Source organism: Aptenodytes patagonicus, chromosome 7 (assembly GCF_965638725.1).
Source record: "Aptenodytes patagonicus chromosome 7, bAptPat1.pri.cur, whole genome shotgun sequence".
Lineage (NCBI taxonomy): Eukaryota > Metazoa > Chordata > Aves > Sphenisciformes > Spheniscidae > Aptenodytes > Aptenodytes patagonicus.
In genome coordinates, this window is record NC_134955.1 from 23856839 (window position 1) to 23928927 (window position 72089).

Sequence of the window (72089 nt, forward strand, 5' to 3'; positions counted from 1 at the left end):
CACTTATAAGAATTGCATCTTTGTCAGGTAAAAGTTGTTATTGACTCAGTATATTTTGGTCAAACATCTGATGACAATTATTTGTTTTCCTGAGGGCTTTTGCAAATTGATTATTTGCTCTGTTTCTTTCCGGGAATTAAGCTAAAACAGTTAGCCTGGAATTCCTCAGATCTTTTGTAAGTCAGGTACATTTCCTTTCATCCCAGTCATTTGAAATAGTCTTCAACTAGTATTTTTTAGTTCAGAAATACAACTGCTAATAATCCTGGGATTGTTAGAAATGCTAGAGGTTAAATTTCATTAGGTGACTTGAGAGCATCTAACTTAAGTACTGTCTACCTTGCTCTTCATAATGCATATTAAAAAAAAAATCAACTTACTACTTATCTTATTTCCTCATAAACTAATTTTAAAGAGGAAAATGAGAAGTCAAGATTATGCTGTCAGATTAAAGTTATTTCTGAGGAAAATAATATTATTATTATTATAGCCTCACCAGGCTAAAGCTTGCTTACTTCTTTGATTGAGCTAGCACAATGTTTCAGATACTTTTGGTAATGGATTAAACTAGCCTGCCTGCACTATAATCTACCACAACCAAAACCTAAGTCTTCCTATCTAGTTGATTTCTTAACTGTAATAAAAAAAATATCCCTGAATTCTAAACACAAACTAATGAAGACCAACAGACCCTACCTATAACATTGCTTTGCCTGTAAAGAATGAAAAGCTTTTCTTTTCTAACTCAGCCTGTTTAAATCTGTTAATATAATTAAGCTTAACTGCGTCTAATTTGTCCCAATAAGGACTGCCACTCTTCTCTAATTATAAAAGCAATTCATAAATACCAAAGTGGTATTCAAATTGTGAGACTTTACTGGTATGTGTAAGAAGTAGAACTGGAAAAACAGGAAAAGTAAAGCAAGTTTTTCATCTGCTTTGTTCCCATGTTCTTCCCCCCTCCCACGTTACATAGTAACTGGGAAGTTCAGTTTTTTTAAAATCTATAATGGTTAGACTTCTTATTCATTTCTCCAGAGCCATATTGTTTGTATTAGTGGCTTTCCTCAGTGGTAAGATAGCAGAAGTCGAGAGTCAATGCAGAGGACACTGGGCACACAAGACAGACTACTTATTAGGACAAGAATACTTGCAACAGTCTGATTACTTTTAGTCAGAAAGGAGATGAAAAGTGATAAATTGAAACCTTGAAATTTTCTCTTCAGTGGCTGTTCCTCCACAGAAGTGACATGGACTTTAATAACATCAACCATTTTATCTTTAGCACGTTCATTAACAACACAGATGTGTTCCTCTGTCTGTAAGGAAAACATACTTTTTCTTGATGTTTTATCATAATACTGTACAGTAGATGAATGGCAGTATATTATTAATACTAACAAACTTAATCTGTATGCAGAATGTTGTATTTTTAAATATTTGAACTTTTGAATAATCTATTTTACATTCTGCAAATTAACACTATGTTCTCTTAACACCAAAGGGAATTAACCAAAAGCATCTTACACAAAGGCAGAAGCAAACAGTTTAGAATGGAATTTCTTTTAATAACAGCAGTCTCCCCTAAGGAAGCGAATGATCGCTTCCCTAAGGATGTTTATTAAGGGCTAAAATAACTTTGATAAGAGTCAAATTGCTACTCTTTTTACTCTACATTATCCTAACTAATGAGTACTATTTGGTAACTATTTGAAACAAAAAAAGGAGATGTGGATTCCTTTATTTTTCCACTCAGACATGCAAATAAGACAAGTTGAAATTACACATTTGTTTAGTAAGTGGTTACTAAAATAAATATTCTTAGTGATGTGTTCCACATCTTAATTACCTAATGAGGAAAGGCTTTCTCAGTTCCTAAATGCATTCATTGTCTAAAAGAAAATATATAGCACCTCTTGTTAGTATTAAGCTTAAATGATTTTACTTCATGGCTTTGGTTTATTGAGCTTTGGACAAAAATCTAAATGAAGTATGATATTATAGATGGCTAGGAAATATATAAGCAAAATCAGGGCTTTTTTTTGCCCCATGTTTGCCACAGAGAGGAAGGCAAATGTTAGTAACTTTTTCTCATCCTGTAAGAGAATCTTATCTCACGTTTAGTATTTATAATGTAGGGTTTTCTAAACAGCATGAGACTTAAGATCAACAAATTCATCTCTGCAGTGCTCAAAATTCATGCTTCAGAAAAAGATAGAAGATAAATTTTTAGTTACTTTCAGATAGATAAAACTAAGAGGTGATGTGCTGCTCGGAAACATATATTAAATTTTTATGTTGTTGTTGATGATAGGATGTGAAATGAATCTGAAGAAAAAAATCACTGATAAAGGATAGAGATGAAGTTTCTAAGTTTTAGAATCCCTTTTTGAACTTCTGCCATTCTTCAATTTTCAAACAGTGATCCAATAATTTGTTGCAGATTTTTCTGTTTCAAAACTGAAATAAGTTAGTGAATGCCAGGCTTTACTTTTGTTTGTCAGAAACAGCTTTTCATAAAAATGTAGAGCATTAATCAAATAAGAGAAATGACTAGAAGATAATTACTTATTGTAAGGAAATTGAAGAATGAGAGCAAATAAGCTCTTGGATCATGCTAAGTCCATGGTACGCTCAGAATCAAAAGCGCTCTGTTAATTTCTCTGCTGTCTTTTTTTTTTTTTTTAATCAGAGGAATATAATTTTCTTTTCGTATTAAGATTCAATAAAGGAGAAAAGCCTATAGAGTTTTATAATGCTCATTTCTCTATTGAAAGACATGTTGCATTTTACCTTGAAGTTCTTCAATCTTTCTTAAAAATTTTGTGCCTTTACTGCTCCTATGTAGATTTCTTTGTTCCTAGAAGCAAAAGAATTTAAATTAATTTAGAATGTAGTGCATTGTCATGTGACGCATGGAAACTTACAGACTTTTTTTTCCTTTACGATTTTGCAAATTGAAAAGATATTCATAAAGAGGGTAAAGTGGTAGTTATAGAGAACTTCTTTGAAGAGACTTATTTATATATTCATGGAATAAGCAGTTCTGTTTAAGAAAGGGAAGTATTCAAGAAGGCAATAGAGGAAGACTAGACTGAAAAAAAGTCAAAATGCATACCTCCAAAATACCCAATTCACAGAGGCATATCTATTAGCAGATTAAAAAAAAAAAAATCTGGTATATAAATACTAATTGTGCTGGGAAATGTGTAGCAGCCCTACTCACCAACAAGGAATTAACTATTCTGTAAAGAGAGAAAGCAATCTAAGTAAATGGGCCATTTGGACATCACTAGTCATAAAATTGTATACTTCTCCAGAGAAAGTTAAGTTTCACTTTCAGGGACAATTTCCTTGCTCCCTTGCCACATACCTGCTTTTATGATGTTCATGTTAGGCTTGTCACTGGACTTTTAATATCTTTCACAAAGCATTCTGTTAGCCAATCAGAAAATCCTTCTGTACATTAATTTTATGAAAAGGGAATATTAAAAGGTCAATGCCTCCTACAATATTTTGGAAATTATTTTTACTTTTGTGTTTAAGATGTCTACAAGTTCCGAAAACATTAATTCTGAACATACATAATACTATAAAGTTATTGAAGGAGGAAGTTGAGGAAGTTAATTGGCATTTGTCATCATAACTAAGCCAAAAAGGAATTAACTAACGAGTCTCATTAACTTTTGCTGGTAAACACAGAAATGCACCTCTTTCCTCTACTGTCACGTAGAGTAGAAATTCATGCAGATGTTAACTGTGTTAACAAAATACGATAGGCAAAGGGAATAAATGTGAAGTTCATGGATGTTATTTTCTTTTTCACTATCCTCAAAACACAATGAAAGGAAAAAAACAGTAGGAAGATGAGTTAAAGGAACTAGTAGCTGAAGCATAAAAACCAGATATTATACATGGTTTCCATTTTCCTCAATGTCTAGCTTCCCTGCAGTCACAGGTAAACTTCTGGAAAGGTTTAAATCTTTAGTAGAGAAAAGATTGAACTCAGAAGGACAGTAATGACTCGCCTGTGCTAGAAGAAATTGACATTTACAGACTTGTGTAAGAGCTGTAGAATTGATAGCAAAGCTTCATGGAGGTGATTAAACTTTAAGAACCTCAACTGCTGAGTAGCTACTTTAACAAATAGCAAAAAATAATGGGAAGTGGATATGATTTTTCTAAATGACTAGTGATAAATAATATCTCAGTTTGCCCATTGCCAACATGAAAATCTTCAGAAAGATTCACTTGAGTTGAAAAGTCATTCTTTTTTGAAGATAAGATTAATTTAACAAGTGCATACTAGTCACCTAATAAATTTGTAATGGTGACTATTGTCAATTTGGGACAAATTTAACACCAACCCTAAAGCACTCACCACCTACTATTTGAATACACTTGTTCAGTGTCTGAAAGCATTTTTATCCAAAATGGCTTTGGATGTCTACATTGGATCCTGTTAGATTGATCTTTGACAGTTTTGAGGATGGAAAACTTAGCAGACTGGATCAGACCAAAGGACCATCAAAGCCCCTGTAATCTGCAAAGCCAGTAGGTTTCCAGTAAGGGCAAAGAGAATTATCAGGAAAATTTTACAAATTCAGAGCACATTTAAAGTCCTCTTTTTCCTTCTGCAAACTTCTAATTTCCAGAAACCATTTTTTTAGGGACCTTCCGATTCTTGCCCTCAATGAGATCATCATAAACATTCTGGCATTGAGTTCACTGAAACTGATGACAGAAAAAAGACCTAGAATATAAATGGGAACAAGTTAACTGACTAGTGTAGGATAGAGGAATTGGATGAGATCTCACACATTTTTATAAAGCCTACAAACTACTGTTGGGGAAAAAAGGCTTATTTCCAAGGTGTAACCTTGTTTATTTTACCCCCAGGGGACTGCCATCACAAAGGATGTTTCCCTGTTCCTTTCTCAGACTTTTGAGAGACATGAGTTTCATATGTTCCAAAGTGATTTCTGTCAAGAGGCAGTTGTTATGAAGCTTGAACATAAGAGACATTTCAAGAGCTGGTATATGGTGAAAAGAAAGAGATTTTTGTGCCACAGTGCTATAATCAAGCCTATTTGGAATTAAGACAAATTTAGTAAATACAAAGTGTATAAAATAATGATTTCAACTAATAACAGTTAGCATTGTAGTTATGACAAAATCTAAAAGAAAGAGAAGTAAAAGGGAGGGATGAAATTGTAGGTGTGAGCTGTACAGGTTTATCTGCCTTTAGCAAGAGTTTTTACAAACATTTTGGGAAAACAAAAGCCATGGGAAAACCTATACTCCTTCCCTTAACACAGAAAAAAACCCCACATTGCAAGGCTTGTTTTTCATCTGTTTAAGAGAGTGAGCAGAGTGAAGTCTGTTGAAAATGTGGCTTGGTGGAAACACCAAGGAGGAATGGAGAGCTATTAAAATTGCCAAGGCTATAGGCACGTGACATAGAAACAGCAAACGCTGCAGCTATAGAAAATTAAGTACTTCACTCAAAGGAAAAAAAAATGATAACAAGAGGCAGATAGTACACATGAGTAGATCTGTAGAAGCAGAAGTAAGTTCTAAAATGGTGGGAGAAACATCAGTATTCAATCCATCTGGGGAAACATTATGTACAAAACTTCTAGCACACCCAGTGAAATAGCAGCTATAGACAACACAGTCTTTTTTCTCCTATTAAGGAGGGAAAGTAGCACAAACTAACTTACACACCAGCGGCAGGAACATGTAATCACAATCAGATTCTCGTTTCATTCATCTGTGGTCATTAACAGTGTTACTTCCATCTTGTTACCTCATCAGCAACATCCAATTTTATTTTGCGAAGAACTTGAAAGACCAAAGAGAAGTGTCTTTGGGCTAGAAGCTCTTTTTATCTATCTGAATAATATATCATATTCTACTTGGTTTCTTTAGGGTGGTTTATGATGCAGATGCTTACAAAAGGAAGATGTAGTGCAATATGACTAGAGTAATTGCAACAAGAAAGAGATTATAAGGGAGCTTAAGTTGTCAGATGATCTTTTGTTACAGCACTGACCTTGAAATAGCTTCAAAATAGTCTCATAGCACCCAAGGAAACTTGTGTGTATACTTCTTCTATAAAATGCTCTGGTCAAGTTCTATTATGACTTGAGGAAAAGGGGAAGGGAGCACTCTATGGCAGAGAGTCATGATGATTAACATTGTTGGAATGTGTACTCCATTCTGTGAAGATTTTGTAACTTTCAGGGCTATTTGGGTTATTAAATGCACCTAAATACTTTTTCAAAAAATTGCTATGTGGATTATAAAGTAATGTTCCAAAACTGATCCTGTCATGTCATATATTAACTCATTCCTTTGACTTCACTGAGTGAAATCTGTCTAAAGGGCTGATGATTTTTACAGGCTATAAAGGTCTATTATGTATATAAAATGCATTAATACTAAAAATTAATTCCACCATTTTTCTGAGGTTTGGATCTAACTATAGTTGTTTACCCACACTTACAATACTTGACCTCTGAAGTGGGATAAAATAATTATAAAACCATGATTCTAAATCTTAAAGCCCAAGGATCTCCTTTGAGTTTTTGAAGTGGACTATCTCCAGGATTCTCATTCATGAAATAATGAAGTCTTGATTATTTTGGCAATTACCTTCACTTTTTTCCCCCCATTTTTCTGTGTTTAATTTGTCAGGAGTTTTGGCCTCTTATTGCTGTCTCAACTTGTCTTACAATTCTGTAGGTTACTTGTTATAAACAACAGGCAGCAATGTGTACTTACTCATAAGTATTTGTCTAATGCACATCCATAAGGCTATTTAAAATTCTCAGAAGGAAAGTGCATAAAACAGTAAGACTTAAAAAACCCAACAAACCAACCCAACCACAAAAACATCTAGTCACTGTAAGGTGCTCGGCTGAAATTTTCTTCCAAATTAGTTCTATTTCTAGTTTTGAATCTGATAAGTGAGTGTTCCAGAGCCATTTATCAGGCTAGGCTTTAGTGTTCAAGCCTGAAAATTGTAATCCTTTCATTAAAATTGATAAAAATAGATACTGAAGAAAGTATGAGTCAGCCAAACCAATATTAAAATATTTAAGATAGTTTTAAAAATTAATTTAATGCAGAAAGGACTAAAGATTGACAATATGCAGGGATTACCTTATGATCCACCTATGCTTATTGTCCAAACCTTCCTGGAGTAAAATTAACTGAAAAGGTCATGCACTTGTTCAGGCTTCACTCTGAAAGTATCAGCCAGTTCTAAAGTGATGAGGACTGGGATTATCTGATTACCATAACCAGGAATAACAGTAAATATTTCTATTAGACTGATAAATTCTTTACTGGTGATGGGTTTAGAATAATAAAGAATGGGACTATAAATATACCATCATGGATTATCATAGCTTTTTTGGAAGCTTTCCATAGTGAAGAGTTAGAAGAAGAGATGAGAATAGGAGGTATAAAAATCCATGTACTGCTCATGAAGAAAACTTATTCCTGAACCCTAGGAGCTTGTTCATTAAGCATACCTGGGGTGGGAGGTGGGGCAGAGAGAAGTTAAAAAAAAAAAAAAAAAAAAGTAGGCATAAAAGCTAGAATTTGTCATATTTCCTTTTTTCTTTTTTTTTTTTATTCTGCCTGTAAATCAGAATTTCTAATCACTGAATGTAACACTCCATCCAAAGTTCTCAGAATAACAAAAGGTGCCATTGCCAGTGACAGACAAACAGGGTTATAGCTATGAGCTACAGCTAAGGTTTCATACTGTTTTCGAAACAAGAATGTATAACTTCAAATTGGTAGGGATTTAATATTGTCTGATATGAAATGGGAAATTCTTCCATCTAACTGGTTTTGTGCATTGCCTGAACACCAACCACAAGTTTACCTGCAAAGTATACTGTCCTTACAAACATGCTCCTCTCCTCATCTGTGTTTCTGGCTTTCAAAGGTAAAGTCGAAAACTGAAAAACGGCTCTTGATAGAAGATGTTATATGAATTTAGTTGATTGCAAACAAGTACAAAATGAAATGAAAAAAAAAAGTAAAGATAAATATGACGGGATATTTTATTGTTCATCAGGAGGAAGGATCCTTAACTTCTGTTTGAGACCTGCACTATAAAGAGTGTTATCTGACTTGCTGTTACAAAATGTGTCAGTGTAGATCTAGGACTAAGTGTTTAAACTAGTCTTTCTGACTCCTTGGAGGCATCTTCCTATCATCCTTTTATTAGAGATGTAATTTTTCATGGGCGTCAGTTGATGCCCTACATGTTCCGCTCAATCTAGTAGAAAATATGCTTTGAGAAAATGTGGTCCTAAATCTCAGTTTCCTTTTACAGTTAGTCTTAGGCAATAAACACTGGTGGATACTTCTGGTTTCTGCCTGGGTTTAAGACCTTTTAATTGGAATTATCTTTAATGATTCTTGGCATGCCGTAGTCTAGCATCATAAAAGTGTTCCCTTCTCAGACTGACAAATTAATTTCAATCCCAGTTTTCCACTTTTCTGTTCTCTGTTCTCCCCACACTATCATTTGTTCAACTGTCTTCTGGCACAGACAGCTGGTGTAAAGAAGAAGAATTAATTTTCCAAATTTGGCACTGATATGAAGAGGTTGGAAGTGTAGACACATAATTTTTGAAGTCGTTAGTGACATTCCAGCTAATTACCACCCCAAATAAAGGATTATAATTTACAGACATGCAGAATGAACTTGAAAAGACATAAATGACACTGAATACTTCATAACTGAATGGACAAATCATCATAACTGACTGACAATAGAAAAACCTTGTGCGCATTATGAGAAATCCAAACTATGTGACAAATGACATACAACTTCAGTTGTAAAACTTCCAAAAGATCTTGGAAACCAATTACTCTAACTCCTTTCTCAAACAATAGGCTCACCTTATATGGCTTTATGTGCCTGTGTCACTATGCCCATTTGTTCAGTAATCTAAATATAGCTTTTTAAAAGTTTTTTTTCCTTACTGCAGAAGCATCAGGATTTTGTTAGTCTATGGACTATACTCACAGTAGGTTACGATACTGCAGCGAGCTGTATGTTTTGGGATGAGCAAACCACCCTTTAGATTCTGGGGACAGTCAATCGGTTTCATATGAAGGATTTCAGCAGGACCATTGCTTTTACTGAGCTTCCATGCAAATTCACCAAGAAGCTAAAACGTACTGTGGATTAATCATTTGACTCCAGTAAAACTTCACATGAGTACTTCTGAACTTCTGAGCCTTCAGTGCTGGAGGGAAGGTCCCTATAAAAAACAAACAAAAAGCTCTCCATATTGCACCGTGGTTTTATTTTAGTGCTTAGAAACACTGTGAGAGCTATGAGCAGTGCTTATCTTGCAAGTTAGTATTGTATCCTTGTTATCTTACTAATTTTTCTCCACTTATTTCTTGTATTCACTCGTTGGGTTTTTGCTTATATTGCTGATTGCCATAAGCCTGATTCCTGAGGTCCAGAAAATGGGCTGAGAGCATTACATGTCAGGGCCCTGAGTGCAGTCCACCCTTGGAGGAGTAAGATGGCTGTGTCCAGGGTTGGCTCCTTTGCTGTTGAGAGCTGCTGTGAATGAGGTGCGAGTGAGAGCCTACCTCCTCCCTGTGGCGCTGAACTCGGTCGCACTGCAGCTATGTCTGCAGCTATGTCTCACACCTCTGCGATGCTGGCCCCGATCCCAACCCACTGACTTGGCTTCTTGGCTTGACCTTGGACCTGCCTCAGCGCAGTGGTCTTGAATGCTGGACTGAGTGCTGCTGCTGACACAGCGCTTTCTTTCTCTCTGCGTGCTCAGATGGAAAGGCCTGCAGCAAAAGTGTATGGTAAGTACCATTACTTTCATTTTGCCACCAGTTCTTAGTCACTATCTAAGCTGAAAATATGTGATTAGATGATAAGTGCCTCCCCATATAGTTCCCTCCTTTCTCAGACCTGAAGCATCCTTTTTTACAATCACTGTTAGTTCTTCAAGGAGCAATACTCTGATTTTCATCTTCACCTACATTGTCTTAGTTACTATCCTTCAAGAAACACAGAGCACTCTACCATTAAAAAAAAAACAAAAAAAAGAAAAAAAAGAGAAAACAATCAAATAAACTGAACAAAAAGAAATTATTGATAAAGACATATTCCAAATGCCATCTGTAACAGAAATAGAGACAATATGTGCCTGAAATACCTTATCATAAAAGGATGCAAATCAAAACTAATTTCCCTTTATTTTTCTTTGCTGACAGCAGATGTTGTGAACATTAAAAGCAGAGAGTGGATGTGTGGAGAGACGTATTAAATGAGTCTCTGGAATGACTGACACTTCTGAGTCGTAGGGAATTGACTGATGAAGAGATGATCAAGTTTACTGACTTTGAGACTATCACAGAGTTATCTTTGTTGACTTCATAAAATGGAGATGCTGACTCAGAGTTTGATTAATAGTTTTATCTAGGAACTGAATTATTCAACAATTAAAAATACACTTTAAAAAGGAGAGATTTTTTTTTTTAAGTCTTTTAAAAAGCTTAGAATGCTGATTAAAATAGGCTGTAAAATTCAAATCAGCACACGTGATTTGTTTGCTTGTTTGTTTTGATAAAATGGTATTTTATCTGAAATCAGATATACCCTGAATGAAAATAATGGAGATCTTGGTGGTCTGTTTCACCTACAGGAACTTCTTAGTCTAACATTGTCAAGACTTCACTTGTTTTGTTGGTTTTAAAAGCTGATGAACATTTATGTAATGTTTACATAAATGTGAACCACAAGGACAGAATTATTTCATGTTTAACATGTCAGCGTCTCAGCACTAAAGCCTGTTTATTTACAGGAGATAATAACAATGTATTGCGGCCTCTCTCCAGCTGATGATCTACACTAGTGACTTCAACTGTCTGTTGAATATTTAACCTTGGTTTTGCTATCATATCAGCAAAGATAGACTTTTTAAATTAAATTCAAGCTGCTATGTCAATCTTTGTTTTTAAAAGCAATTTTTTTTTCATTCAGCTTCTGGTATTAGAAAAGCTGCAAGACCGATGACACCAGACAGGAGTTTTCACAGGACATGTTTTTTCCAAAGAGTGGGAACAGCTGTTCTTTTGCAGTGCCAGGGAAGTATTTGGAGATGTGTCACTACACTGTGTTAAAGGCACAGCATTTGTGTCAAGCTGGTCACAGTGATGGACTGATGCCATTCTTTCATGCTGGACTTGAACCACTGACTTGGATGGAGTAATGTTGCAGGACAAATTCTGCATGCATGATGTGGAATCCTGCAGACAGACACTATGCTACACTAGGTATATTCATGTTCTTCAATAATGCTATGAACTAATTAGTATACAGCAGAAGTTCATAGAGGTATAGGATATTAAAATTCATGATTACTGACTGGCCACAATGCAGATAAGTTCATGCCAGCTTATAACAACCTGAAATAACTTACTAATGTTTTCTGAATCCTGGTATCATCCTTTGGCTTACAGTTGAATCAGTGTTGGTTGAGGCCACCTTAGTGCACATGTAACACATCCTAATTCACAGCATTAGTGAAGATATTTGCAATGTTTTAACTAAGAATGGTGTATCATTGAGCATCAAAGAATATCTGTTTCTTCCATCAAACCCCCCCCCCTGTTTCTTCCATGCATTTGTTACAATGATGGTTATGATTATTACTGAATTATCCCAGGGCTTTCCACAAAACTGTAATTGGTACGGTGATGACTCATGCTTTGGCTATGCAGGCAAAGGGAACTGATGCCTTGTCTAAGAGGCAGTAAGACAGCCCATTACCCTTGCCTCTCCTTCTTTGTCCCTCTTCAGCCCCCTTGACTCCCACCCTGTACCAAAGAGTTGCCTCTCTCTTGGCAACAAATTACAGTACATTACATCTCCAGTCTGAAGAGGTCCTGAGGTTGTGTAGCTGACTGCACAGGACACAAACAACAGTCAGTCTGGTTGATGGCAGACTGATTGGTGGCAGATCTGATGAATGATTTTGTAAGAACTGTCTCTTCTGGACCTAGTTGAGGAACAAGTCTAGTTTCCTGAGAGAGGTGGTGAGGTGGGCACAATGTCTTTTTTACCCTCCTTATGATGGGGGATGCAGCTATGGCTCTGCTTTCAGCTCTCTCACAAGGCCTCATATTTCTGTGCAGGGCAGTCCTGCCGAGTCTTGTGTTTTGCAAAGGTCTTGGTGATATAGAGATGAGTATGAGCCTTGAAGGTCTTTCTAAAGAAGTACAGAGTGAGAGTTGTAATGAAGGAGTTAGCCTACATATGTAGAGCTATACAAGAAGGAGATTGAGGGGTGGTGTTGCATATCAGCTCTGGAAACATGAGCAGATGTTTCTGACCTGAAATGATTTCTGGGAATGTAATTTCTCCATCTGACATATTAGGGTGCTTCCTTCTGTGTAAGCAGGTGAGAAAGATGCTTGCCGTTGAGCAGCTGAATGATGACTAAAAGTAGGCATCTAGCCTGGACATGGCATCTCACCTAACTTTTGACTACCACTTTCAGTCAGACAAATTGTTCCCATAGTGAAAAAGGAAATAAAATCTGGTAGCCTTATGATTTTTCCTTGTCACTACTCTGCATACTAAACAAAGCACAAGCAAAAGCAGATGGTGGGTATTTTAATGCCTTCACATGTTTGCGTATCTAGGGAAGAGAGCTTCTCATCACTGTTACTTTCTGAGCAAGTCTAATAATTTCTATTAAAGTTCTCACAGCACATCCAGGTTTTGTTGGTTTTTCTTGTGTGGTTTTTTTTTTTTGGGGGGGGGGGCTTTTTTTTTAGTGCAACACATTTTTAGGGGACGAACAAAGTTCCTTGACAAGAAAAGTTACAGCTTTTATATTTTTCCCTGAAAGCATCTATTTTAGTTAAATTGTCAAAATATGCCAATCTCTTGACAGCCAGAAATTATGTGGGTGTCTCAATATAAGGAAAACTATTTTGTTTTTAATTGTGGCAGCATCTGGAGGAGTGTCCAATCTTATAAGTAGCTCATGCCTATCTAATTTAAAGAGCTGCCAGATGGTTCAAACTATGCACATGGGCTTCATTTTCTTTACTGCAGGAAACTGAAGAATTCTACTGGAGCAAGTCATGTCTGAACAGCGCTTAGTGTTACTCGCTGGGGTATGGTGACAGCTTCATGGTGTTATAATACGATGCACTTCACTGAAAGCTCTGATTAATAATACTAGGCTGATTTTTTTAAGTTATTTGACCAGGCAGCTATTACCTATGTATTCAGATCAGTCTTTCAGAAAATCAAGAGAATTAGTATTGTTGCTTCACTGCATGTATCATTCATCCCGAACTCTTTCATTATAAATGTTGAATACTTGTAATTTATGTTATCAATATGTTGCGGTCTTTTGCCTAATGCATAAAAAAAGCTCGTTATTATGTTCTGTAGACTCTCTGGCCATAGTAAGACTAAACTACAGTTATTTGAAAATCAGCTAAGCTTTTAAGAAAGTACCTACAGGCCAAAGCCTACTACAGAAAACTTTCAGACTAAATGACGAATATGATATTTTATATTTGTAAATCATAACACATAAAATTAGTGAAAAAGAAAAGCAGCTTTTAAATATGCACATGACAAGGTAACAATGTAAACTAAACTTGCTTTACATAGGTACAAAGTCGAGCTCCCACTTTCTTTAATGCATTGATTTTTGGAACAGAGACTGGCTGAAGCTTAATGAACACGATGTTCAGGAAAGTGTACCTTGAAGTTTATTAAGTGGTAATTGAAAATTTTGAGATTAAATGTTCTCCATAGGGGGAGGAAGGAAGCAAACCTTTTTTTTTTTTTTTTGACAACACATTGTTTGGATTGCATATTAGTCTTAAAAAGGTCTGTTTTCACATCATTGGAACATATTTTACTTCTGTTGTTCCAAAATATTGCTCTGTTATATATCTGTTTTTATTCAGAACTTTTACATTTTGTAATATAAAGCTAAGTTTTAAAATTTCTTAAAATTATTTGTAAAATATTTCATTGATAAATATATATTTTTAATTTGTCCACTTGCTTTTTTTTCCCCCTGACTGTAGCAAAAAAATGTTTTCAGGTAAGAAGACTTCTGTGGACATGTGTAATTCTGAGAAATGCAGTCAGAATAATTTAGACCTTAGGACTAGGAATGTTTGAGAAGCCTGTTTCCTTTCTGAAACTCAAAAACCTGAATGTAAACTATTTGAAGCTGCAAGCAATTTTGGAGGTTCACATAGGGAAAAGCCTGCTTAGCTCATCCTTTCCATCTTTCTAGCATAGTTTCCACAAAATATTTTCTCATGTTTTAGTCCAGTCTAGTTTTAGAAGCCTCCAGAGACAGCAATTCTAAACGTCCCCAGGGGAGAATTACCCCACAGACCGGCAGACCTCTCAGTGGGGAGGCAAAGTGAATCCAGGCCTCCCTGTAGGAATCCTACAGCAACTGGTTCCTGCCATGATTGGGCTGACAGAGCCCTGCTCTCTCTTGTTCAGCACGTCTGCTTCTGAATACATGTTAACCAGGGAGCTCAGTATGATGAGCAATAGGACTGAAAACTTATTTGAATCTGAGGACAAGTTGCAATGTGAGTTGAAAGTGCTCTAAATCTCTTAGGATCACATCCTTGCTTCAGACATCATGCTGGGTGTCTCAGTGTGGGCGCAAAATGCGCTTGTTCTCTGGTAGTTACAAATTCTGCTCCTCATGCCTGGGATGTTTCATTAAAATCCAGTAAAATATTTGCAAAGGCAGACAGTGACCTAGTGCATAGATGATGATTTTGCAAACCCTGGAAATACTGGGCAACCATAAAAAAAAAAAAACGACGACTTGTGGTAGTGCCCCTTAAATGCCACGTGCATTCAAGCCTTAAATCTATACATATTCAAACAATTCTTACTTAAAGATGTTATAAAATCACCAATTCACATCCTGACCTCTGGTTTTCCTTAAAATATAACATTAAAAAATATATTACAGTACATACACTTCTTCTGTGAGCAATAATACATGCAATTTATTTTTGTGGTAACAAAAGGATAGTACTGTAAATACAGTCAATGCATACAAATTGTTTCTCCACATTTTAATAATGTGTGCATGAGCAGTTTCTCTTGTTATGCTTAAATGATCAGAATATCATACTGTAAGAAACATAAATTATTCTCACATTTATTTGTTTATTAAAATCACAAGCCATTACACATGCTTTAACAACCGGTACCGTGTAATCTATTCCTTTATATTTCTGTGCTTGAAAATTGTGCTTGAAGGGATGAGACTCACATATTTCATCTGGTGCCTCATTAAATGTGTTCTGGATGAAGCACCAATAATAAATGTGAAAAGGAAGAATGTGCTACTCCCCTCCCCCCTGCCATCTTCTTGCCAAGTATATATCACCATGATATTAAGACATTTAGCATGTGATAGAGAAAATAAGTGATGCACAAGGAGTGTTGCAATAAGAAGTAGGAAATCCAACCTCACTGACATAGTGGACAACATGCAAAGTAGCTAATCTTGGAGAAACCTTGGCAGGAGAAACAGCAAATATTCTGATGGTTCTGGATGGTGACTCTACAAGTGAACCTTTGTGGAAGGTTGCATACAATGATCTATCGCAACCAGGGATTGATTTTCAGACTTGATTTTGGACCAAAATTTGGAGACCATAGACAATGTTTGGGTAATGTATTTCACTGTCTTTGGGCAAAGTCCACTGCTCTGCTTCCCTCTTTTTATGTCACAGAGGATGCTTGGCAAGCCATGCCCCTAATGCTGCACACTTGTCTGGTATAGCTGGTTCTTCCCTGCAGCAGTGCCCACTGATAAAGGGAAGTACTGATGTTGGACTATAATAAACTCTTTTTCTTTATTCCAACTTACTGTTCACAGCTTTAATGCAAGAGTGAGCTATCTCATTGATTAATATAATACTCAGCATAACTTTCAGCTGTGAACATTTTTTTATCAGTCATATCTACCAACAGATTAGCTAGTTCGTGTCAAATCAAGAGTGGTCAGACTTACTTTTCAATCCATTCAAACTGAAAGCTTAAGAAGTCTACAGCATGAGTTTGCGTTTAGTTGGGTTAGCTTTATAAGAATATTAATGAGAAACTAAGTTTCTTTAAGAGAATCTGGTAATTTTGAAAAACATCAAATTAACAGAAAGGGAAAAATAAGCTTTACCATTTTACTTAAAATTAATACAATATAGATGGTGATATTATAAATTCCTTCTATCTATTCCAGAATCCTGATTTCTTTTGGAGAAACTGATTTATGATCAAAGTTGAGTTCAGTTTTTATAGTATTGTATGCTGCCCACGACAGTATATTCAGGAGACAGACCACAGAGACATCAAAGGAACTGTGTTGTTGGTGCATTTTATGATAAAACATATCTTTCTGCTGGAAAATATGCTGGTGCAATCCATTCATATCACATTGGCAACAGAACAGCCATCAAACAAAAATACTCTTATTGTCTTGAAATGTTATTTTTTCAACAGAAAACAAAACTCCTGTGAACACTCATTTAGGAAAGATTTTGCCAGAATTTTTTTATAGTCATATGAATTTTCCCTGGTCATCCTTCACCTACTTATAAATTCCCAATACTCCAGATGACACAAAAATAGCAGGAAAGGATTTGGCTCCAGAAAAGAAGAATAATAAATTAGCAAAAATCAAGTCACAGAATGAAAGAAGCAACATAAAGCCTAAGTTGCCTACAAGCCATATAAGACCCAAATAGCATTTAAAAGATCACAAGCTTGAGCTGCCTCCTGCTTTGTGTTTGCAAAGTTTTCATTCTGTTTGAAGGTGCTCATTTAGGGAAATCAAAGTCATTGCAGATAATTCATGATCAGAAACAAGGATTCAATGGATTTCTAAGATTACCTTGTCCAAGTAGAATAGTTTGACAGATAAAAAGTATGGGAAGAACCAAAGGACTAGCAGTAGGTACATATTCTCCTTTGTATTTCTCCAAAAGCCTGGGATTCAACATTTATTCCAAAATGATATTAAACAATTTAACAATTACCTTCAAACATTTGTCATTTAAATGCTTGAACATTTCGTAAGACAAATTATCCATGTCTGGTGGAAGAAATTCTGAAAACCAGGTTATACCTCTTCAGGTTCATTAACTCTGAATCTAACATTGTAATATAAATAATTTCCAACCCAATTTTCAAGAATAGAATGAAATATTTAAAAAAAAATCAATTCTTATGTAGCAAAAAATCAGGTCCAGAGTTACCACCACTGCTATTATTAGCAAAGCCCATCTATCTTCCAAAATCTCAAATCACTTTTAATTAATCCAGATATTGCAAGATAAATCCCATTACAGCTGACGCTTTCTATCTTATCCCACATCTTGTATAAAGTATTTTTGTTAATAATGTCTCTGACAATGCCTCTTTGAATTCACAGTTTTGCCTTAAGTGGAAAGGGGCTTTACTTTTGTGATCTAGATCTGCTCATTATGAGGAACTTGTCACGTTATTAAAATCTTCTGCTGAGTGCACATCATTACTGGGGTTCGAGGGAACAAATGAAAAGTTTTTAATGCCAGATCTGATACAATGGACCTTCTTATGGGATGACAAAGACACACAGGGTAGGATTCATCTCACCTAATTTTAGCTATGCCTAATCACCAGAAAGAAGTGCTTCCATAGGCTTAACCCTACTCACATTAAACAAATCCTTAAAATGGAAAGATGTATTTGAACATATCTGTCTTTGTCAATTGACTGAAAAGAAAATTTAGGGGATAATATAAGCTGTATACTGCTTACATAGCTAGAGTTAGAAGAGCTGAATGATACCTGCAGGGCCTAGACAAATAGGCACAACATTAAATCTTATGGTGAGGAACTATCCACCAACTAACTAAAAAAACAGAAATGTAAGTCTAGCACCTATTCTATTACAATGATTGCCTTTTGTCATTGTGAGCAACTAATTTGGTTCTTCTTATTTGCTAAAATAGTAAACAGTTAGCCATATTAATTGATAAATTAAACTTACAAGCATCCATGTTCATTTAAATTAATAAAATCTGCCTACATAAAAAATATTTGACTATCACTCTGTGTGAGAGTAACCTAGAATATGCCTCTACTTGGAAAACCAAGATGACGTTGATGACCCTGATTCAAAATGTTGATTTGGAGCTTTCTGAGCTTTGAAGAAAGAAAGATTTCATACAAGAATGGGCTTCGTATTGCAGACACAGAAGATGTATTTTCTTCTGCTGTTATTTATATTGTACTGATCATCGACATGTCACCTATCTGTGATGTAAGGAATACTATTCAGACCATTGAATATGATTCCTATTCTTTTTCCACTTAGAGTTTAAAGTGTTTCCAGAGTTACTTACCTTCCCACAGAATATTCTCACTGGGGTGTGGGTTTATTACCCTGATATACAGATCACTCTCTGAAATCTTACAAGAAGAGTAAAATAAAATGGTAAATCCCCACACAAACATTAAATAATAGAAGACACAAAAGTAAATAACTATGAGTGATAAAATGCTGTATATCATTCCACTAATATTTTTCCATACTGTGTTATGAAATGAAGAATTTTTAGAAAAAAAAGTCAACCTTCTGTAGAGCAGAGCTAAATTGGATTTCAATGAAGAATGAAGCAGAGAACTATACTAGTTGTTAGTTTTGAGGAATAACTGAATTAATAACTTTCATTCAGAAGGATAGTAATAAAAGCCTTCATAAACATCAGCTGCCTATACTTCCAGGCATAGATTTAAAGTGAGGTTTAGATCATTACTAAAGCAGGGAGTAAAGAAGGTCCAGAGAGTGAATTGTGAGCATTGTGTACAGTTCTTTCATCTTCCCATTAAAAATTTATTGTATTTACAAGCCATGTGGTTTGAAAGTGTTTTCTTGGCTAATTAATCTTTATTTATCCTAACAGGGGTAAGCTCAGTGTCCAGTGACTCGATGAAAATTAACTTAATAATTTTATTAAGATGGAATTTGGAGACATGTTAATTGCCAAAAGAAAAAATATGCTGACACTGATGCTGAGATTGTAACTGGAACTCATACCACTGCTCTGGTAGGAGGACAGCGGGGGTACCCCCTTCTCCTCCCATCTCTTCTCACAGTCCTTGTCGGGGGTGGGGAGTGGGTGCAGACACTGTGAGCCAGGGTACACAGCACTGACTGCTCTGCACGCTTGTCCTCCTCTGGGTGCCCACAGAGGGCACCCCCAAGGAGCAGAAACACCCTTCCACACAGCCTCCACAAGCGTCCTTGCAGATGTTAGATTTATCCATGGTGTCACAAACCATCTCCACTTCCCCACCTCCTGAGCTCTGTACATGGCAAGTCACTGTTTCTAGTGCTCTTACTACACTGAAGACTATCTTGATTTAGGAGATTAAACATGGATTTTAGAAAGTACGTGTGTGTTCAAGTATTTTGCTGAAACAGGGCTTAAGTATCATTATTTGTTCCCCTGGGACATGCTGTTGTGATTCTTGGCTGCATTATTTGTTATTTATACTGCACCATCAGCTCATAATAGTCAGCAAACAAATGTTTCAGTCTTATTTGAACATCTGCTTAACCTCTTCCATTATTCTAAACTTGATTGTTACAATGAAACAAAGGAAAACAAAAAATGAGAACTAGATGACATCTTGGGTCTAACAATTCTGCAGCACTGAATATAGATTAGAGCTCTTGATATATCGTCCTAAGTACCACATCAATATCAATAAAAATAAATGAGAGGTTGGACTGATGTATGGACTAGCATCACTGAGTAACCCCTCCCAGCCAGTCCCTTGAAAAAGGCTTTCTGGTGTCCCCTGAGATAGAAACTACTTTTTTCCTGGAACTGGAGTTCTCTAACTGCCTGTCAAATGAGGCTGCCCAACCTGTTCCTAAATGAGCTGGGAACTCATCTTTATCCCCAAAAACTCAGGTGTGAGCCCTGGTAATCCTGTAGCAATTTACCATTGAACAGTTTTTAAAAGAAAGCTTTTAAAGATTATGCTAGTCATCTTTATCTTCAGTCATATCTTTAGTCAGAAGTATACTAATGGCTAAACAGAACATGGTGAGCAGACCTGTGCATGTAGCAGTAACTAGTTAAGTGAGAACTCGTGTGAACAGCACTGTGTGAATGTCCCTATGTCACCATCCCATGGTTATCAGAACTAGAAAATACAATTTTTTATTTAATAATTACATTCTTCTGAAATATTTTTACATATTTTACTGGTTTATTTTTCCCTGAAAAGCCATGAAACACTGTGTAATTACCCAGAACCTACACATGCCTATTTTTGGCAAAGCATACAGTCTTGCCAGAAGAAAACAAGAAAGAAAATAACCACCATGCCCTTCAACTGAGGTACTGCATTGCTTCAGTGATCTCTGCAGACCAGAGCTTTTCTTTCCAGGAGGAAAGCTTTGGCAGGCAGACTCACTCAGCTTTTTCTTGCTCTGTGTGACTTTTTGCAGCTGGGAGAGTGAGGGACATAATACTAAGATGGATTAATACACATAGGATCTAGGGAAAGCTGTAGATTAATAAGAGTGATTTAAATGAAGAACCTACCTGTTCTCTGCTTGGAAGTAGAGAGAACAAACTCAGTGTGGAAAAGGGAGGAAGAGGCAAGATATGCTAAACCCAGTATTTTTTCTCTATAGTTTGATGTTGGGTATCGTTCTTGTGTTCCATTCAAACACAAAAAATTAGAGTCCACACTGATGAAGTGCTAACCGTCCTGGACAAAGGTGAAGGTTACTGTTGAAATCATACTTCCCTTCAAACTGGTCATCTGCACACTTTGCAAGAGAAATAATGTCTGGTGAAGATACTCAGAAGATTTCCAGCAATTCTTCATGTTTCTAAAAGAACAAGTATGTTCTTCAACACATAAATATATGTTGAAATAATTACTGACCAGACAGTTTGCTGCATCAGAGAGAGATGGTGGACTGAGCCCCTGTGATCTGTGAGGTATAAAGGTAATTACACCACTTAACGCCCACTACTTCAATAAACTGAGGTTTAAGAAGATGCACTGTGAAACCCTCAGTTATCCTGAATGTCTCAGCTGAGGACAGGATCTTCACACTTAGGTCCGCAAGAGAAAGGTATATTCAGAGAAGCAAGAGTGAAGATACAGGTGGAGCCTAAGCTGTGCAGGGTCCTGAAAGTGTGTTTTCTTTTTTTTGCTGTGTGGAAGGTGTGGCTGTTAGGCTGCTTCTCTATTCTCGATGAGCTGGACGAGATTTGACTGTAATCTGGAGAAGCCAGAGAAAGAAAGGAAGCCCATATTTTTCTGAAAAGTATATGACTTGAATTTAGAAGAGTTCTTGATTTTGCTTTCCATTATGTGTGTATATATACTATGTTCAGGCTGCATAAATTGTTTTACTCCTACAAGAAGAGTCAAACCATATTTAAAAATTAAATGTGTGTAATTAGTTAGAGGAAAATACACAAGACTCACCAAAACTCCTGCATAATTAGAATAGTAATGTTGCTGTGCAGGAGTCAATAAAACTTTAATTTGTTTTTGATAAGTCAATAAACTATATACTGTATGTTTTCTACTGAAAAAATAAAAGACCCTCTGGAAACTCCAGTCCCAAATAGATGTATGTATACACACGTTACTATGTAATTTGTCAAATAATAAATCTCTGTGGAGGACAAACGCATTACAGTCAACAATGTCATGCTGTTGTGAAAAAGCATCATACTGGGATGTATAAACAGGCATACAAACTGCAAGACACATACAGTAATTACTGCTTTCAGTATGGGTGATGCCTTAGGTGATGTACTGTGTTCATTTTGGGCACCACAATTCAAGAATGAAGTAGACCATTTGGACAGCAGGAAGATTGATCAAACATCTGAAAGTTACGACTTTTGGAGAAGGATAGAACACACTGGGGTTATTAAGCTTACAAAAAAGAAAATTTAAGGGAGACACAGTAGCAGTCTTCAAATATGTACTGCCTTCTGCCAAAGATGAATAATCTACTCTCCAGTCCCTGCTGAACAGGCCAGGAAATAGTGGCCTTAAATTGCAGAAAGGAAGATTCAGGTTAGACACTTAGGGGGAAAAAAAAAAAGAGTCTGGAGTCTGAAGCACTTGGAAGTACAATAATAAAGTTTGAAATGACTAAGAAGCTTTAACCAGTGAAAATTTGTAGATTAGAGTAGATTAGATGAATATTTTTCAGAAATGACACAGATGTATATGAAGTTGTCTTGAAGTCAAGGATCAACTTAATATTGCTTTTCTCCTGTTTTTTCTCTGATTCTGAGACTTCTGAGCAGTGCTCTTGGGTTAGTTTCCAGCCTGGGATAAGAGGAGACCGCAATGTTCTTTTCTCTGATCCGAGGTTCAGGGTATATAGCTCAGACCAAAGATTCATTTAGCCAAATATTCGGTGTCTGGCAATGGAACCTTAGGATAAGCGTAGGAAAAATAACAGGACATATAGAGTGAAATTCTTACACTCACTTAGTTTCCAGCTAGTAATTATTATATCAGTTTTAGTCAGGGACTCCCTGAGCCTAATAGTACACATGGGTAATTGTGTTTAACAACACACAGATGGATTTATCTTCCATGTATTTGCTTAATTACTTTAGAACAGTCAAATCTGAGAGCTAAAACTTGTGCCCCAGTCCAGGACTTCAAGAAACAGAAGCTTTCATGCTGAAATAGAAGTAAAAAAGAGTATTAATTGAAAAGGCTTAATCAGCCTGTTCTGAGGTTTGAAAAGTAACCACAGGTATGAAGAGTTTTTTCTTCTCCCTTCAGAAACCTGATGATTTTTATTTGAATTCAGTTTGCTTAACTATTTCACAAATCAATAAAATCAAAATGAAGCAGACCAGAAAAATATACTATGAGAGTCTTTTCATTTTGGCATCACAAATGGGTGATGACAGACATACTATCCTGTAGTTATGCATCATTGGCCTGAATGGCAAAAACAAGCTGCAAAAAAAAGGCAAAGGTGTTTGTGAGCATGTATGTTGCTGACCAAACTTCGGCATAAGTAAATCAACACAGAATTGGTGAAGACTGTAGAACTGTACCACTTTATATCAGCCAGTGGTCTGGAACTATATGTGTACAGAAAGGCTTTAATAAAAACAAAGTTAAGTAATCTTAAATTTATTCCCTTAGAATCTAAGAAGTCTAACATGAATTGGCCATCACTGTACATCAGAGAAATGACTTGCTTCACAGAAAGAGGTAAAATTCTGTTTCTCAGGAAAATACTTTTTCCCCGGTACATAATCTGAAAAATTCAAAGTGATTGTGTCATTGAAAATTACAGGCATTTTCCAAGGTGCTCGTAGGCTTATCCTTTCTTTTATCTCCTTGGGAAGAATAATTGATTACTTGAGTTCGGAGTCTCATAAATTGAATTGTGGACTTTTGCGGAATAGTCATCAGAGAGAAACAGAATTCAGGAGTGAAGTGTAAATAGAATCAGCTTTGAGACAGCCTGGTGAAAAAAGTTAACTTTGTAAGTTTGATCCTCATTGACTGAAACATACTAATGTGCTCAACTGGTCTTTCAAGTTTCAGGCTTGGGGAAGAGTGGTTGGAAAGCTGCCCGGCAGAGAAGGACCTGGGGGTGTTGGTCGACAGCCGGCTGAACATGAGCCGGCAGTGTGCCCAGGCGGCCAAGAAGGCCAGTGGCATCCTGGCCTGTATCAGAACTAGTGTGGCCAGCAGGAGTAGGGAAGTGATCGTGCCCCTGTACTCGGCACTGGTGAGGCCGCACCTCGAATACTGTGTTCACTTTTGGGCCCCTCACTACAAGAAGGACATCGAGGTGCTGGAGCGTGTCCAGAGAAGGGCAATGAGGCTGGTGAGTTGTTTAGCCTGGAGAAAAGGAGGCTGAGGGGAGACCTCATCGCTCTCTACAACTACCTGAAAGGAGGTTGTAGCGAGGTGGGTGTCGGTCTCTTCTCCCAAGTAACTAGCGATAGGACAAGAGGAAATGGCCTCAAGTTGTGCCAGGGGAGGTTTAGATTGGATGTAAGGAAAAATGTCTTTACTGAAAGAGTGGTGAAACATTGGAACAGGCTGTCCAGGGAAGTGGTTGAGTCCCCATCCCTGGAGGTATTTAAAAGACGAGTAGATGAGGCGCTTAGGGACACGGTTTAGTGGGCATGGTGGTGTTGGGTTGACGGTTGGACTCGATGATCTTAGAGGTCTTTTCCAACCTTAATGATTCTATGATTCTATGGTCATCCTGAAACCTTTGACCACATCTTTACTTCTGGAAGTAAGCAGAAAGTGAGATTCAGAAGCAATTTTCTCATGAAATTTATCCTGCCTTGAAAAGACCTCTACAAAATATAAAATAAAACATAAGACTAAACTTACCTGCTAACAATCCTTTGAAAAAAGATAGTCCTTCCTGACCTCTACAACTTCCACCTGAAAATGCTGCTCCTTGATATGTAACCCATACATTACCTTTTACTTCATAACCAAATGCGAATCATTGATGTGCTGTTCAGAAATGGTTCATTGTTATCTTTTCTTTTCAAAATTAGGCAATATTGTTGACTGCATTCTTATACAGCCCAGAGTTATATAAACTGTTATTGTACTTTATCCTACCCTCCTTATAAGCTGTTCTCATCTTATCTGATTAGTTCTGTAGTCACAATCTGCTGTAAACATCTGGCTGAAATATTTTTGTTGTATGATTATATGATTATGTATCCTGAATACAAATAAAAATATATTTAAAAAGAAGAGTGGAATCAAAAGAAACGTGCCCTCAACGGTTGTGTAAACTGGGTTCTAAATAGAACTTTTCCCTTACAAATCATAATAGATAAACATAAATCTTTAAAAGGTCACTTTTGTCATTTTTCAATGTTAGACTGCTGAAGACTATGGGAGATGCTGAGTCCCAGCACTAAAGCTCAGTGTGCTTAAACTGTGCTTAGAGCTCCCATGAGAGGCACAGGAGGTCCAGTATGAATGGTGGAGTTAACGGCTTCCAAAGAAGGAACATAGAGGTGCAGGGAGGTTAGGCTCTGTCCTACAAAATGTTTCACTTGAATGACTACCTCCAAAATCCTTCTGAAGAAAACTGAGAGTAAATGGGTGCATGCACTTGTATCAGCATAGAGAAAAGTGCTTTTCTCTGTTCTAGTTGCTGAACAACATTTGTTGGAAATGTTAAAAAAAAGGGCAAAAGTTCATATTTCCTGCTCCTGCTTCTGCATTTTAGGTACTGGATTAGCACTGCTTATCTTTACCTTTCTTTTGCATGAAGATGAAGTAAATGAACAGTAAGAGGAATGAACATGACTTTTTTGTTGTTGGAAAAATGTTCATTACTGAATGTGACAGATGCACTCGACCTCTATGTCCAAAGTAGCGGTAGTTTGGTACAGGCTCCAAAGGAGGTAAAGGCCTGAGCCGTGGCATGCCAAGAACTCCTCTGGTTCCAGTCTGTTCTCTGAGAACCCACAAATGAGCCAAGTGGCATGGTGAGCATCGATGCATATGAGCTTGGAACACCTATCATGCGATTGACACATGAACAGCAGGTGGCTTTTCCAAGACTCATTTATCAAGGAACAAAAAAAGCTGGGGTTACAAGGAGCCTCATGCATACCTTTCCCATCACATGTAATTTGACTATGAGCCAACCACTTTATTCCATAAAGATGATAGCCTAAGTGAGTGTCCTGGTTTCAGCTGGGATGGAGTTAATTTTCTTCCTAGTAGTTGGTACAGTGCTGTGTTTTGGATTCAGTATGAGAATAATGTTGATAACACACTGATGTTTTAGTTTTTGCTGAGCAGTGCTTACACTAGTCAAGGACTTTTCAGCTTCCCATGCTCTACCGACTGAGAAGGCTGGAGGTGCATGGGGGGCTGGGAGAGGGCACAGCCAGGACAGCTGACCCCAACTGGCCAAAGGGCTATTCCATACCATATGACGTCATGCCCAGTATATAAACTGGGGGGAGTTAGCCAGGGGGGACACACCGCTGCTGGGGAACTGGCTGGGCATCATTTGGCAGGTGGTGAGCAATTGCATTGTGCATGACTTATTTTGTATATTCTTTTATCATTATTATTATTATTATTATTATTATTATTATTATTTTCCCTTCCTTTTCTGTACTATTAAACTGTCTTTATCTCAACCCATGAATTTTACTTTTTTTTTTTTTCCCTCTCTCTCCAATTCTCTCCCCCATCCCACTGCGGGGGGCGGGGGGGGGAAGTGAGCGAACGGCTGTGTGGTGTTTAGCTGCATGCCAGGCTAAACAACAGTGAGCCTTCTTTGAGCTCTCTTTGCTAGGCAGTGTGGCTGCATGGCAGTGATCTCCCCTTGAGCTGGGACACTTCTCAAGGTTGCGCCTTGAGGCAGAGAGACCTTTTACCAACAGCAGACCTTTGGTAAGTGACTGATAGCATGCCGAATTAATATTAATGAAACATTACTAATCCATGTAGCTACTCAGTATTATTGTAAACTTTGTACAGGTAATTCCATTAGACATAAACTGTTGTCCAAGTCTGAGACTAAGATCGGACCTAGCCACACCTAAGCTCCATCAGGAGTTTAGAAAGCAAGGGTGTCTACTCTGAACCTCATGACTCAATGAGAGGGTCTTCCTTACCCTTTTCATCTCCAGTCTCTGTGTGAATCATTCTAACTCGATTCTAAGTCAATTTTTGATTGTATATTTCTTCCATGCAGTAATTAATAAGGTGAACCTCGCCATTAAACTTATTGAACCTTGGCAAATCCCTGTTAAACTTTGTTAAATTCCATCGAATTCATTGAACTCTGTCAAATTATTATTTTACCTCAATAAAACATATTGCTGCTTCTCTTTTGAGTGAGGTGCATTCCACTCATTCACAACAAATTGGTGTAGTCGGCAGGATCCTAAATCAGGATTTGTGACACTGAACTAAGCAGAAAAAATTTAGTTGATTTAAATACTCAGATCATAACTCTGGAGGAAGTATAAAAGCACCTAAGCTAGATTGCAAAAGCTAAATATTCTGTCCTAATAATGCCTTTGGCTAAGTAAAAATTGTGAAATATGCCTGGATCTATTAGTGACAGATATATTTTATTATAGGGCTCAATCATATAATAAAGATCAATCATTTGTTCTCTTTATTGTTTAAACCAGCAAGGCTTGAATGCTTGTTAAGATTCTGAGGGAAGGGGAGTCATTTATGTCAGTAATTCAATATCAAATTTTGTGAGTAAGGCTAAATGTAGCATTTATTTTTTAAAACTAGACACAAAGGCCAGATTGCTCCAATATATGCCAGTTTTGCTCCTGTTCCATCACTGAATCTGGAATGCACTATTTTCTATACAGTCACTGAAGAGCCTGGCAATTTTCATTCTATCACGTTACAGTAACAGCATGTCCTTCCCTGTATCTTCGACCTTGAGGTATATATATCAGCACCTTTAATATTTTTGGTTTGACAACACAAACCCAGGAAGTGTAAGATTATGGTATACATCTATGAGTTCTTTGGTTTAAATAGATTTATTGCTCCACTTAATGACATCATACAAAGAGTTCCAACAACAGTAATAGAATTCTCTTCCCACGTGATAACCTTTTCAAGATGGTTGAGACATTTTTGATTCATTGTCTGGCAGAGGACAGTAAAATAGATGTCAAAATGATTATATCCTCTGGACATTTTTCCTCTACCTGCATGCATTAATAATGCATTTTAAACATGGCAAAGCAGCTTTGATTTCCACCTTGCAGTAATAGTTTAAATTAGAAGAGGATTAGTGTGTGTATGAAGGAGAGAGAAAGAGGGAAATGCTTTGCCTTGATAAATCAGACAGGAGAAGCACAAGAGAGAAAGCAAAACCAAACTATGCAATCTCTAAGAGATTTCTTTTGAATTTTGTTTGTTAAATTTTCTATAACAGGAAATAAATTTTTGAGTTAACCTAAGCTAAAATTTCCACTCCTTTGTTGTACAGAAGTAGTGGTGTTATTACCTTTCTCTTATAGTCTGGAAGATTAGATGAAAGTAATAAGAATTAAAGTCACGTAAAAAATTTACAAGTAGTAGTTTATGTGCTAAATGTCTGCTCAGGGTTTAAATAAGGATGTATTCATAAATACATACCTTCACAACTTGTTCTGTAGTATGATTTTTAATTCCTGTAAATCTGTTTACCCAGCATTGATAATCACAGGCAATTCTTTAAGAATATTCAGAACTCTGAATATTCATGCTCTGTATATTGGATTAGTAGCTATCATCATAATTTGGTGTTGTTTTTCAATCTGAATACAATAATACTGAGAACTATAAACAAGGTTTAGGGGTAGAAAAATATATACACACAAATTACAAGTGAGCTCTTTCTTGAAGAATTTTACACTTCCATATGATACAAGAATATGTGAATGTAGCATTGTATTTAGTATTATTCCCCTATGCCACACATTCTTGAGTCTATGAAACCAGAAGTTGATTTTACAAGAGCTTAAAATATACCCTTCCAGATGTCAGCAATGTCTTAGAATTTATGATATCTTGGAGTGATAGAAGTTTCCTTTTAACCTTAAACACTGCCACTGTTTCAGATTGATTCCACAGATTTAACAATACCATCATAGACAGTTTTATGGTTATTATGACACAATGATTGTTGTGCATGGATTCTACATATGGCAAAGTGAGTCAGAAAGTTTTTGAGGTTTTATTAAAGTCATTGTGACTCCCAAAGCTGTTATCTCCTGTCTTTTTAGCTATATTTGTTCACGGACCACCAGATGGATGTAGTGACCAGACAGCTGGACCAAGGTTTCCAGCTACAGCTGAACTTCCTTTGCATTGTGAGCTGCTGAAAATAATTTTGAGGGCAATTAGGAGAAGATGTATCTAGACAATTCATTACAAGAATTCAAAACCTTAGTAACATGGCTGCTTTCTGTTCAGCTGACCATAGCTATTTTTTTCTCCTTGGAAATAATGTAGGAATCAATTCAGTCTCCTGTATCCAAGTATAAATGAAGTCAATAAGGTAGCCAAATTAATCTGCACAAAAAGAATATGGAAGATGTGGGAAAGAGTGTAAGGCAGTCTCACTGTAAATTAAATAGGGACATCTGAATCTCAGAGAAATATTTCTATGCTTCTTGCACGCATTTCTCCAATGTCCACTCTTAGTAAAAGGAAGTAGAATGAGAATTTTCCCTTAAATAGTTACTGTCAATATTATATCTGAATTAGTGTAATACAAAAATTATGTTTCAAACAAACATACATGCGACTGAAAAAAAATGAAAGAACAAAAGAAAAGTTTTTATCTTAAAACTAGTTTTTGTTTAGGTCTTATGCTATACATTAGTCACAACTTACGTGAACTAACGTGTGGAAAGATGTTCTTAGTCTCTCACAAGTGCATGGGAATCTGTGGGGATATGGAAATAAATGTGCAACTCACATTAATTTACTCAGTATCTTAGCATATGTGGTATCTGTCCAAGGAATGCTATTTATACTACCATATGGACATACAATATGCTGTGTGGACTGATAGTGCATTGAAAATAACACGAATGACCTTCTCATGTCTGGGCCCTCCCTATGCTCTTAAAAACTACAGGTGACCTTAAATCCACAGTGAAAACAAGAGTGCAGTCTGATTAAAACATATGAAGTAACTAAAACATGAACATTATGATATGAGGCAAGCTGATATTTTGCTAGGTATTTATTTTTATATTATTCAGAAGATATAAATAAAACCAGTACCCAAGATAAAGGGTATGAAAAATGGGAAAAGAAAATGAAAGCATGATTGGAGGAAGCCAAAACCAGGCATAGCCTAAGGTCCTTCTCAAGCAAAAGTCCTATAAAAATGTATGGATTTGATTACCTACTTCTCATAAAGTCTTAAGTAGTCATTTATTTTACTGCAGAACACCAAGTAAATGCAATATGGGTTTTCATTGCTACCAGCTCAGCAGAACATGACATAATACTGACTTTACAATCACTTTGCACTCTGATTAAATTGAAAGCAACGTTTGGATCAAAATGCTCATCACTATACACCTTTCTCAAAATGATGAATAAACAAATTCTATAGTGAAAAAAATGAAAGCAACAAACATCAATATTAGAACAATTTCATTTTAAAATATGAAATACTTCAGTTATTTCACTGTGCTCCCTCAGGGAGAAATGTTCAAATGAGAAAATCCTTTGTGGCTTTCAAAATTAACTGACTCTTCTATTGGCAGTCAAAGCCTAGAAGCCAGCTATTCTTTTCCATTAAAATAATCCCTCCATGTCCTGGAAAGGGAATGGCTGTATTGGTGGGGATGAGCATCGAATGCCACTGGTGACTTCATTCCCTCTGCTAATTGAATTTAGTTAATCTTCTGAGGACTGTCCTACTTTCTCAGTTTCATAATAATTAGCTTCTGCATTACCTACTAGTATACACTAGTGACAGCAAAAGAAAATAAAGTTTTTATGAACCTTGCATTAAATTTGAAAATCAAGCTGGGATGCCTTTCTAGAAGGGTATGGTGCTGACAAACAAAAATTAACTGGTGTCAATACAGCACTAACGGTGTCTTCTGACATACAGAAGCATATTATAGGGCTTTAAATTCTACTAATCAGAGAAACACTGTTAAAACTAAACAGGAAACATAATAGTGGACTACTGGTTTAACTAAAGAAACTGAGAGGAAAAACTACGTTCTATTAATGAAACCAAGGAAAAACACCAGTATAGATAAAAGTAAATAAAAATAATGAATCATAGCTGATGTCTGTGAAAACATCATACACTATTCATATGATACAATCACACTATTGACAATCATCCCAAATCATTCCAAAAGCAACTGTGATAAAGCTCTAGTGTGTGAAGATTTCACATGACATTCACCTGAGGATAAATTAAAAATGATTAATTTATAACTTTTATACAGCACACAGTATTTTCAACTTTCTGAAGTCCATCTGTTTACAGCTTTAACTTTATACTGAGAATGAGGATAGCAGAAAATGACAGGGCTGACAATGCCAAGGCTTTGCAGGAATAGACCTTGCTGACCTGGGTCCTAAACCTGATCATGTTTATGCCTTCCTGAAGAATGTAGCAAGCAATTTCCCTCTCACAGGTCACGAAACGTAACACACAGAGAACTATCCAGAGGCAGAATTTTGTTAATGGCAATGTGGAAGTGAGAAAACCTCAAAGATGATCCAAGACAGTATTGAAAGTTGTCTTTTATTTTTCAGTTAGATTGTATATGAACATTTGCTTTTCTTATCAAAGGTTCAGCAGGAGAAGATCTGTCAGAGTGCTTTTAAACTATGTAAAAAGGTGTTCATACATTGAAGAGAACCTTTAGTGTATATGACAGATAAAGAAATACTCATTCTTTCAGTTCCACAAATTCTTTTCATGTCACATGTTTCCTTAATCTTGTTAATATCTTACCGTCTCTAATACCTTCACTTCAGGATAGCTTTTCACTCATCTTAGTCAAGGGAGACAGTATTTTCTTTAAGTTCAGCATTATAAAAATAGTTCGTTGCATTGAAAAATCACAAATAAAATAATGGATAGAAGATATGTTAAATACTATGTTGAGAAGACTGCTGCCATGTTCTCTGTAGAGTCATAATGCTCAGACATATTGTATTTTACAGTTTTCTTCCTAAATCTATTGACTCTTAGTGCATAAACAAAATCCCATATGAGTTTTTACTCTTCTCTTGGATCACTTGGAATGGATCATTATAACAATGGAGAAAACCCCAAACTAACATGTTTCTCAGGCAACTTCTTTTGGACATACTGTAATATACTGGAAGTCTCTAATAAACCATCTGTAACTCAATCTCAGAATACAGTAACCCACCTGCACACTTGAATTACTATTAAATTGTCTGATGCTAATCTCATTTGTGTTCAGTATGACAGGAAAAACAGGTTTCAAATTTTAAAAGCAGGATAAGCTGAATCAAAATTCCATTCTCAAGAGCTTCTGATCTGAATGTTAGATCAAACACATTTCTGTATGTCATAGCTAATCAGACCAGTATCTTATGAGGCCAGAAACCTAGATCATTTTATAGTGTCAATTAAAATCTTCATGTATGACGAAGTCTTTCCCTAAGTGATCTCTGTGATCAAGTTAAAGAATCTCCCACCACTGAAAGCTGTGAACTTTCAGGATATGAAATGTCACTCCAAGAGAAATACATGTCCGTGTGCACTAGGTGGTAAATTTAATTAACATTTGATTTTTCATTCTAGTATGATCATTCCATATGGGTAATGGGCCCCAGGATGTCAAGAGAGTGATTTGCAGTAATAACACGTAAAATGCCAAGAATGCCATATACAGTGTCATTACATTCCCCAACATCACAATACATCAGAATAGCTATACCTAATGTTTCTCTTAGGACAACATTTCACAGGATATCTTTTCACTTACTATATTGAATCATACCAAGTTGTTACATTTCTGTGAGTCAGCCTTTCTTTGGAATTCAGCTTTAACAGCCTCTGTCTCCTGTAAACAGTCATGTATTCACATATATCATGGAACACAAGATAGTGGAACAGATCCTCCTGGAAGCTATGCTAAGGCACATGGAAGACAGGGAGGTGATTTGAGACAGCCAGCATGGCTTCACCAAGGGAAAGTCCTGCCTGACTAACCTAGTGGCCTTCTATGATGGAGTGACTACATCAGTGGACACGGGAAGGGCTACAGATGTCGTCTATCTGGACCTCTGTAAGACCTTTGACACGGTCCCCCACAACAGCCTTCTCTCTAAACTGGAGAGGTATGGATTTGATGGGTGGACTGTCCGGTGGATGAGGAATTGGTTAGATGGTCGCATCCAGAGGGTAGTGGTCAACGGCTCAATGTCCAGATGGAGGTTGGTGATGAGTGGCATCCCTCAGGGGTCCGTATTGGGACCGGTACTGTTTAATATCTTCATGAATGACATAGACAGTGGGATCGAGTGCACCCTCAGCAAGTTTGCAGATGACACCAAGCTGAGTGGTGCGGTCGACATGCCAGAGGGATGGGATGCCATCCAGAGGGACCTGGACAAGCTCAGGAAGTGGGCCTGTGTGAACATCATGAGGTTTAACAAGGCCAAGTGCAAGGTCCTGCACGTGGGTCAGGGCAACCCCCGGTATCAATCCAGGCTGGGGGATGAAGGGATTGAGAGCAGCCCTGCCGAGAAGGACTTGGGGGTAGTGGTGGATGAAAAGCTGGACATGAGCCAGCAATGTGCGCTCGCAGCCCAGAAGGCCAATCGTATCCTGGGCTGCATCCAAAGAAGCGTGGCCAGCAGGTGGAGGGAGGTGATTCTGCCCCTCTACTCTGCTCTGGTGAGACCCCACCTGGAGTACTGCGTCCAGCTCTGGAGCCCTCAGCATAAGAAAGACATGGACCTGTTGGAGTGGGTCCAGAAGAGGGCCACAAAAATGATCAAGGGGATGGAACACCTCTCCTATGAAGAAAGGCTGAGAGAGTTGGCGTTGTTCAGCCTAGAGAAGAGAAGGCTTTGGGGAGACCTTATTGCAGCCTTTCAGTACTTAAAGGGGGCTTATAAAAAAGATGGCAGCAAACTTTTTAGCAGGGCCTGTTGCGACAGGACAAGGGGGAATGGCTTTAAACTAAAGGGGGGTAGATATAGACTAGATATAAGGAAGAAATTTTTTACACTGAGGGTGGTGAAACACTGGAAGAGGTTTCCCAGAGAGGTGGTGGAGGCCCCATCCCTGGAAACATTCAAGGTCAGGCTGGACGGGGCTCTGAGCAACCTGATTTATTTGAAGATGTCCCTGCCCATGGCAGGGGGGTTGGACTAGATAACCTTTAAAGGTCCCTTCCAACCCAAATGATTCTATGATTCTATATTTACCAGAAATGTTATACCTGTCTCTCTGCTAAAAGAACAATGAGAAAAGGGCTCTAGTAATGTTCAAATAGTTCAAAGCATTCTGACTGACAGACCAAGCGATTCTTGGGAATGATCAAATAGCATGTAAGATCATTTCCAATTCTTTGCAAATAACATGTCTTGTAGAGTCTTGGCTAGTCTCTTCGGCGTTAAAGAGCCTGGTTGCTGTACACTTAACTTGCGTTATTTCCTTTACTCTGAATTTTGCATGGCCGGTAAGAGGTGTGAGGCAATCCTCCTTCCAGCTTTTGTTTAGGGTATGCTTAGGCTGCTGAAGCATCCATCTCTCCATCTGTGCCAAGGGAGTAGGAAAGGAAAAAAGAAAAACCAATAAGCAAGAAAGTGGATACACTAAAGTCCTGACTGTTCAAACTGGTTTTATATATGTTTCTACACAGAAATAATTGTGTAGTAAATCTGGGTATTTGAAATCTATGCAGCAAAACATACCCTGAGTTTTATGGGATAAGAAACAGTGATTGTTAGTATTTTGTGCCTGACCGATTTAAGCTAGATCTGAAGCAACAATACTGTCCCTATTATGAACAGGACACCACTGTGAATGGACTGTTAACCTCAAAGAGGATTGCATCATCCAAAAACTCACTCTAAAAGTCTGTCTGACATTTTATCTTCTGGGTTTTAGGTATAGTTTTCATAAGAGAAACAGTGGTGAAAAATAAGATAGGATCACTTACTCTGCTGAATATGGTTTCACTGGTAAATTCAGGCATTTTCTTTCACACTGTCTTTAACCAGAGAGCAATCACAACCAATTGCAACCCCTGATTTTTCCTGCCAAGGCAAACAGGTTTCACAGTTTGGAAAGCCGGACTCAGTGCTGGGGCAGCAGCCTTGCCCTCTGCCAGTTCTGGAGATTTGAAATTATCCTGAGCAGTGACTGGAGTGAGAAGAAACATCAGGCATGCTGCAAACCCATGGACCACAATCACAGAGAAAACATACCATAAAAGGTTCAGCTTAGGAGAAAATCATAAAGGCCTTGGATCTTCTACATAGCACAGATTGGCACCATTCCTGTTTTCCTTCATTTTACCACTGAATCCAATAGTGTTACCCAGCTTCCAACAGTCTTTCGAGCGACAGTATTATGGCTCTGAGCACTTCTGGCTCTGAAATTGAATGCAAATGTTGACAACCTTCTGGCAATGGACGTAATGCACCCTCTCCCATGTGGGCAGTGAGAGCCTCAGACATTTTGTGCTCTGGACACTTCCAGATGGCAAATCTTCAGATGCTCCTGATTTCTAAGATAAACTGAATCAGTGTGCTACTATGGGAATTGTGGCTTGCAGGATTGTGAAACTGTGGAGTGTAGTTAGCTTATCATCCAGTGGTCAAGCTATGACACAAATGTATTTTAGCCCACCAGTTCACCAGCTGAACAATCAGCAGCACTTGCAAAACGTGCATCTTCAGCTGGCTTCTTGCCAGCATGTCTGAGCTGAACTACCTGGTATTACTGATGAGAGAACAAGGTCCCTTAAGTCTATGCTGATTCTACAAATATGCCCTTATATACAGTGGCAAGGAGTTGACCTCTCTAGAAAGAGATAATTGGTGTTCCTGGCAGCTGGGCGAAGGGCCCTCAGCCTGCTGTCACCTCTGCTCCTAGAGGGAGAGTCCTGCAGTCAAATATATCTGCCTCCTCTGTCAGCCTTCAAGAGGGTCATGCTGTATGGGAGAGTATCAGCTGGTCAAATAGGGAAACCCTTGTTTCTCATTCATTGCATCATCACTGTTAATCGCTTATATTCAGTTTTAACTTTGTCTTTTCTTCTACCAGCTAGAGCTATATCGATGTATTTAAGTCTTTTCTAGAAAAATGTAGCCCTGCATCAACCCCCTTTTCATTGCAGTTGTTCTGTAAAATACCAATCACCCTTTTTTTTTGGGTGGGGAAAGGAGGAAAGGAAACAGGGAAATGAAGTAAATTTTGACATTAAGACAGGTTTAAAATGTTAAAAAACCTTCACCATTCCCAATATTTCCCAAACATTAATATGAAAGTTTAGTGTTGTTTAAAAAAACCGAACAACACCCCAATGGAAACTCTTCAAAAGGAAGGAGAGAATGTAAAAACAAATCGATTGATACAGGCACCTCTTTTATCAGTTTTGAATCACAGTGACATGCTATTAAGGGCTGTTGAAATATTGAAGAAAACTGCTTATCTGATTTGAAGTCTAAGCAGATGTTTTAGTCAAGTATGGTGGCACTTTTAATGCTATCATTCATTAATAGGATGTCAGTTTTACATCTCACATCCAAATGACTGTCACCTCAGTGCAGAACGTTGCTATTCAGGTGTCAGAGCTATGCTCTGGCCTAGCCTTCAGCTCTGCTCTGTGTCTGTGCCTGGTGATTTCCAAAAGCTCAGAAGGCAATTCATGAGGAAACAAAGCAGCATGGTTTTAATGAAAGGGGATTAAAGATTCTGGGTCAGGCAATCAGAGCAAAAAGGGGTCCCTCCTGATTTTGATGAAGTTTCTGGGAGCTAAGTGGTACAATAAAGAATGACTTTTGCAATTGCCTCTCTCTTATCATTAGATTAACGCTGAAAAAAGTGACACTTTGAAAGGTTTATTGCTGTGCTTAGAGCTGTAGCACTGCTGCTAAGTGGATGCTTTTCTTGCTGAAAGAGCAATGCAACAAGGAAACTCATGTTGCTTCCTTTCTAAATTGCAGGTTTATATCCATTTATAGTTCTAATTCTAGGCCATTACTGGGAATAGAGGATTGTCTTTCCCCCCCCCCATTTCATTTTCCATGACTTCAATGACATTAACAGTTCTGAGTCAAGAATCAAGTCTTCTTACACCTCGTGTGAAGAAGTCCTTTCACATGACATCTGCATTTCACTGTCTTGCTATAGGTTTCGATCTTGTTTGTACACATTTCAACAGGATGATATGCTGCATGTTTTCTCTTTATAAAACCTCCCTTCCTGATTATTTGTCTAAAAAAGATGAATCCCATTTAAATTCTCTCTCCCAAGAAGCATGAGGTTTAATAACCACTTTAAAAAACTCTTTATGCTTCAGAAGTATATCTTTCACACCACATTTCTAGAGATATTTTTATTCAAGCAACTTTTTATTGAAAGGTTGACAAGAAGAATTTTGGTTCAAAGCAGCTCTGTCTTCTGATCACAATTCTCTTTAATGTTGGCAGCAAAATTTTACTGCTCATGTTTTAAACCAATATGAAATATGGGCAATGAGTGTTAAAAAAATCACTACTCTTAGAGTCCACTCCAACAGTGACTGTGAATGAAACACAGGAATGAAAAATTTTAAACTATGCACTATCATAATAGCAAAATCTAAAACCAAAAAGACAGATACCCTCCAGGCACTATAATGTGCTGCCAGGATACAGTCATTCTTCTAGGGACGTTAAAACACATTTCAAAACCACTTTGGTTTCTAATCCATATGTTAAATGTACTTCTGTTTCTATTTGTAGAAAGACAGTTTATATTTGTCCTTAAGTTAGTTTGTACTTGTCTTTGTCTCCAGTTCAATAAGGCCTGAGTTTTCATGGGGAGTGGGAACAGGGGGAAGTATTGGTTGAGAGAGTAGGAGAAACAGTGGAAATCTCTGTGTTGACTTCAATAGAGGTAAATAAGCTGTGTTCAGGAGAAGAAAAAAAAAAAATTTGGTTTAGCAGTTATAATATCTCATACCTAAGAGTAAGCGTGTAGCTTCAAGGAACTAAGTTTTATTTTAAGCTTAGGAAAACAGCTTGTTTTCATAAGAGGGAGCATAATAACTTGCTTGATAACATTCTGTATCTGAACAGAAAACAAAAAAGCAGCTGTCTCCCAGTGATGTGTTCAGGCAAGTAGGAAGAGTTCTATGTGGTTAAAATGTGCTAATCATAAACTAGAATGACACCACCTTCTCTCACTTTTACAGTTTCACGTACTAAACAGGTTGGTTAAAGAAAAGACAGAAAAAACGCTGTTACTATTTTGAGATTGATCAGAAAGAGCGCAAAATACTTCTTCTTGCACTTTGCTCTTCCTATGGTGTAGAGGGAAAAGAGAGCCTCTATCCCTTTTGGACTTTGATTCATATTCTTTCCTCCGACTTCTTCATCTTAGTCCCTAATGCTTTCTCATGGGCATACAGGAATTTAATTCAAGATCCTACTCCTTCATGGCAGTGTATGCATGCATACTTTAGAATGAGCATGACACTAGTGATCAAGATATACAGACCTTATATCTACATCTGACCAGCCTCTGTCTCACATGCTGTAGAAATCTATTATTTGATTCCTAATGTTATTGACACAGTTCAAAAAGCTTGATGGCTTGCAGGGAATGATGAAAACCCGACAGAGAAAAAACAGAACTCACACAGCTGTAATAGCAAGAAACTCTTTCATAGTTCAAATTTAATTATTTAATTAAATCAGCTATGGACATTTTAAAGACAGTTTACTGATAACATTAAAAAACCCAAATCTGCAGATCATCACTAAGAGTTTTTGTTTTTATTTTTTTAAGTGAAGCTTGGAGATGCTACAGCAATCATTGTAACTCAGTGCAAAATTCTTTCCTAATTCAATCCAAGTAAAAGCCTGGATTGAATTTTTTTTCTTGGTTAACATTTTGGACTTCATTCAAGTTTAGCATAGGGGTAAGCATAATATTGATCAGATGTAGCAAGACTATAAAATGCGCAATTTTGGTTGGTTTGTTTTTTAAGAAGTCACAAAATCCAACAAAAAGGTGCTAGGATTAGGATATTAAAAGCCAGCTTGCAATACAAGATTTCTTTCTAATCTTGCTTGAATTAGTCATTCTCAGCTTGTCTCCCTTGTGCCGAGTTTCCTCCCCGCACCTGTGAAGCAGGAGTGATATGATCCCAGCAGTAATGCTGCAATCCATTAAGTTGTGACTCCCGCAGTGGAATATAGCTCCGCTTACAAGAAAGTATTTTTCTCCTTTCTTGAAATGAAGAAAATGAAATAGGACAGCCAATAAGGCCTTAAAATACTGTCGTCCCCTGCCCCTCAAAAAGATGAGGACTAACTTGTCTGAAATTAGAGTTCTCCATTAGTGATGGTGTAAGTGGATTTCATGCTCTGCGTTCACTTTAACCTGATGAGGCTCCATCTCTATCCATAAGCCTCCCTGCCAATTCCCCTCACAGCTCAAAGCTTAATGGACCATTCAGGAGCTAGACTGCTGTTCACTGGTCCTACAAATAATTTCTATAAGTCTGGGACTTTTATCCACAGGTATTCCCCTCTCTACAGCCTGATAAATCACCTCTAATTACTGCTGCATGAACACCACTGTTCTCTCAGGCTCAATTCCATATCCTTTCTCCTCTGTGCTACTCGGTACATCAGAAATTCAATAGATGGCTAAGGCAAGCTCTCCCACTGCTCTGCCTTCCCCAGATTTAGCCCTCCTTAGCAATTCTAATGCTTGCTTCTACCTCTTTTCCCCAGCCTGTGAGAGTTACCATTTTTATTCCCTGTACCTGGTCTGATTTCAGGTGTTTTGTGAATGCCCTTGAATTTAATTCTTCTGTGGCCATGTGGGATTTCAAAATCCTGTCACAGATTTTAAAGTCCTAATTATTGCAGAAATGGTGGTGCTATTCCACAATTTACCTTCAGTTACATTGCATCAGTTCTCACAAATGATAATGAGATTTGTACTGATTTAATTCTGTGTATATGTTGATTACATGATTTTCATGGCAATTATAGGAATAAATAGTAAAAAATGACCAGTAAAATTATGATTGTAAAATGTTTAGTCATAGATAAAAAGGATATTTTTGACAATGAGATATTTCTCATTTATCCTTATTTAAAGTGGGTAAAGTAAAATTAAACCAGATGTATAAATTCTTTCTTGTAATAGGGATTACTTATTTTGCAAACTCAAATGTTTCTTTTATGCATACTCATTTTTTAGTAGTCATAGTTTAGGTCCAACAGTTCTAAACCTGAAGCCCTAAAAATAAGCCATTGAGGATGTTAATTTTGAAAACTGTAAATTTCTAAAAAAAATTCCTCCAAGTAAACCAAGCTCATAATTTCATACAGGGAGTTTTGAATTAACAAAGAACTAACACGTGTTACTGGGGTAATACTTACATCTCAAGTCCTGGTCAAGGGTCTCATGATGTTTGTCTTCTTTTGCGTAATTTTTCCTATGATGTATATGTATGTCTTCAGCTAGTAACTATTAAAGACCAGGTAATGCTGAAACAATTCTGATGCATTTTTGTATGGATCAAGAAAGCTTTAGTGTTCTGCTGGTACATCTTGGATAAGGCTTTCTCTATAAGACTAGTACAAGGCGTAATTACCTGCCTGAGAGAATTTCTGAAATCGGGTTTCCAGCAAACTGGCTGTATCCTATTATTTCCTCCAGTGCTCTGCAGACACATGTTTTGTGTCAATGTGTTCTGCTCAAACAAGTGAGATCACACTGAAGCAGAGCGTCTTGCCTGAAAGGTTAAGATCTTAGTGCTGCAAGAGGATGAGCGACCCCAGGAGATCAAGCTGCCTCCATTCTCCATCAACTCCACAGGGGGAACAGCCCAACCCCTTGCAGATTGTCTCTTTTCATCAAGATGCTGGATAGCCACCTCTTGGTCCTAGCTGTGTACAAACAGCCTAAAAAATGCCTCTCTCCCCCAACGTCTTAGCTACAGATGAGAGTAACCACTTAATCCCTAGTTAGTTTACCAGTCACAAGGGAGAAAATGTATTTCTGTTCTTTTCCTGGGTAGATAAGTTACAATAGTATTTGTAGAGCTGGGCTTTTAAGTTATAAAACCAAAATCTGAAAAGCATAATAGAAGAAAAAACACCCAGAAAGAAATCTTACATAGTAGAGAACAATAGAGCAAGTGTGAAGAGGAAAACCTCAGTCAATAGTGAAACAATAAATGCGACTAAATCAAATAAAACTGTAAGAGCGCAATCTCAGTAATGAATAGCAGATATACCGTGCAATACTGAGGATGAAACAACAGTAATATTTGGAACTGATTTATTCTTCATTCTTCTTCAAAATGTTATAGTGTTTTATTAAAGTGGGAAGTTTGTTATTTTTCTGAGATTAGTGAGTTATTAATGAAAATGGATACTAGTTTCCTGGCCAAGAGCTTCCAAACTCATTGTAAGTAATGGGTGCCTTATTTCTGGATGTCCAGCTGTAGACTCTTCCTTTGAACTGAGTTTCAGTAAAATTGCTGAGAAAATATGTTTTGAAAATAACGCCCTTTCAAGAGTCTCCATTTGTGTAAACAAAAATTAAAGGAGCTGAAAACACCAAAGAACTGTTTTGAAGCATGTCCCAAGCCTTAAGGGGCATTTGCTTACTTTTCAACAATATTTCACTTACAACTGAGAAACCAGGAGTTCTTTTCTTCAGTTGAAAGCCAAAGTAAACCAGGAAGCCAAGTGCCAGTTGTTTGTTTATTTTTTTCTTACTAAGCCACAGGTGGTTTTTTTTTCCTTGCACCTGAATTAATATTCCTTAACTAAAAGGATAAGTATGACCCATATGACGTAAACACAAGGTTCTTCACCAGCCACATTGGGTTTGGTCTTCAGTTAAGCAAAACATTGTATAGGGCTTGCTAAGCCTTTCCTAGTAAAATAGCTACATTTTGGTAGAAATAGTGAGAAAATACAAGAAAATAAAAATATTTTAAACCAATAAATCTCAGGAGACTGTAAAACCCTCCAGGACTGTGTAGGTACATTGACAGAAAATGGAATATTCTGGCAAAAAAAAAGGTTAAAATGACAAAAAAAAATTGTAAAACCTATGCTGAAATTACTGAATTTGTTATACACTCTATCTAGCCAGTTACCCTGGCCATAAAGAATTTATTTTTCATTCTACTCGAATGAAGAACAATTTTCACTCTCTTATTTAAAATGAACACAGACCACGTGAGTAGAACTTTTCCCTGGGTATATGCGATATCCATGTTTTAAAAAATAAATGAAAAATGATTTAGAATTTTTCTAAGGAAACACAAAAAAACCACAGGGAAATCTTTCTTGTATAGCAGTAGGACAAAAGGACTACAGCCTCTATTGTCACCTTCCATCATGGAAACCTGGGGCTAAGGGAACAGGTCAGGAAATGGATGGGTTTCAAGAAGTTTTGGATCAAAAACTTTCAGAATTCCTGAAAGTTACTCTGCAAGTCTGTGGAAGAGTTAGGTAAATAATCTGTGGCTCAGATCCTAGTGCTTTACCTCCAATCTAGCTTTCTTCTGAAATGTGATCTGCTGAATATTGTGTCTTCTCCAAGGAAAAGAATCTCATATTTTCAGGATGATGTGCTGTAACCTTAAACATTGCCATACATTTTGCCAAATATTTTAGATGCATCAGAGAATCTTAATGTTTTCTATAATTGCTGTACAGCAAATTCCCTGGTGTCTTGCCAGATTTTTCCATGTATATTTGATTTCTTGAGTAGTTTATTTTCAAAAATATCACCTCCTTACACCACAGCAGACCCAGAGAAGATTTATTTATTTTTTTAATGGAAGCTCCTATTCTATAAAATTAGTGTTTTAAGTATGCATTTTAACATAATCATACATGGGTCACTAAAATGTCAGACACTAAAATTAATAAACATTTGTATATTAACTTTTACCATTAAGAATAAAAACACTAATATGTCAAAACAGTCTTTAATGAGAGAAAAAGGTAGTCTCTACCTGTTTTTTACATTAAATGTCTTCCAAGCATTTTGATTTGCAAAAATGTGGGGGTTAATTTTGCTAACTTCTCCCCAGCTTTCCATCTACCTCAAATCCTGTCAGTAGTTTCAGGTGGGAGAAAATGGAGACCATTCTTCAATTCCCTTTTCCAAAATCAAAGAAAAAACATTTCTGAATACATTATGTGGCACAGAATTATCTTGCAAATTACTCAGAAGTGGCCGCATATCACTGGCAGTGCATAATCTTTATATGGCTGAAATCTGAAAAGCAATTTCTATCTGTAGCCATTTTTATTTTTAGCACTACACCTTTCACTGGGCTTTGAGTACATTGTATTCCTTTAGAATTACAGTCCTTATAAAACTGAATTTTCATTTTAATGCCCTATCTTCATAAGAAAGATGAAAGGAAATGTTAACCAGAGTCAATGCCCTACAAAGAGAGGCTATAGTCTTGATTAAACTCATCAGATGAATGTTAAATACAAGGTGGAGTGGATACTCATCTGACTGCTTTCACAAAAACCCTAATGGAGCATCTAAGCCTGTTTTATACTGTGGTCTGCCTCCAGTTTCAGTAAGCAACTGTTCAAAGTATTGCTCATAGTTCCTGCCACAGCAGTTTTTCAGGCAGAGTGCAGCTTCGGTTTTGGAGAGTGACATGAGTCCAAAAGCTGCCAGCTCTCCCTGCCAAGGCGATGCATTCTACCCAGATTCTGCTGCTGCAGGCACAGGCAAGCTGTAGACCTGGGGGCGTGCTCATGGCACTCCAAGCTAGCCACATCCAGCCCACGGTATACAATATCCCATATAAATGGCTGTAAAGAAAGCTGGTGTTAGCCAAAGCTGAGGCCCCAAACCGGGGATGGAGATGTATCATTTCTGGGCTATGTTCACCTCTGGACTGTTACAGAAGAAAAGTGAAGGTCACTCTTTCCATTTGATTCTTTCAGACATGAATGCATTGGTATGTGCATATTTTGAGACAGTGTCTGAGGAAAGCATGTAGACTGGCAGGAAAGGAGATTATTATAGAACAATGGAAAATGCACAGTCGGTATGATTTTAAATTTCTCCCCTGTCTTCAGAATAATCACTAAAACATAATTCTGAAAATCTGGGTTAAAGAAATGTGTGTACATAATTTGTTTAGGATAGAAATTATATTGTGTGGTACTTTACATAGGCAGTACAATCATATGCAGAACTGCAGTTTTAAGATATGGTTTTGTCCAAAGATGGACATTCAAGGGTAAAAGGAAAATTCTCAGACTCTGCTGACTTTGCTCTACAGTTTCAGCGACAAAGGGCTTATCTGAAATATTTCACACAGACCTTTGTCCCATCAAGGGAATCTATAATGTTGAAAAATGTATATTTCAAATTTTAGTAGATAATATAATAGTACATAATAGTCTATAGAGTGTATAATATAATATATTATTATAATACTATTGCAATTTTACTAAACTGATAATTGTCATTAAATTAGTAATGTAATTATGTTACACATTACATATATAATTCTGCAAAGTTATATTCTGTGACAGAGCTAGTGATTTCTTGTTCTTCAGTTAAAAAGGAGAATCCAAATATGCCAGAAGCAAGATTCACAAAAAATTGACTTGTCCAATTCTCAGTACAAAATAATTAAATAAACATGAAATAAGAGTAAATCCTTTTATAAAATACTCATAAGAGACTTAATATACTAAAGTTGCTCAGTTTCTGTAGGGGGTGACTTTCCTTTTAACATCTGCCAGCCTTCATTGTCATATTACAGAAACACATCTTTATGTATAAGCAGAGAAAAAGACTGACAAGGTCTTTGCCAGTATGAAAATCTCTTATTTGATCTTTTTGCCCACAAAGGGTGATGAAAAAACAACACTAATTTGCCTTTTGCACTTTCTGGTTGATGAAACATTACCAGTTGTCAGAGGATTTTTAAGTATTCATGAATACCAGTGCTCTACAACATGGATAATAAAAGTGCCCTTGATTATTTATAACCCAGGACGTCAAATTGGAGGCTCTGAGACAGCCAAGTGTTTAGTTTACATTCTGACTCTTTATTCTGTTTTGCTTTTTGCTTATTTGTTTCTCCAGAAGAGATTGCCTTCTGTTCCTGAAGCGAATTAATTGCTGAGAAGCGTTTGTAAAACAAAGAGCGGTCTTGTTTCCTCACTGTCTTTCTCTCTCAGTGTGTTGTTTTAGGCGACTATGCTCTGCTCACATGCATGTGAAGTTTCTCTTCAGCTGTACCAAGTGAAGGGAATGCCATTTTCTACATTAAATAGTGGCTCTGTGCTTTTGAAACCTGCCAATTAGTAAAATAAATGTCTTACTTAAAAAATTATTTTTTAATTTTTGTGAATTAATAATGGTCCCAAATATTTATAAAATCCTTAAAACTGTTTTTCTGGTGTTTGATGTAATTTAAATATCATTCCCAGACTCTATAATGATATTATGGAAGACACATGTTAGATCACAAAATGCAGGACACGTTTAGTTGGGTCAACAGCTATGTCCAAGATTTAGCTGCCCAGTGTGTGCTGCTACTCTCTTAATCTTTCTCGCTGTGCACCTTGGGAATGTCTCTCAACTTTAGGACTTTTATAGTCTACTTACATTTGTCTCTTTGCATGACATCTTAAAACTGAAGTTCATAGCTCCGATCTTTTAGTCCTCTTTCAAGTAGCTTGTTGCTTTGTGCTGCCCATAGCTCCATTATTAATCACCGCAACTAATTTCTAATGCAGTCACTATAACAATGCCAGAATCTTTCTTTTTATTTCACTGTTTTTATATCTTCAGTTCTGATTTTTTTTTTTCCCTCACGGTTGATTGTTAAGAATCCTGATATCATCTGTCCTGGTTTCAGCTGGTATAGAGTTAATTTTCTTCCTAGTAGCTGGTACAGTGCTGTGTTTTGGATTTAGGATGAGAACAATGTTGATAACACACTGATGTTTTAATTGTTGCTGAGCAGTGCTTACACTAGTCAAGGACTTTTCAGCTTCTCATGCCCTGCCAGTGAGAAGCTGGGAGGGGGCACAGCCAGGACAGCTGACCCAAACTGGCCAAAGGGATAGTCCATACCATGTGACGTTATGCTCAGTATATAAACTGGGGGAAAGCTGGCTGGGGGGCTGCTGTTTGGGAACTGACTGGGCATCAGTTGGCGGGTGGTGAGCAATTGCATCATGCATTACTTGTTTTGTATATTCTTTTATCATTATTATTATTATTATTATTAGTATTTTCCCTTCCTTTTCTGTCCTATTATATTGTCTTTATCTCAACCCATGAATTTTACTTCCCCCCCACTTGCCCCCCAATTCTCTCCTCCATCCCACTGGGACGGGGGGGTGAGCGAATGGCTGTGTGGTGTTTAGCTGCCTGCTGGGTTAAACCACAACACCATCTCACCTTATTTCCACTGATGCAACAGTTCCCTTCATCTCTTTCTACTCTTTTTGACAATCTTGTCTCAATGTGGAATTTGCTAATCAATCCTGATTTCGTTCAAGTGTGCCTTGCAGTTTCTTGGTAGACCCTGCTGAAGCTTCTTCCATAATTAGAGTATTTACAAGTTCTCTCCCTCTCTCCCCTGTGTACTCTCCAGTGCTTAATACTGTGTGAATTTTCACTGCAACTTTTTTTTTATCATCTGAAGCATTTACATGAGTAAATCGAAGTATCCAATTTGTATCTACAGATCTATTTCAGGAAACACATATGACTAACTTATCTTTGGGGAACGTTATTGCTATAATAAATTTGTTCAACATTCGCTAATGGATGTAAAAGTTATTGGAACAGGGGCAGAGGGAAGAGAGAAATAATGACCGAGAAGGAAATTGATATACAGCAAGATATAAGCCTGCACCATGACCGCGTATTTCTCATTTTAAAAACAAACAGAATTTGTTTCTGGTTATTCTATAAGACTCATTAAAATCTATTCATATTTTTTGCCAAGTTTTAATATTCCATTTGTATTTACTAACTTGCCATGTTCCATTACGTTTTGCTTCATTGGTAGGCTGTTTTGTTTCAGGCCTTTTTATACATTATTTTCATCTTGCAGTGCCCAAAGGCAATCTGTTCTACAATCATTCCAGAAAACAACTGCTTAATTAGTTGGCTGTATCTCTTTATCCTCTTCTTTCCTTTCCTGGCTTTCTCTCTAATAAACCTGATGAAACTAACACAAAGCATAATTTTGATGCTGTATATGATTTGATAGAACTTCATTTCATACACAGTATTGTGAGTAACATTGGGATCTTCTATTTGCTATTCAGTCCTTTTAAATCCAGGAAAGATTACTACACAGGCTGAAGCTGAAAAAGCTGAAGGCAGTGGAGGTGAAAAGCAATGGGGAAGAAGCAGTCAAGTTGGAAGGTGATAGTAAGGAGATAGGTAGGGTAGTTATCACAACAGGTGACTGGCCAACCAAGAATAAGACTTAATGCTATTGTGTTCTTGCGTCTGCAAGAGTACGTGAGCCCTGAAGAGCTAAGCAGGGGGAGGAGCAACAGATTCAGGTCAGAGAAAGCAATCCTGCATATTGATTTGTTGCAGCATGGTAGGAACATAGAGTCCACAACTGTTTGGTGAATACTACTTTCATTTATACATGTAGCTGAGCATTTTAAATTAAAGGTTCAGAGATACTGCATAGAAGAGCATTAAAAAGATGTGTAAGTCTCTCTGAGTGTGCTATGTGTTACGCTTTGCAGGGCAGTTCTCTCAGCGTCAGTGTGTAAACTGAAAAACTGCCTGGATTAGATGCTGATATGAACAATAGTCCAATAACATCCATAGACATAGGAAAAAGTAGCTGTGTAGGAAGGATTACTGTGGCAGCAGCTGGTGGTGTAGCCAAGGGCTATAGTAAAGCTTATGGAGTAGAGCTGCACTGCTTGCATGTTGATGGTTTAGCTTGCATATATACCCTTGTATCCTGGGGCTGCAGAAATCAAAATTCTTTATAGAAATGTGTAGGACGAAGAGATTTATTGACCATATCTGCACCATCTGAACAAACACACTTCTCTCAAACTCTCAGATTCCTCCCTGGCATGCACAATGCCAAGTGTGACAGGGGGATGCATTTCCAGGGATTTTCTGGTTCATTTTTCTGAGTCTTTTACTCCTGGTCAGGACTCACAAGAATGTTCTCCAGCCATTGAATCTGCACAGCCCCAGACCTACTGACTCCATCACTGCTTTGCACATAGTATTACCAGTGAGGGGACCCCTGTCCTGCCTTCTGTGCTCTCCCTCTCCCTCTCCCTCTCCCTCTCCCTCTCCCTCTCCCTCTCCCTTTCTCTTTCTCTTTCTCTTTCTCAACAGGGGTGGTGACAACCGCGGTTGTCTCCCCACGTCAAGGAGAGACTTGATCTCCAACAGAGATCTCAGTTCTATTAGTCTGAGATCTGTGTAGGGAAACAGTATGTAACTGGGTGTGCTTTAATTTTTATAGATGAGGAGAAGCTTACTGCAAATGTGTTTGGAGAGGTACTTTATTGGTCTGGGTCACCGGATAAATTGGGAAGAAAAGAAGCCTATTTCAGAAGCCTTTTACCTCTTTCTTTTTAACTAGGTGTGCTAAGCTTTCCAAGAGGATTTGTCAATCCTAATAAAAGGTAAAAAAACCCTAGGATGTGTACATAGTATCAGAAAGAAATGGAGTGTAGTGTATTTACTACAGTGCAATTTATCCACTTAATAAAGCCATATATTTCTGTACAAGGAAAAAAGCGTTCGGAGTAGAGACGTGTTTAGGTTTATTAGATTGCAAATATTCAGTGCTAGCAGCTTGCACTTACAGATATAAATTTTTACTTCCTGCTTTGAGCTGCAATTGTATAGCATCATTTTTTTTTTTTTGCCAGAGACAATGGCAAACTTTAAAGAGCTTGAAAGCATTCGTCCTAGTCATAGTGTCTGATTTAACTTTGAAAAAAAAAATCTGTCCAATGGGGATGGAAATAGTTGTTTTATTAAACCTGTAATTTGATGATGTTTACAATTCAACCTCTACTGTTTATAAATATATTAAATGGTCAAGCGACTACATACAGAAATTACATAATATTGGTGCCCTGTAATTTTAGTGTCCTGCCATTGTTCCCTTCAATAAAAATATTAAAAATTGTTCCATATTGAAAATAAAGCTGCATTAGTACAGCTTATTCTGTTTCACTTGCACATTATGATATGACATCTTTAGAGTGCACATGGAATTTTGACAGATACTAAACCTAGTTATGTACCTTGAAAGATGCTAGGCCAATTTCTTTCTCAGCATAAGTCAATTCAACTCCAAATAATAAAACATTGCAGATAAAAAAGTCTAAAAATATTTTAAACAGGTAGAACTCTTCTCTCTCCTGAGACAATATTTCCACAGGAAATCAAACTGTATCTCAGTCATCACAGTGGGAAACAAGAAGACATCCTTTTGCGAACGTGTTAAACAGCAAAATGCAAACAAACAAAGAAAAAATACAACAACAAGAAGGGAAAAAGTAAAGAGAGAAAGAGACAAATGAAAGCTCTGAGGAATCCTTAGAGCCAGAAATGCTCTCTGAATCCCTCACCATTGCCTTGCAGGTCTCTGGCTCTGACAAGGAATGAAGGATGGCTTTGAATGCTGGCCAGTTTGCATTTCAGATGGTCAATGTAGTCCAGTTTATCTTCTTCGGTAATAGAAGATGGGGATAGAAAAACGTGCAGCTTAGCTTCCCTAACAAACAAACTCTGCTTCAGTATTGGAAAAGGATAGAGGGGATGGAGAGTCATTATTCATAATTATTCATGATGTCATTTATGAGATTGGCTACTGATGAGAAAGTGCAATAAATACCTCATATTTGTGAAAATCAACCATAAAGAGCCTTGAAAGAAGACATGAATAATGTTTTGGAAGGGAAAGGAAGAACAAGTTGTCCCTCACTAGTACCCCTGATGTGCCAGTGCCATGGCCTGGCTCTTTAGTGAGAACAAGAACTGAGCAAGAGAAAATTGGCTGCACTGAACAATGCACATTTCCAGCTGGAAAATTCTATTTTTCATAGTAATTAGGAGGTCCAGGTAAACTTAGGCACCTCTTCTAGTCTTTGTCCCCACATAGGAATACAGGTGAAAGTTGCAAACTATCTTCCATTCACGAGACTGTTTGCTCTATTATATCACAGGTGAAGAGGTCATTACGTTTCCTTATGAATAGGCACCTGAAATTGCGTTTGTCAAAAATAAAAGGTGTGAAATGTAATAGTGAAAGAGAAAGCATGAGTAGATTTTAAGGCAGAGTTTTGAGCAATTTAATCTTCACTCAGAATAAATATAGGTACCATTTTCTAAGTGCCTGCTTTACTGTTGCTGAACGTATCATGACAGCGAGTACAGCGTACTTTGAATCAAAGCTGTATGAAAACAGAAAGCAGCATGAGGGGACACGAAAAAGGGGCATGCTGTCTCAAAGCTGCTCAGCTGCTTGGAAGCCTTTCATGTAACAGTCTGCAGTTGCTGAAGCCATGGCAGGTGGGACCCTCTGCAGAGCCATATGTTACCTGTAGCGGAATACCTTTCACAGATGGATCTTTCCAGCCTGTACAGATAATTACATGCTGTGGCAGGGCCATGCACACTGATGATACTGCTGAAAAGGGGTTGGCTGCAGGGGAGAAGACAAAATGGGTCTTTGGCTGTGATAAGTTAAGACACATTTTTTCATGTGAACAGCAATGAAAAAGTATTTGATTGTGTCGTATCCTTTAACTAGAGACACAGTGTGCAATGCAATGCACTAAATCACAGTGGGCATTGCTTTATGAAGCCAACTGACATGAAATTTTGAAACATGAATTCTGAAACTATTCCAGGGGCACTGGGAGTATTAGGAATATGAAGCACAAAGTGAGAAAAGAGATTTCTACTGTTCTACTACTTATAGAGTTTAGTTGCAGTGCAGCTAAGTAATACAACTTCTTAAACTTTTAGAAGTGTCACAAATGGAGAAACCATTTCTAGAATATGTGTGTGTACACAATATAGAACAGAGTACTGCAAAGGAAAAGGGGACCACTGTGACATATGGCTTTGTGGGATCATCCAAAATCACTAGAAACCTTTCCTCTTATTTCTTTAAACACTGAATTTAAGTAGAGCACACATAAAAGTTGTCTGCTGAGTTATTGCGCCTAGATTTTTTTTTAAATTCTTGATATCTAGCAGTACCAAAGAGATTTAAGAGGTAAAGAAATTATTATGGTAGCCAGGGAAACATATATTTTGCAAAAATATTCTTTAGGGAATGACAAACATTCAAATCTTGGCAAAGAAACTAAGAATTAAATGGCAAATATATCACCAGAATCAAAAGAAACAGATCTAACATTAAGTGTGTATCTTCCAATATGAAATTGCGGAATTCTGTATTTATTACTTTCAAAATTCTTTGATCAACTGGTACTCTGTTTACAAGTCAAATGATGATTTTTCTCATTGCTGAATCCACAAACTCACTATGGGTCTGAAAATCAATGATGTGCTGCATCCTGTAACGTAAAAAAGGTTTTATAACTGCAGCTATCTCCTACATGAAGAAGGAGTATAGATAATACTAGCATTCAAAAATGTGTTTAATCTTAAATGGGCACTTATTTGAAGTTTTGTGACATACTAAAACTTCTAATTACCACTGATTTGTCAGAAAATTCTCCATTGTGTACAAATGTATCCACGTGACTTTTTTCCTCTGGTTGCTGGAACCATGTTCCTAGTTAGAAGGCCAGATCAGGTGTTCTAACATCTAAGAAAATTTGAATTCAGGCTTGTTTCTCCGCTCAAAATTAAACAATATGTTCAAAATGAAAAATAAGGAAAAAATATTCATACAGAAATAATGGAAAATAACACCTGTAGCTGTTCTATGAAGGTAGACAAAAATTCCTGTAAGTCTAGGAGACATATTTGCTGAGTAAGAATGGAGAAGCCTTATGTGAAATGAAGTTTGAGCTTAAAAGGAAGTTTTATCCTGTTTTTTTTTTTTTTTGTAGCTAATGAAATTTTAATAGCCTGTTGAGGAGGCTTTTAGACAAACAAATATGAAAATGAGAGACATGAAAGCAATAAAAGGTATATTTACTAAATAGTCTTGCATCACGGTTGTAAACTTATTTCAGGTGGATTTGAAGAAAATTTCTACTTGTTATATATATTTCATGTAGTGAAAAAACTTACAATATAGCTTCTTTTACAGGGTAGAAAAAAATTATTAGCATCAGCAGCACATATTTGGCTAGTCAGGAAGAACTGCAGAAAATCTGACCTTTTTACATCTCCATAATTATAACTTTCCTTTTGGAACTACTTATTCCCAAAAGGAGTAATCTGACTACCTGTTTGCAAAATGTTTATCAGCTCTATAGAAGTCATTAGATTGTTATTCCTACGTTGACCTTCAGGTCAGAGAGGGTTTATTGATCCTAATAGCATAAGTGAGATCAATGAAACAGTGAAATACCTTAGGTGGCTAACACCTTTCATCAGAAAATTCCTGCTATTTACAGCTACCAAAACACATCATTACAAGAAAAATATTTGAGCTAGAAGCCAACAAATGTACCTATTACATATAAACCATGTTTTTAATTTCTCCTTGCTTTCCTAGATAAAAACCTTCTTTTCCTTCAAAGGTACCATGAAGCATGCATTTAGATTAGTTTTAATAACAAGATCATTAATCAGGTATCAATGTTTCAAGACACTTCATTGATGAGCAATTCTTTAAAAATATTAGGAATCTTATAAGAAGACACTGAACTGAATGTAAAGCATCCTATGCAACAGCTTGTCAGCTTGGTCAGTTTTGTAGACTATATGATGATATAGCAATATTTTTACCACATTGAGCACTAAAACCACATCAATTTTGATTGCCTTTTTCTGGTCAGTGAATAGCTTGGTACGGGGGGCATAACATTCCCAGCTCTTCATCACGCAGATCTCCAAGTGAGTGCACTGACAGTTATTGTCTACCTAAACTGTTGGAATAGGAGAAAGCAAAAATAGAGAAGGGAGTCAAAGAGAAAAAATGAAAGTGACAAGAAAATAAAGAAGTTCTGAATAATGAGCCTGATTTAGCATTCATTTCATCAGTCTTATGGTGACGAATGAAATTAAATCGGAGTTAGTCTTGGTAAAAGATTTCCAAAACTAAGGATTTAAGGTTTGAAAGTTTCTTCTTGGATCAAAGGTTGTACTGAAGGTTTAAAGGCTGGTTTTCCCACTGAATAAACATATTTATTGTCTTTTTTGAAATTAATAAAACAAAATTTCATTTCATGCAAGCAGCTTTACAAAAAGATTATAGGCAGAATGAGGTAGCGAGCTCCTTCTGCCAGTATCCAAAAAGTCTTCATTTTTCATTTGGGGAAGCAATTAACTGTCACTAAGAACAGGCATTTAGTCCTGTATCCCTGAGCTGATGCTGATAGCCAATTAAAGCTTGTTGTGGTGATGCTTTTTGTAAATGAGGCGCTTTACATTTTCCAACATACATGCCTAACATTAAAAGCATAAATCTTTATTTAAGCATCTGAATAAAACAGGTTAACTTTCAGACGAGCTTAGTTCCCACATATTAATGGACACTATACCTTCAACTCTGAGAAAAAGACCACTTCCATATAGGAATACTGAAGAACTATGCATGTAACATTAGGCATCACTTTTTGAAAAAATCTGAATGCTACTGTTAGGTTTTGGGCCCCCCCAAAAATTCAGCAAATTCAGTGTCAAGGGTTCAGTGCCCAAAATAATAATATATATATCAGAGAGTCTGAAGTTGTGTCATATATGAAAGTAACTAGGTGGGTTCAAATAGCTGAAGATGTTTTCAGGGAATCCGTTCAGTTTGGGTCCATCAATTTTTTTTATCATACACATGTGAAATAAGTATATAAAGTAAAATACATATGTAAGTAATAAAAGTAAAAATAATTAATAACATTTTATAGCCTTCACATTCTGGTAACTTTGGATTCTTAATGGGACCTAAGATTTGAATAAATGATATACGTAAAATGGAGAACTTCTTTAAAATGCTAAACTACCTTAAATCACCTTCTAAGCATTTAGAACGAGATTTTGTTTTTCAGTCTGAAGAAGAAAGAAACAAAACAGAACCCAGACTTGAGGGGATTTGCACACAGAGAAAAACTATGGGTATATTTTGCATTATTAATGTGACACAAATAGTAATTTATTCATTTTCCCATAAGTTTTGCCATTGATCCCATTCCTGTATTTCTCACAGGGAAGCAGGACATCTGTTATGATTCTGCTGGCTGCTTTGATTCCTCTGTATTTGGAATCGGATAAGTTATCGGACAGGTTTGTCTTCCAGCTTGTTTTGGCTTTCTGATCACAGAATACCATTGTCGTGGTTTAACCTCAGCCAGCAACTGAGCACCACACAGCCGCTCGCTCACTCTCCCCCCACCGGTGGGATGGGGGAGAGAATCAGAAGAGTAAAAGTTAGAAAACTCATGGGTTGAGATAAGAACAGTTTAATAATTGAAATAAAATAAAATAAAATACTACTACTACTAAATAATAATAATAATAAAAGAATATACAAAATAAGTGATGCATGATAGAATTGCTCACCACCTGCCGACCGATGCCCAGCCAGTCCCCAAGCAGCGGCTCTCCCCAGCCAGCTTTCCCCCAGTTTATATACTGAGCATGATGTCATATGGAATATCCCTTTGGCCAGTTTGGGTCAGCTGCCCTGGCTGTGCCCCCTCCCAGCTTCTTGTGCACCCCCAGCCTTCTCAGTCGGTAAAGCATGGGAAGCTGAAAAGTCCTTGACTAGTGTAAACACTACCTAGCAACAACTAAAACATCAGTGTGTTATCAACATTATTCTCATACTAAATCCAAACCACAGCACTGTACCAGCTACTAGGAAGAAGATTAAGTCTATCCCAGCCAAAACCAGGACAACTGTATTGAAATAAGTCATTTACCATAGATGTTACAGAACCCAAAATGGAAGAGAGATTACACACTTGCAGGCAGGTTTGGGATTATCCGTCCTCCAGAAAATGTTTCTTTGATGCAAATTTTGTCAAAAGGCAAACAATTTGATTAAAAACCTTTATGGTTCAGAGACAAAAAAAGTCAACCTTCCTGTTTTAACAGGATGTACAAGTGGAATATTTACAAGTGTTCAGATGGGGGACAGGGAAAGCAAGAAGGCAAATGCATACTCTGAAATATGCAGCTTTTGAATTCTATTTTACACCAATAGAATCCAAATATCTTCAGTCTTTTGGAGCCTCTTTAGCACATTGACAAATGTCAGCATATATGGATGTCAGTGTTTACTCTAAACACTCAGAGTTTGTCGGGAAGAATTGATATAAATAGTACTAAGAAATTCTAATTCTTATCTGTACCTCTTCTACCACTTCAATGGTTAAGAGTTAAAAGCCCATTGCAGAGCATGTATTTCTTTCTAGTTGAATAGTATCAGTATTCCAGATAGATTATATGCTGTGAAATGCTGAAGTTCCTTAAGTCCATTACACGCTCCACCTTTGGGATGCACCTAGTGTTTTTCTGTTGTCTGCTCCCTTGCACCTGCCAATATAATTGTTTATTTGTCAACATAATTCTTTATTCTTTCAGGTAGTCAATGAAATGAAAAAAAGTCAACTTTTCTCTAAAGAATGAAGCCTAAAACCACTTCATAAACCTCTAAACAAACAAAACCATGCCAAAAGATCTTTCACGTGATAAATGCGAGATTGAAATAGTGTGGATGTTAAACATTATTTTCCAAATAGGAATGTATTAGCTTCAATCAGCCTATGCAGTGGGCCGGAAGGACGGCAATGTAGAACTTAAATCCTTAAAAATATAGTGCTGCCAGCTCTACATTTCATAAAATATGGATAGTTTGCTGAAACTTAATGAAGAAAAGAAGAACCCTAACCTTCCAAGACAATGTTACATATTATTCATTACAGTAGATTAATACTGTGGTTTATGGCTTATCCTTGACCATCAGGGATAGCCCTTCTCAAATTATCTTTGATTCATCCCCAAAAATCTGCTTGAAATAACTGCATAGGCTGGACAATAGAAGTCAGAATGCAGAACCTAACCAAGCTTCCTAAATAATGTATGCACATTGCTACATTACTGCAGTAGGTTTCTCACAATAGCGCTTTGGTACTATGTGAGTGAGAAGAGAAGTATGTTGTCATTAAAAGTAAATGTTAGGGTTCCTGCAAGAACTCCATTACCATTCTTAACCAGATGTGACAAACACCATTTCCAACACTTATCAGTTGAACAATTAACAGCATTTGATAATCAGCTGATACTGCCAAGAAAGAAAAAAAGATCATTTAATATTGATACCTGATAAAAGAGCCCTGATGCATAATTTTTTATGCAGGTAGAGGTGCACTAGGTAAGCTAGGAGGGCAGCCTTATGCAACCTCTAAAAGATGAAAGTGACCCTTACATATGTGATGTTAGCTCCTGATGACAATCATTAGTATTGAAGAGACATGAGAGTTTCAACATCATTTTCATTGTAATTCATAAAGGGTAATTAGTGTATCAATCCTTAACACTTCCATTACAAACAGGCATGGTTTTACGTTGGTGACAGTGAGGGCCATACATGAAGAAGAAAAGGGGAGTGAAAAAGATAAGGTTTATAACCATTATATCCATTAGCAGCATAATAATTCAGTCATATAAATATTCCTGCAATGCAGGAATGAGTGAGCAAGGCCCTTCAGTATCTCTCCTTTCTTAGAGATGCATACATGAAGTATCATATGTACATTTCTCATTCATAACAAAGCTCTCAGCCGTGCGTGCAATAATGACACTCTGCCTTTGGTAGCAATAGTGAAGACAGCCAAGGAGTTACTATTTTCTCCATTTAGCAAGACTTTTCACTTCAGTACAGGACTACTTCACCATTTTTATGGGCCTGGTCTCTCATTAGATGCAACATATTTTTCTGTGAAGATTTACAGTAAAGAACTCCAACATTCAGTAATTATCAAACCTTTAAAAATCTTATGAGTTTTTCACAAGTTACTAAAAAATCCACTCTAATTTTACAGTATACAATTAATGTCTTTTATTAGTTTATGAAAATTGCAGTAGTTTGGTAAGTCTGTTATACAAAAAAACCCTGACTAATATTAATTTTCTACAGTATTTGCATATAGAAAATAATCTCCTTATACTGCCATTCTGGAGTTGGAATAGAATATATTAAAAGGTATTTTAATTCATACAATTAAAATTAATGGATTTTTCACTGCTTGTTAAAAGAGTGTGCTTGCTTATAGATATGTGTGTGTGTATGCATATAGATAGATAGATAGATTATCATATATTAAGCACAGTTAACAGATAGATTATCATATATTAAGCACAGTTAAATGTGCTTACTCAGAAACAACATCCTTCTGAATGCGGCTTTATGGAATGGAAAAAAAGCTAACTAGAAAGGATATTAAAGCTGAACAACAGTCATTTTTATTTCCTAGGAGGTTTGAAATGTTGACAGTAAATAAGATGCAGCAGTATGAAGACTTGCTATTTCATGACTTCATGAATAAACTATGAATTTGTTTACAACTAATACTATTTAAAAGTAAGTATGTTTTTAGATTACTTCTGTTTCTTTTGAGTTTCTGAATATTTAGGTGTAGCTTTTGACACATTTTAAACTTCTGTCCATAGTTAAGAAGGCTAGAAATTAATGGAAAATGTAAAATAAGACTTACGCAATCACCTGACACTAGCAGTAATTGCTTTGAGAAAAACAACAAATCTAGACATTCAGAAAGCTGGCAAGGTGAAAAATGGAAATAATATATCTTTAAATGACAGAGATATTTTCCATTTTAATTAGTAAAAGTTTATTAAAAATACACAGAACAAAATACTCTTGCCTACATCAGAGGAAGTACAGTAACTCACAGACCACTAAACTTCATAACGATGTATAAATCTTGAAGAGGCTTGAAGAAAAAATGAAAAGGGGTAGAGATCTCTGTCTTCATGCCATGATGTAGAAAATCCTTGAAGATTGCAGAGCGTAGGGGTCCCAGTAACAAAAGCTTCTTGTCTGTCTCCACTCTTATGCTTGCTTGTGACAGTCTCATAACATAAGGCCCAAGGAGCACAGAAGAAGATAAATGGTTATGCCATCTGCTGACTGGCTACAACATTCATATCCTTTTCTACATGTACACCAGCACTGGATCTACCATCAGGATAACAGGATGATAGAAAATACTTCTCCAACAAATTCAGGAGAGGCAAGTTTTTATCTTTTATTGGTTGTGGTCAAATTATTTGTGCCTCTAGTTTTGGATCTTAGGAACACTTCAGTTCGTATTTCTCCATCAAAACTCACATAAGCACCTACAGATTTCCTGTTTTTTTCCATTTGGTCAGTCCGCCAAATTACTTGTATTAAAATTGTTCCTCATTGCCATTTTTGGACTAATACCTTACTAAACTTATGAGCTGAAAGTTTCTCATTTGGTTGTGGTCTTGAGCAGTGGACATTGATACTACCAGTTAAGTCTGGCAAGAGAGGAAGAATTTATTAAGTGAAAGATTATGTTTAGACTTCAAGTCATAGAATCATAGAATCATAGAATCATTGAGGTTGGAAAAGACCTCCAAGATCATCGAGTCCAACTATATAGTAAGTATCAATGTGAAAGAAGTGTAACACAAGTATGGGACAATAGAACATGAATTTAGCAAGTCAGTATGATTTCTAAGGTTTGTTCAGGCATGGCAGGACTCATTTGAACATTTTAGTTAAAATTACACTATATATTTAATATGAGAAAGCAGTATTATAACGCGTGTGTTGCACCAAATGCAATATAATATATGTCAGAACTAAATTGTAACATTTTCTGCTGCCTCAGCAAATGTCTTTTTGTATCTACAGCTTTGTCAAAAGGCAATAAAGCAAAAAGCTTATTCATCTCACTATGGGGATGTAAGTTCTATTTACTTAAAATGAAATTCTAAGACATGCTGCTTCTGTTTTTGTATGAACAGTTTACCGCTGTCATTTAGAAGTAGCAAATCTTCACCCTCAGTAAAACTGCCTTCCAGATGAAAAAATATGATGTTTACTTAGTGATAAACAATTTCCAGAGGAGAGGGGATGTTAGTCCTGAGATGAGTCATGTGAATTTTGAAAATTAAAAAGTACTAGCAGCATATATGTATTAGGGATGTGTTTAATAAAACAAGTATTCTAAGTCTGTGGGAACACAAAAGTTTCCTGGAGTGTAACAATTAAGTTTCTTAGAAACTGGCTTTTCAATTAGAAAAGGACAAAACATTTTATATTGAATATCAGCCACTTTGAATCTTCATGCAAAGCTCAAGAGGATTCTTATTTACTCCTATTTAAAGGTATTAAAGCAAAGTGCTTGATACTAGACTGGAGTGATGAAGTGGGAAATGCTAGGATGAGGGTGCATTTATTGTATGAATGTGCTGCCTGAGTTGGGTTGGTGACAGGGGAATTGCTATGGTGTTAGACTGAAAAGGTTACATGAAACAACAAAGCTGAAATTTTTAAAATGTTCTAGATATCTTTAAAGCAAGAGAGCTGAGGAATCTGCACTCATACCTAGGGGTGTCAACAAATTCTGTGGCCAGAAACAGGCTAAGATGTAAACAGGACGAGAGGGAAGTTAGATAGATTGACAAAGCTGGTAAAAAACAACTGAAAACGTAAGATTAAGCACATAAATCTTAATTGTTTTGAATTTTTGCTCTCAAATCTCAGAGGAAAGAAATAAAACTGCTCCATTTTGAAGATTTTGTCTTTGAGTCACTTTAACCAACTTGCAGCTCACAGGTCTCAGCAAAGAAAGGGTTTACAGGACCCCGTAGTGCGGGGCCTGTCTCCTTAGCACAATTAGGAAATAACAAGGGCCTTAAATGAAAGAAATAGCTCTAAGGAAAATATCTCCCAACCAAGTCCAGAGTATTAGATAAGGAGGGTTGTAAAACGCAGGTCATTTTATAACTGTGACAACAGCCACAATGTGCAGTTTGATCCAGTATCCAAAATCTTTGTTACCATGTATATTCCCTAATGGCCTCTTGATTTCAGCCTTTTCTTTGGTATCTTTGTTATCTTCCACTCGGCTCAAAAGTTTCAAGGCATGATGCCATGTGCAATTCACACATGGGAGACCCCATCACAGCCTGGGATCATGGAAGTGTGATGTCCCCACTGCAGCATCCTCCAGGTGCTGTGGGAAGGACAGCAAAAGCCACCAAAGTAGGAACTCCATCTAATCTGGCCCCTTCCTTTATCCAAGAATCAGAAATGCGTCTGCCATATGAGAAAAATCCAGGTGTTTCCTGTTTTCTGAGGGGTGAGTATCTGCTAATATTATGGAGGATGCCTGTACCTATGTCAGGGCACAGACGATGTTCCAGTCATGTGATATACTATGCAGCAGTGCCACATTACAGAGCATGGAAGATGTCCTCACTCTATGATTCAGCGAAAATCAAAATCCTGGAAATAGAAGTGTATTCCTGTCCTCTTGCAATTTCATGTGTTAGTGAAAAAACAGTTAAAGACCATAGTAATTCTCACATGGGGTCTATGTAAGCAGGATTCAGTTCATTTCAGTTAAAAATATACATTCACCTGATTGAAAATCCCATTTTCCTCTTGCAAAAATAATCAGACTCCATTAGTCCGAGATCAATTAATAAGTATGTCCTTTTCAAAATATAAGAGAAGCTTTCTTCAATTAGGACAGCTGTGTCTTTTTTTTTTTGTTTCTGTCACAGCTGTGATAACAACAGTTAGAGGTAGACAAGCATTAACAGTAGTTAAGATCCCAGATCATCATAATATTAATAGTATTAAGGGTATTAGGGGTGTTCAAAGATTGACAGATTAAATAAAATAAGGTAAGGAAGAAATATATGTTATGTATGAGATGAACAGCCTTTTGTTATTGACGTTTCTGGCCAACGTCTGCGTTACAAGCCAAAGAAGACTTCCTATAAAATGTAGAGAGGTTCTTCAGTCTGCAGGTCTCACCTCTGCTGTGCTCTTCTCTTTTTATTGTGTTTTTTCTTTCAGACTAAAATACTATTAACATCTAATTGATTATATTTAAACAGTTTAATCATAGATATTCTCTCTCCTGTTTGTCATAGTATAACTTTTATTTTATAATGTGTCACACCTGTGTATTTATTGTATGCTATCCACAGTACTCAAGGGTTCAAGTGGATTTGCATCTTTGTACTGCTATGGAATAGGTAAGAAAAAGAGAATGTGTTATATGACTTGCTCAATTTAGCCAAGATGGATTCTAAATACATAAATGGCCATATTTGTTTGTATACAGTACCAAAGAAATTGTTATTTCCTTACATCTCAATTTACATTTGCATTTGGCAGCGTTTGTTTGTTTACTATACCTTCAAGGACATATCCAGTGGAGTGCAATCTCCAACTTAGTGGAAAACAAGCTTTGAAATCTCTGATTTTCACCCTTTGTTATTCACCCACTGACTAGACATAAAATAAATTGACAAACTGTTATACAAAAGGGAAGATCCTTCTACAATTATTCTGTGCGTCTCTGAAATTTCTGTTCCCAAAGTAGCCTGTTATTTCGTGATCCTCCTGATCGCAGTGGCCCACAGGCTATCTAAGCATATGCATACTGAAGAAGGCTTCACAAGAAAATTATTCATTAAAATGTTGCCTTTCCTAGCATATATCTAATGAAAAAATTGGTTTTCTTACCTTAGGTTCTGGCTTTGTCATAGTCTAACACAGAGTACCCTGCCTTCTTCTTGGCAGAAGGGAAGCAGCCCAGCCCAGCTCATTTTTACAAGCCTAAACTCTTTTTGGCTTTTCTGGTAACAGAAAATCTTCAACTTATCTCAATATTGTCCAGTTATCAACATTTGCAAACTACCCAAACGAACTTCTAAATATTTATTACAGTGAAATTTAGCCACCGTATTGCTAGTGTTGATGCACAAAAAAGGGAGGTCCAAGTTTAAGTGATGGAACCTGCATTGTATCCACTCCTCTCATGGAGGAAAACAATCCAATGCTTTAGTCGTAAAAGAAATACATGGGATAAATAGAGACACTGCAAATGGCACCTGTAGCGTAATTTTAATTCCCTTTTATATTAATACAATTGAATAATCATAAACCCAAGATTTTTACAAATGCACAATTTAAATCATGATGTTTCAAGGAAGTTTTTAAGGACATAGAAATCACCACTGTGTAAGGCCAAACCCAGATGCCTTAGTGATGACCACCTGTGCTAGGAGCCAGAAAAGCTGGCAGATGTTTTGTTCAAGGGAAAGAACAAGAATTTGCCTGGAATTTGAGGAGAGGGTCAAAAAGCAGACTGTCTGTGTATGCCAAGCCTAAAGACATAGATAAGAGTGTGATTGGTATGAGGCTGAAGCCATTAATGAAGAATTTATACAACAGCAACAGAATCTGAGGCAAGAAACAGGCAGGGTAGATCAAGGCTGAGTAAGCTGATCTGTGATTGGGGAGGTAGGATCAAGAGCTGGGTTTGAGATTGAGAAGCAAGATGGAGTCAAAGCTAAGACTGCAGCCTGAAGCAGTTTAGCGGGCAAGTTTTCCCAGCTGCTGCCTGAAAGAGCTGTGCTTGGCAGGGAGGGAGAGGACTGTGCAAGCAGCAGCCAGTGATGGGCTGACGAATGACTCCCCCACTTCTGTTTGATGGATGACTCAGGATGAATGTACTGTTTCTTATTTCTTATTAAGTATTTGTAATATGCATGTCTTATATACTGACATGAAATAGGAGGTAAAATCCTAATCTTTGCACTGAACAGCTTCCTTTCTTCATATTTTGTCATTAAGGAACTATGCCATTAAAAAGGATACAGAAAAATGTCTTTTGCCATTTTTTTATTCTCATCATACATGATGGGCAGAAAAAAACCCTCTTACTCAAACACACAGCTTGCTTTTAAAAGCCTACTTGCTTTTAGTTTCACATTGATGTTAATGCTTTACAAGTTTAATGTGTGAAATAGCTTTGTCATAAATCAGTGCCTCCGTTTTGTCTTTTACTTAATTTCCTTTTTTTCTTCAAGAGCCCTGTGTGTAAATAACAATAGTTTATTTTGTGCCAAAATTTTTTCAATACTTTCATATCTCTGGAATAAATTATGGAACATTATTCTAGATGGAGAAGAAAAAAATAAGCTTGATTGATAGAAATTTTTCTCCATCTTACAGTGTGTGTAGTGTAGTGGGTAAAACATATTTGTAGTTGGTGGTGAATTCCTAATGTCTGGAGCCCAGCACAAGTGGCAGTCTGCCTATAGAAGATGCACACTTTCTGATATTTCAGCCTCTGACCTGTATGCATGTGTGACAATGAGCTAATATCAGCCCCTCTTCTGCCCTAATCAGGCATAAAACAGACTAAGAGAAGAAATCCCTGTCAGATAATGAAAGAGTCTTTTCAGCTGAATAACAGATATGAAGAGAGATCTGATGATGTCTGACCATAAGTTCTGGGGTTAGAAGCTCTAAGTAGCCAGGTGTGATCTCCATGCTACCAAAACTGGATTATTTTAACAATTTTCCAGCAGCTGGAATTTTGACATTCCAGTGATAATGTATTTTTCTGTAATAATGACACATGGAGTCAGGGCTGACCACAGCTAAGAATTTCTGATATTCTTTGTACTGCAGCATGCTGCTTGCTATTTGGTCCCTGGACATACCTGTCATAGCTTATGTCTGGTTTAGAACCAGAAAGCTTAATGTATCTCTACATTTTATTTAGACTGACTAGTGAGTAAGAATATGAGTCAATATCTCACTAATACAATTTACTACTCTTCCGTTCTGCACATTTTGAAAGGTGCCTAGGTGCTAGAGGTGGGTCTACCACAGACTTCTTGTGTGAGTGTTCACAAGGCATATAGACTATCTATTGCTTCATTAAAGTGAAGATATTATTTCTTTACCTAGCAGAGCAGTTGTAATGACAAAACACACAAATTGTTGTGAGGCACTCGGATACTAACCTGAACTGGACAGTCAGTGTTTTGTCAAGGGGTAAGAAGTAAAGCACATTAAAGAATGTGAATGCTTTTGGAAGTTAATGGATGCATAGCCAAAGCCACACAAGGTCCTAAATGAACCTGTAGAATTAACACAGTGTGACAAGCATATTCTCATCATATTGTCTGCTCTACATTTTAAAAGGGCATATCCTATAAATCAAGTAAGGTAGTAGAGAAGGATACAATACAGTATGTTTGTAATTCAGTAATTGTAATATCAGTAGTTGTATCTCTTCAAAATAATTTTTCTTTCTTCAACTCTTAAAAAGTATTTGCAGTGATTTAGCCCAATGATAATCTCATGCTTTAAGAAGCGATTGAATGTCAATACTATTATCCTGTATTTACAAGCTGTGTGAATATATACTATTTGACATGTAGCGATGAAGTTGTGTGTTTTGTTACTGTATGTCCTTTTAGTGTTTTAATTTACAGCCTGTGTCTCTTGGTTCTACCACTTGGCTTGCTGTTACTGAAACATTTGTCTAACATCACTGCTGTTCATGTCTCAGGTATCCCTTTATAGGCAGTACAGAGTACAGTGCTGCAGATGTTGCCTGCAGTTTGCTTGAGGTGGATACAGACTTTTTTCTAGCATTGAAACACACTTGCTTATTGTACTCACTAGAGGACAAACTGTGGCTAATCTCACATGCAGCTTAGGTCTGCTCTTTGCACAATGTGGCTTTGTACACAAGATGTTATTCACTTAAGGTAAATAAGAGGTGCTTACTTGCAACACTTCAAAATTTTTATTATTTGAATTTTGGCTGTGTTCCATCATTAATTATGACGTCCATGTTAACAGGGATTTTGTACAGAGAAACAATTGCAGAAAATATTTCTTAATTTCATTCGTAACCGATATTCTATCTGTGTATATGTGCACATACATATGTGTGAATATACACACTCTCCCTCTCCCCAAACAAAAGGTTGTGCACAGGATCATATATAATTGGCTAGACTGATAACAAACCCCCAGGTATTCATACATGTGATGTATGAAGATGTATTCAGACATGTGATGAAGAAGATAGGCTTTCAGCTGTCTGTAGAATTTGATGCACATACTCTGTTGTGACTTTCCTTGTCACTATGCCAGCCTTATTTAAGAACGGGAAAAAACCAAAAAGATCAGTTTAACTGCATGTTTATAACCAGTGAACAAGACTTTTTGCACTTTGTGTTTCTTGTTAGCAGCAGTAGAAAGCAGTGACTCACTACACTGTACTTATGTTCTGTCTTGCTTAAAAGCATCTCTATTTTAAGCAACTGGATGTGATTCTTTAGGTGACCATTTAAGAAAGATTTAAATGTCAATATAAGTATAATAAACTCTTATTCTTTTCAAGTCATCAAAAGCTTGGAGCTTTACTGGAAAGCTTTTTTGTGATAATAAAGAGAATTTCTTCCATATTCTAGCAAAATCCAACTGGAAACATTCGCAGAGTTTTGGCAAAGATGCATTATTTCACTGTCTTTTCTCAGTATCCCTGCATTTTTCAGAATTAGGCAATTTCAGCACTTACAAAGACAGGAAACATATGTGCTGGCCATTGTGGAACAAGTTTATTCTCTGATGTTTCCACTGTCAGAAGCAATGAGAATCAGAAGGCCATGAGGAAAAATGAATTTTCTTGTGGGATTTCCAAAATATACGTACATTTGCCCCACTTTCACAGTTGGACTAATGAAACTGTATATTGTTAACACTTTATTTTTTGTATTTTAAATTGGATAACCTACCTGTAGCTCACAAACAAGGAAATTAAATACCTGTTGAAACATATATGCTAATCTGACATGGATTCAAATTGCAAAAGCCAAGATCTGAGGTGCAGTACAAAATATTCCCTCCCGTTTAAGTGTCTGCACCCAAGGTTTTTGTGACTCCATTTCTGGAGCTTACCACATCAAGCAATTTTTTATCTGTTAAAACCATACCTAAGTTGTGTGTGTGCATAAGATAAATTGGGTAAGGGTTTTATTATGTGAAGCTGTGAGCAAAATAAATGCTTTTTTTGCTGTAAAAGATCAGTCTCAAACATAAAAGCGATGCCTTTTTTTAATGTGTATATAATATAACACTAGTTACTAAAAGACTCAGACTGTGAGAACTAGATGTCAGGTAATTGTAATATGCCTGTAATTGGAAGTATTAATGAACATTTTTTTAATTGCTTATTGCAGTTGAAAATATACATACTCTTCCAATACAATGCCTTCTCACATCCACATTACTATGTAATGGCAGGTTTGTTTAGCACCTGTAGAAATCCCGAGTAAAGTCTTAGAAAGTCATATTTGAGCCATTAAGCACACTACAGTCTTCCATCTAAGTCTGGCATTTGGTATTAGCACCCGTACTATGAATACTTAATCTCTGCTATCCATTTTCCTACTTTTGAGGATGCAGAAGGGAGTTTGGCAAACGTTGCTGACAATTAAACAAGTAGCTGACATTTTCATACCATAGCTTCTCAGGTAAAATGTGTGCATCTGCATCCCTGGCAGCACAACATTTGCTTCCTTTCTGACACTGTTCTGTTGACTAAGCAGTCAAATACCATGAGGTATTTCCTTTGATTTCTGTATGAAAATAGAGCTACATACCCAGATATTTACATTTTCCCTCTGATCCAAGATATTCTTAGAGGCTGACCCCAAGCCAACTTAATTCAATAAAAACTTTCATCCACTCAGTGGTTCTTGGATCATGTACTTAATTAGCATAATCTATGGATTCTTTCAGCTCTTTATCGATATTTATTACAATAATTTAGTTACCCTTAGATTCGACTTCCAGCTCACACTTTAATTTATATTATATGTGAATTTGACCACTTGCATTTTAAAATGTAAAACTGAAATGTAAATCCCAGTGCATGTTATCACTAACAGCTACCAACTTTATTGTGTGTACTAAAATGCATTCATCTCAGTGCTTGATTCCAATGAATGAGATATATATAGGTAAAAGGCTGTACACAAGTGCTGGCTGGCAAATAGGTTTCCAGTTTGGAAAAACTAAGACAGTTTCCCAAAGGCTTACAGTTGCCAGAGAGGAATGAGCAAGCACCTGGGCTATCCAGGCAATGCATATGCCACAACATGCAATGAATCAAGGGCAAAGCCACACTGGGTGTGGTGAGCACATTCCCTTTGTGGACAGTGAAAGGGGAATTTATGTTGTATTGGCAGGAGATTTATGTCACCGAGAGGTGAATTATAGTTTCATTTCTCTTATGAAATAACTGCCAACAGGGTTGATAAAAAAATACAGAAACCTAAGACAATTCAGAGTCTCTTTTCATTTGCAGAGTTTTATTAACATTTGGAAAATCAGCCAGCTAGGTACATTCAGTGCGGGTAGAGAAGTTTATAAAAAAGAGGAAAGAAACCTGCAGGCACAAACAGACCCCACTATTTACTTCTAACAGTGACGGCCGTCATTCTACAACCACGGCCATTTAAGATTTGGCATGCTATTCATTTAATATTTAAAATTCCAGCAGTTGGGTCAGGACAGAGCCTGTGTAGTTGCAAAGGGAAGCCACAGGCACTGATGTAAGACTTCAGCCAAACTAGACTTTTGCAAAACTACAACAATGTGCTATGTAAATTATTCAATGGCAGCAAATCACTAGCGAAATAAATAAATAAATAACCATCCACCAGCGTGTAGCATAGACATATTCTGAGTACAGTGAAGGAAAAGGGTGGACCAGGAGGAGTAAAAGGCAAGAACAGAAGATAAGGACTAATAGTCACATGCAGCTGGTGCTTACATGGATGGATTATGTAGCTACATTATATCTATTCTATATATATTTAAAATGTTCAGAGTTGCAATCAGTGGGGCCTAGAGTAGAGAAAAAGATCATTATGTTGTACAGATGACAGCATCTGCTGGCTGCCTCAAGCAGGGCCATTTGTTTGATTGAACAAATCTATGGCCACAGGGAATTTTTCCCAGCAAATGTACTGATACTGCCAGTTGTATTACAGAAGCAAAACTGAGGATCAACTTATCACATGATACAGATGGCTGCTGAAGGAATATGCCATAATAGCTTCTTTGATATGAATTACCTGAACTACTGGTGTAGGCTCCAAAGTGACAACAACTCTGGAAGTGATAATTGAATTAAATTTTGTAAGGAGTATACCACTACATTATGCATAATGTAGCAGTTTTCCCAAAATATTTCAAAAGTAATTCAAGGCTCTGCTTAATTGCTTGTACTTCCTCCTAGGCCATCCAAAAAAGTAGTATTTGATAATTTTTTAACTGTACATGTTAGTGCGATCTGCTCTTCAGCAACCCAGATATGGAAATTTATGCGTGTCGGCAAATTACATCAATTTATTTGCTGTGGTTTAATTTCATTAACACACACGATAAGAGAGATTGAGCTCAACATCTCTCCTTTTATGTACAAATAACCCCCTGGGTGACATATCTTATGAAACCCAATTAGTGCACATAATAAAATGACACCACAAATAAAAACGTATTTCCTAATTCAGTTATACTCAGAGATGAACAGTTAGTAAACATACATTTGGCACTGAGTCAGTAATCAGCACCACTTCCTCAGTTGTGGAATAATCTAAAGCATATGATCCCTGGTAGCAGCAGAAGGGGGTGAGGAGCCCATGCTGGTTCCCAGCCCGGTTGCTCCTTGCCCACTGGTTGCAGCGGGCAAAGTGAGGGCTGCTACAGAGCAGCTCCTTGGGGCACTCCTGTGACAGGTCTGGGCTCTCCATAGGATACATTTCCAGCGTTCCTCCAAAATTGCAGCCAACTGATTTGTGAACCCATCTGTTTGGGGCATGCAGATGCAGGTTTGGCATCCGTAAAATAAATGTGCTTCCATTTATTAGAAGCACTTGTCATTCCTATTGTAATGCAAGATAGGTTAGTGAATTCTTGTCTACAGACTCTAGAAACTGATTTAAGCAGAGCTATTTCCTGTTCCAAAGAGCTTAGAATGCATGTATTTTATAGCTGCTTTTTAGAGAACCATTGAAAGGACTGATATTGGTATGAAATGGACATTTGAGCTGTGGAAGAACTGAAGTAGAGAGAAGCACCAAAGCGTGACTGCCTGCATCTCAAGTAGCAGACACAGTCAGAAAGCCTGGCTGTGGGGTATGTACCAGCCCGGGCACAAGGCTGTGTGGGAAGTTACAGTGATTGGAATATATTTTCTCATGGCTTTGAAATAATGCTCCTCTCTTTGCCATTTACTTCAGCTTCTCCTTATGTGCCTTATCAATGTAGTTATTTTTGTGTGCGAGCTAGAACAGAGAATTGCAGTTAAATGAAAAGTGTTTCCAAAACTACTGCAAGCAGTCCAGTCTTTACACTCCCTGAAGCTCACCTTGTGATTCTTTGAATAAACATCACCAAGATACTGGTCCTAGCTGAATCAAGCTTAAACAGAAATGCACAGCATAAAAGTGAGCAAGACAGAAGGATTATATTTCTTTTTTGTGCTTTCTGCACTGCATCTTGTTATTATTAGTAATATACATTTTCAGACCTCAAGGAGTTAATGACAAGAGAACAGATATCAGCAATCATCCCCTAAGGGTTAACTGATGTAATAGCCTTTGCTTGTTGTTCCAGTCACTGTTGCAGAATGTCATGATTTCATAAACTTATATATAGGATCCAAATAAATACATTGCCTTCTACATGAAAACAGGACCATTTATCAACCCTAAGGATATTGTCAGGAGAAAATAAGGAAAGTCAAGTGCAATAATGCTCTTGATATACTGGTTGATGACACCACAAGATGTAAAACACAGCTTGGAAAAAACAGATACAACAAAGGGGTCACTTTTCCTCAAGGCTAGCCCCTCCAGGGATGTATGAAATAGCCTTTGAGAACTTTGGAAAGAAGAGAGCAAAATTACATACAGACATAAATGAGATATAGTTCCTTTATCCTTTTCTCTGTAATTTTGGGTAACAAATATTGGTGCTGCAGGAGATGTCAAGCACATATTGTGTGAGTAAAGCAATTATTTATTGTAGAGTTGGAACCAACACTAAAAGATTCTGAGTTTGGACTTGGTTCACAGAGAATTTGAAAGTTTGGGAACTTAACTGCAGCTTTTGGGCAAAATCAAGGGTGCCTGTGCTTATCTTCCATACCTCTAACTTGCCTTTGCAATGGGACAATGAAGCAGACTAAAGAATTTTTTGAGATTATGGCTGACTCTTAGATCCAGAATAAGCATAGGGTCAATGATGTAATATGGTATTTCATATCTTTACTTAATAACACCCTACAGGGACCCCAAAGAAAAGTATGAAGATACAAGATACTGAAGATAAAAGGTGCTGATATAAGGTGTGACACAGGAAAACTGGTTATGATTTGCCATCTTTGGCATTAGGCTTTCAGCAACAGCTTTTATTTTGGCTAGATTTATATTTCTGATTCTATATACTAGCCAGAAAAAAAGAATTTCAAGTATTCTAAAAGAACGAATGATAAAAACATTTGGTAAATATTTTATATTTATATTTTTATAATATATTATATATTATAATATTTATATTATATTTATATACATTATATATTTTTATATTTATTTAAATATTTTTAAACATGCATGCCATGCAAAGAAAAGTAATGTGCTGCTCTATTTTATGCATGCATTTTTCATTCAAAGATGAAAAAAAAAAAAAAAGACTTGGGTGAAAGGAACAGTACTTGAAAAAGCCATTGCTTTCTTGGCATGTTTGTCCCTGCATTAAATAGTCTGTCCTACAGAAGTAGTTTCACAATCTCCTTCTCTATTGTTGCATCTTATAAAAGTGTTTTCATGTTTTCCCTCATTATTTATTGTTAATGAGTTTTCTATACTATTCTGAGAGCTTGCTTTGACTTTCCAACATTAGGTCTTTTTTACTACACTATTGAGACTGCAGTTAAACCCTATTTTCCTGTAAGTCATCTATATTGTGCATGTATAGGAATCAAATAATTTTAGGACAATTTCCAGATTCCATAGATTCCAAGATTCCATAAGAAAAGAAGCATACTGTTAAGAAATAATAATTGAACATCTTCAGTAGCACTTTTAAAAAAGGCTACATCTAACAATACGTTCTGCTATTGTTAAAGTGTTTCTTTTGAAACTTCAGTGCTTTAAAAGAGAAACATGTGGCATTCTGCACCGATTTCCCAGTATAGCCCTGCCTAGACACATGATGATTTTCCATTTTCAAGAATCCATATTATTATATGGAGAATAAGAAAAAGATTGTGCATTAAAGAAAAATCGATCTTGAAAGCTCCTAAAGTGTGTTAGAACAATTACTTGGAGTCATGGTGATTTTTTTTAGCAGGATTATATTAGGGGTAATAAAATAATTAGGGAAAAAGTACTTTCCCTACATCTTTATTTTTACAGAAATTGAATTCACTAATACCTCTAGCTGATGGTATTTAGGTACTGACAATCAGCTGAAATTCAGAAATCCTGAGACATTTCTATCTTTGAGGATTTGGGCCTGACAGCATGCCCAACTCTCCAAAATACTAAGTATTTACATCTAAAAAGTGGTATCTCCTGTTTCCCATGTGGCAATGGAACAGTATTCTACATATGTGTCTGTGTTGTATGTGTGCATGTAAGACATAAATTGTTCTCTTCTCTTACCTTTTTCAGTGTGCTTTAATTTTGAGAGGAAATGTCCTCTGTAGCACTACCAGCACTTACTCATTTCTATTAAGTGTAATAGTGGATCACTACTATAACAACTCTATGAGCATTTCCATCTCTTGTTATTGCAATACAGGTAAAAATATATTGCGTCTGAAATAGTTTTCTGTTTTTTCTTCTTTTTCCTCCTTTTTTTTTTCTGTCTTCCCCCACCCCCGAGAGAATTTAGTGGAGAACCCAATAGAATTATGCTTCTTGTCAGTAGTCTGGTTTTGGCTCTGCCAGTGAACGTGAAGTAATTAATTTCAC